The sequence below is a fragment of the Poecile atricapillus genome, chromosome 1, assembly GCF_030490865.1.
Source record: "Poecile atricapillus isolate bPoeAtr1 chromosome 1, bPoeAtr1.hap1, whole genome shotgun sequence".
NCBI lineage: Eukaryota > Metazoa > Chordata > Aves > Passeriformes > Paridae > Poecile > Poecile atricapillus.
This window is the reverse complement of record NC_081249.1, coordinates 137,519,221-137,572,857: the sequence shown is the minus strand read 5'-3', so window position 1 is coordinate 137,572,857 and position 53,637 is coordinate 137,519,221. Positions and strand designations below refer to the sequence as shown.

Here is a 53,637-nt window from a genome sequence, read left to right as displayed (position 1 = left end):
GTAACGAACCAAGTCCTGATGTGGTGCTAGGAGGATCTTTGGGCAAAAAATAAATCTGGTTTACTGAAAAAGTAAATCTATCTGCTGCCATTTTGATACCAGGGCAAAAACGGTGATGAGGCCTGTGTTGCTAAGAAATGCATTCTGCTAACATAAAATTCCTCACTGAAGTTTTTCCAGGATGCCCATCACTCACATACTTCATGTGTACTCTGTAGGTTCAGATTCCTTCCATAAAAGGAATCTGTCTTCTTCTGTTACACATCAGAATAAAAGTTTAAAATTAAAGGCTCAACACCAACCTGTGTATGTTGCTTTTTACAAAGCAATGTTTCTGCAAAATGACCTAAAATAACCAACCCATGCAGGAACCAGTACTGCAATTTTATGAAGCTGACCTTTCTGAAAATACACACCCCAAAGGCTTTTTCTCTAAGCCCTTGCAAGCCCCTTGTCCCCTTTTCTCTGTGTCCGTAGCCTTAGAGAAAAAGATTATTTCAGGAGTGTGTTTGTGTCTGGAATGTGTCCCTCTCTACAGGAAAGAATCTGCTAAAAGGGGCTATAAAAGCCAGTGATTTATGAATCATGGACCCATATTAAGAGATGTTTCTGTATCTCCTCTCAGGCATGAAAGAACAACTGAGATAATACTTCAGGGCTGTTAGATCGGAAACTTCTTTGTATTTGATAGTACATGTGAACAGGACAAGGTTATGAAACAGGTGGCCCCAACGTACAGTGCTTTAGGAGAGGAAAACAGCATTAAAAATTACACTCAGTTGGGCTGGAAGGAGTTATTTCAGCAAGCACTTGAATTGCAGTAATGTAGAAATACCCCAGCAGGGCTTGGTGTCGTTTTGCTTCCAAAGCTGTGCAGAGCCCTGTGCAGGGGTACTGCTGACATCTGAAGCTCTAGGCTTTGCAGGGCTGGGCAGGGGACTGTGCTGTCTCGTGCAGCATGCAATGAAAGCAGGAAGGAAAACAGATTGCATGCAAGATAAGGTCTTGTGGTCCTGGTGGTTCAGGCAGACAAGTTCTGTGGTGATAAACAAGATGTGTCTATGTAGACAGATAGAAAACTGACTGCTGCCCACCAAAACTACAGGAACAAGGTCTGGAGGAGCAAGGCCTCACACTCTTGGAAGGGCTTTAGAAGTGCAGGGATGAGCATTTAGAAAAGCAACACAGAGTGTTTTACACAGTGTTGTGCTCTTCGTTCTCACTCACGACTGAACTAAAAATGTTTGCTTTACATGTAGTCATTTGTAAAACAGATCTATCTCCCATTTGGCTGTTTTCTTACTGGGGTGCCTGAAGATGCTGCAGGGATCACTCTCCTGTGATCCCTGAACACCACTTGAGAAACGCTGCTGTGCAGATGTGCCAGGGAGAAAAGGCAGCTGACTCCCAATGCAGTGGAGGGACAAGAGGAGGGACTAGGAAATGCACTCAGAATTCATTCCACTATATTGCTCAGGTTACTGGTGTTATCTAAATTGACTGGATCATTTCAGCTTTGTTTCTGAACTGGGCTTCTCCCATTTTTGACCAGCCAGTAAACAACAGGCAGGCTTTTTATCTGTCCTCTTCATGGGTGGGAGGGGAAGTCAGCCTTCTTGAACAAAGGGTAAGTTTGTTCTTAAGCCACTGGCTGAACAAACAAGCATCCCTACCCGGAGCTCAATTCAGACTTTCACTTGATTAATGGAAGAAAGATTAACTAGAAAATAAACCACTAAAGAACTGCAGGGAAATACCCAAGAACTATAAAGCTAGTGAATCTGGAGATCTGTTTTGGAAAATATGCTGAGCTGAGGGGATGATTGTGAAACAGTTTTACAGGAAGACAAAGTCCATGTACTTGCACACTAGGTTACAGATAGACAGGCAATGCTTGAACAAAGCCAGAACAGAGAATAATTTGTGGATCCAAAAAGTAAAAGGAGCCCAATGTTTGCTCTGAGGCTTGTATCACTGATGGCTGTGGTCCACAGCATGTGAAGGAAGACTCTTCTCTCCCTTGGTGTGCTGTTGTCAGCTGAGATCACTGTGTCTCATGTAGGGGGCTCAGCTGTTATGGACTCACCTTAGATAAACTCAGCTGCAGAAAACTGTCTCTCTCTAAGCTAGCTCCAGCAAGGTGCTGCCAGCAATCTGTAGCAGCAGCCCTGAACAGGATGCTTGCTTTTAAAAAAAGTACTTTGATTAAATATAAATATAAATATAAATATAAATATAAATATAAATATAAATATAAATATAAATATAAATATAAATATAAATATAAATATAAATATAAATATAAAATTCATACTTTTAACTCCCATCATAGGACAGAACAGTTTATTAGTGTTTTTTATGAAAAAAATGGAAGTGTGCAGTGTCAATTCATGCAAAGGAAAATGTGGTCACTGAAAATGATCTAAAGGGTTTTTTAGATTTACCCAGGGCAGAAAAGCCTTCTGTCCTGCCAGAAGCTAGATGATGTACACCAATGACTAAAAGTAAATTTAGAATGAAAGCTAAAACTCATCTGTACCAAAGCCATTTGGTACCAAATGGTACCAAACAATTGATACACTTCCACATGAGACTGGCAGTATGGGTGTTAAAACTGACTGCATCCTACAACTGCCCAAGGCAAGGCTTTCAGATGCCAGGTACAAAATTCAGAGCTTCCAGAGAAGTGGAAAATGCCTTATTGCATCCTCCTCTTCCCTGGGTTTGGAGAGTTACAAGGACTTCAGGACAAACTCAGCAGACTTAAAAGTTTCTGAATAAACAGTCTCCACTGCCTATGAGCCATATGCTGATTTACCACTGCCAGCCTACATACCCCTAATCTCAGCCTCAGCTTCAGCACCAGCAGAAAACTGCTGTTGATCTAAATTCTAAGTGGGTGTTTTAGTGAGACTTTTCTTAATTTTCTAAAAAGTGCTGCAGTTTTTTCTGATAAATGCACTTAAATTTATGGTATCTTAGACTTAATCCTGTTTTGTTGTAAATTTGCACATGATTTTTTTTTCCCCAGTGGGATAATAAATTACTTCTCAAAATTTAATTTTAGTACAAAGGGAAAGCTATACTATGTACTAGACATGGAGAATCTTCTCCCCACCCCCAAGAAAAAGCCCCCAAAAAAACACAGAAAAGGGAATTTGTACAGCTGTATCTTCTACCTGGAACATTAAAACTAGCTGAAACCATGTCTGTTTCTGAGGAAAATAATAATCTTTTTTGACAGTTTTTGTAAACTTGTTTTGATCCAAAACTTTGTAACTTTTAAAATATTTTTTTAAAGAAAAATCAAAGACATTCACATCAGTGCTCAATGCACACCTTTTTGTGGCAGAGAATGTATAAAGACAGGTCTCATTCCCCCACTTTTTATCTAAAACCCTTTTGCCTGTAGAGTAGGAATAAATACATTCCTTTTAATAAAACTTTTTAAATAAAAAGTCTGAGACTCCTTGAAGGTGTCACTCAGACAAAACCTTTCTATTGCTTGCTGGAGCCATCCAGACAAAATTGAAAGAAGGCTGTGTTTAAAGCATATGTAAAGCTTTCACTGCCTCTGCTTTACCTGCACTTTAACAATAATCAACTGTCTTGAGGTCAGGAGAGCTGCTTTGATGGTGGATTCTCTTCTACCGTTTTAACTTTAAAAAAACCCTATGCAGCAGCTCTTTTCACTAATGTGAAGATCTGTATCAGTCTTGAACTTTCAAAATAGGAAGATAAGCAAGAAGCGGAATTGTGTAGGGGAGTCAGGGAGGATTCATTTTGACAGATTTCTTGGATGAAAATAATGCCCAGAAAAGCAGCAAATACTATAGCTGAGTTATTGATAAAGGATATGGTTCTGACCAGAGTGGGATAAGAGACCAGAGAGACAAAAAGAGAGATGGAGAGCGTAACTGCTTTTATCTGCTAAGGCCTCTCCCTCAGCTCCATTTCCTGAGCATTTTTTCCTGGGCATCCTTAACACCTGGCACATGTTAGGGCTTTCAGCACATGGACAGTCCCCAGAGTAATTTTTCACTTTGTGTATTACATATGTTAAGGCATAAATAAAAATCAAATCAATCCCTCTCAGAAATGTTTTTGAAATCTTGCCTTTACTAACCTTACTCCAAATAAGTGAGAAAAAGGCAAAAAGTGCAGTCTCTGTGCTGTACAAAAGACACTGTTACTCATCTTGGCTAAATTTGCCTCTCCTCATTGCCACAGCTGCTTCTCCCCAGCGTGGGGGATGCCACATGCAGCATAGCAATAGTGAGAAATAAGCTAACCAGGGGAAAATTCAAAATCAGTGTGCAAATGAGGTGGTGGATGTAGAGGATGACTTGGAGGTGGGGGAGATTCACAGGAAAAGGCTCTTTTCCTACTCAGAGTTGTGAAACATTCGAGTGCCAGAGTCCTGGGGGTGTTGAAGGTACTTTCCCAGCTGTAGGACAGAAATTTCACTCTCACTTTACATCCTTTCCCAGAAATTATGTTCTCACTCCATCCTGAATCCCCCAGAGCTCGATGCCCAAAACACCTTTGCACAATTCTTTCCACCCTTAAGGAACAGGAATTTTGTCACCCACTCCCACACAGATGGAACCACACCCCAAGGAACAACCCTTTTCCTGTCACCTTTTGTCCTTTTTTCCTCCACAGAGAAGCAATAGTCAGAACCTGTGGTTAACAAAAGGGATGGTATTTTACTAATCAGAGCTCTTGCAGAGACTCAGAGGCATCAGACCCTTGAACTGTTTAATAAAGATTAAGAAATAATTATTGTCTAACGGCCTAATATAGCTTAAAATAAACCTATTAACTGCCGACTTACAAAACACCCTGGTGTCTTTGTATGTGGAAGCAGAACACAGTTGTCAGAGGATTTATTTCCTTCATCTACAGAAAGAATAATTAGGACCAACCCTAACCAGAATGGTATGTGCTAGAGACACTCGCAATTGTCTCCTAAAAGATATTCCAGGCAACATGCTTCAAACTAATTAGTACAGAGGCCGTTGTTGTTGACAAGGGACACACAAAAAAATCCCTATCATGTGAAAAACTGCAAAAGTACAATTTTGGAACTGGTGTTGTGGAAAGGGTTCATTCACAAAGGCAGACATGACAGCTGCACATCCTTTCTCTGCTTTAATCAAATATTCCTCGTCAGAACTTCAACAAAATACACATGAAGCAATCAACCTTCAATGCTTCATGAAAATATCTCATTCCCATAAAACATGCAGAGCCTCTCTTAAGTATGCTTGCTGCTTTAGACAGTATTTCCACTGGTCTGGATCACATTTATTTGAAACTTCTCAAGACAAAGGAGTGACACAAGCTGATCGCAGGTCTGACCTCCTTAGCATTTTTAGGAGAGATCCTCATTCTTCTTAGGCACCAAGGACAGACCAAGACACAGTTTGTCTGTCAGCACCCAGAAGGAAGGGCTGGATCTTGCTGGGTGCTTCACTCTCCAAATGCTGTTGGTTAATGAGACAGGAATGGTCATCAAGATTTCAATGAGTTAATCTTGAACTCAACCAAGTTGTTGTAGCTGTTGTCTGCTTCCAGGAGAAAGCTGAGTTCATCACTAACTCCCAGAGCATCTGTGGAGCCTATGGGAAGCCGGCAGAGCAGACGAGGTCACACAGCATTCACCTCACCTGGATTGGAGTTTGCAAGCTGAAAAAACAATCACAGTATTCAACAGCACTATCCGGCTGAATACTTCTCTCCCACCAACAGCTGGACTTACATTTTATCCTCAGTGTGGAATCAGGTTTATTTTGGATGCTTATTTTAAAGTCCAATATGTTTTTAGCAAATTCTAGTTACAATTTAGAAATGGCATTTTCTTTCATTTTGATTAATCTGTTAAATAAATACGCAAATATATCGAGTGCTCTATATAAAAATACATACACATAACAAACAACCCCTCATAATAAAAGCAAGATTAATAAAAGTATGTACTGTATTACACATATGAAATGGCTGTCTAGTTTTGAAACTATAGTGAAACAATTACACATAAGTCACAGGACATAATCTAAAAAGAATCAGCATATATAAAATAATGGCACTGCCTCTTGAGCATCTCCCATTTAAAAATATACAAATAACCCAACCAGTGTTGTCTGTGCTTTTATAGCAACTGACTATAAGATAAATTACAAAGAAGTTTGTGGACTTCTTCATTCAGCATCTGAATGGGGAGATGAATAACATGCCACAGATTTTTTGGTTTTTTAAAAGAGAAATTTAACCTCCAGGACAATGAAATAAATCCTCACTGAGACTTATATTCATTTAGGATTTAAAGGGAGGAATAATTCTTACTCTGGATCTCCATACTTAGTGGAATGAGTACCTAACACCAGTTTAAGCACAGCCTTCAACAGATCATTTTGATTTCTAATGACAAATAGAAAAGCGTGTTTAAAAACATTAAACATAAATCAATGCACTGTTCACAGATGAAATACCTGACCTACATAAAGTCAGAAAACATCCTATGTGTATTTTAAAACATCACTTTGTCTTGGAACTTTCTGCCCAGGTGTAAATTGCCCTGAGGAGATCTGCCAGCAGATACCAGGGCACTTGAGCATTTCTGTGAAGCACATGGGAAACTGCTGGAGGGCTGTGACTCAAATATAATCAACAGTCTTGTGCTTTATGTTCCAGTAAAGATCAGTGCTAGCTAAAGTCAGCATTTAGCCAGCTGAATATTCATCCTCCAGACTGCCTCAGATGGAGAACATAAAATAACATACTTCAGCAGAACAAAGATAGGGTCTATGGTCAGTGAACAGAACTCCTGAATAACCCTGCTACAGACCGTCCACATCCCTCAGCTGACACAAACCAACGTTTTCCCCTGCATTTCCTGGGGGCAGTCCAATTAGAAGCTAAACTTCCCCCTCCATTCCAATAAGCTTTCTTAAAAATGGCACAGACCACTGGTAGTAAATAATTTTTTTCCTGACAATTCATATCAATATAATGCACAGCATCATAGCTTAATACAAATACTTTACATAACAGACACAAAAGGACATAACAAAAACATATAACAATGCAGCTCAGCTATTGTACTATATTACATGGCTGGTAAGGGTTTCATTTGCTTTGATCTTTTCTGTAGAAATTGAGCTTCTGATACCAAAAAGCAAGCAATGTTTCTTTTTGGCATTTTTAAAAAGCAGATGGAAAAAAATGTAAATGAACTAGAATTCTGAGGAAATGAGCGAGATCATAGAAAAGCAACTTTTAAAATATCAGCAATCTCGTATAATAGTTAGAGGAGAAAAAATGGTAATAGGCTCAGCATCTCCTTAATGGAGCAGGAATATGGAGACCTATTTTCAGGAACAAAATACTATCAGCTCCCCTAGTGATCTCAATTGCTTGATTTGTGCATATGTGATAGAGCTGGGGTCATTACCTTATCTAACAGGCTCATTAAAAACATGCACAAAATTGGACCAATGAATGAGTGGGGGAGAAGAGCAATGAACAAAAACTGAATGATAATTGTACAGGTAGCTAGGATAATAAAGAATAGAAGTTTATTATGTTTCAGCTCATGTTTTCATGCCTTTATTACCCCTCCCAAGAAGACTTGCTGTATGTCCATAGATATTTAAAAATAGAGATAAATAAATGTTGTCCTTCTGGGTTTCCCTCGTTGCAGACCAAGCCACACAATTATAAAATGTTGCTTTTTGATTATGCTGGCAGAATCTGAATGTACCCACTGCTATTCCTGGCTAGAAGGCATTTCTGAAGGATTCTGATGTTGCAGACATTGTAGAAGATGCCTTTTGGGTTTAAACTTGATTTTTTTTACTCTTGACATTTTTCTTCACTTAATTCTGTACCATGGCATGTTTAATACTTTAAATATCTGTAAGATGGAGTGACTGGATATTTCTTTAGCTCTACACAGTGAAGACCTTCCATCTGGGGAATAATGATGTCAACTTGCATGCCTCCTAGCATCCAGGACACAGTGAAGGGACTTCACTTTGTGAAGGGTGTGGGAACTGAAAGCATTATCCAGCTCTTGGGGGTGTATTTCAGAAAGCACATGTCAATTTTTAAACTCAGGCGTCATTGCAAAGTGATTAAAAAGAAATAGAACTTATGCTTATGTTCAAAAGACATCAGTAGCACAGTGCATCTGTGAATTCCTGTTCAAGTTCTGCGTGACTTTGGTTTCCCCAGCCCTGATCTGCTTGGCAGTGGTACCATTACACTCCAGTCTTCATGTCAAACTCGTGATGGTTTTGTGTTTCATTAACAGTCAGGAATTCATCACATGCTTGTGTTCGGTCATTTGACTGTTCTTTATGAACCAAGTGCACCATTTCTTGTGATTTGCTGATATCTCCATTTAATTCACTTGTCTTCCTGTCCTCCACTGCCCCTTTGCCATTGTTAATCACTAGCTTTTTCTTCTGCCCACATCTAGAAAGAAATAAAAATAAAGTATTATAAATAGAGTCTAGCAAAAATAAAAACCTGAAGGCCAATATTTAGGAAAAGGTGATTGAAAATTAAACTTGTGTCTGCCAGTGCAGACTTGTACCATACAAAGTACAAAGTTTCTCCATATCACATATTTTATTTTTGAAAGCATCACCATTATATGCATAAAATTTATCAGGAGCTCACTTATCTAATTTATATTTACTGATACTACATATAGCAATAATTACTGAATGCCAGAAATTTTTTCCTATCATTTGAATATATCCACATTTATGAACTTTGCAAATTACTCCCACTATGAGGACACCTTCTAAATCCAAGCTTGGGACCACAGCTTTGAAAATGCACAAATTCTTATGCAAGCAGGCAATCTGGATGAAGCTCACCTGTCATTAAACAAAACAACTGTTTTTTAATTTGTATTAGCATGTGAAGCTTAGAAGCCAACCAACAGTAAGGGAGCATGGAGAACTGTCTGCAGCAGAGCTGGTTGGGATGTTCAGGTAGGAAATAGGTTCTGTGCTTTCAAAGTTACACTCGCTGCAGGGCTGCCCAATAAACTTTAGATGCAGCTCTGAATTAAAACACACGTGCACACGCAATCTTTTAAAGAGTCACCAGTCCAAAGATGATGCACACTGGTTATTGTGGGCTGGGTATCCTTCAGTGTAGTAAGAAAGTACTACTTACACAGCTGTCAGATTTACTATTGACAGGACTCTGGCTACACAGTGCTGGACATTCTACTTGTCCTCAAGCAGCCTTGTCTAAACTGAATATGCAGAGCCCTACACGCCTAAGAGGGACAATGTGTCTGTGAATTTGGACTTTTAAGTGCTTTATTCTTAAATGAAGCGTATTTTTTCCTGAATGACTAATTTGGTCATTCAATTTTACTATTATGCCTCTGAAATACCATTTTTTCACGCCTTCTGACTCATAGATGAGGGTTATTTTATCTGAAGTAGTTCAGTTCACTCTGTTAATGTTACACACACCCTTGGGAATGATTTCCTGCTCTGCAGCAATAAAATGCCAAAAGAGCTGTGGAGCTCCACAGCCTCTTAAAAGAGCAGCTCTGCAACCAACAGACTAGGAAAAAATGTGCTCACTGCTTCCTGAACAAACATCTCCACATATTATATGGTCATTCTGATAAAAAAAAGAGATAAAAATCCAACATTCAAGTAGCAAATAGTTACTCTGTTAAAAAGCTCCATTTTAACATTCAAGTAGCAAAAAGCTGTTGAAGACAATTGGGAAGTAATCTCAGAACAGCCCCCAGAGAAAAGAAAGAGGTAAGAATATTATAGCCTATCCTTTAGGCTGGGGTTTTTCCAATTTCCCAGCTAGCTTTGCACAGATCACTGCATTACTTTTCACTCCTCAGTGTCCTCATCTGTAAAACGGGGTACATAAAGCTATTGAGAGCTCTGAGAGCAATGCTAGCACATATAGCATTGTGACTGCCAGCTGTGATACTGCCTCTTGTTTTTAAGGAGCACGCTAACAGGTATTCACAGAATCGCTGTGATTGTCTAAGACAGCCCTTCACACTGCACACAGACAATGCTTTAATGGTGGAGGATTATTCCTGGATCATCCTGTGCTTGTTGATGTCTATGTTCATCTCACAACTTCCACCCTCTGTGAGCATGATTCTCCCATTAGTAACTAACAGGTAGAGGGTAATTAGTTTTCTGTGATCTGTACACAGTTAGTTTCCATTTACAAGACCAAATGGTTCATGTAGGTGCTGACTTCATGTGAGTGGCTCCAGGTGAGTGTGAAGGCTGTGTGACCTGTGCAGGACATGGTGACCTGGGTTCCCACACCCCAAGCCACTCCAAGCTTCGAAGGGGATGTGTTTTGCTACTCTGCTCTTTGACAAAGCTTTGGAGACTCCCAAGGAAGACAACAGCAAGGCAGTGTGTTTAGGAAATGTAAAGGTGTGGCCTTACCTTCTGCGACTGTTAACAGCAATGCACACGGCAAGGATCAATGCAAGCACCACGAGAGCTGCGACGATGATCAGCCAGTCTGCAGGGACAGAGCGGGGAGGGAAGGGGAGCATGTGAATGCATCTCATGTGGTTTTGCCATTTCACAGAACTCCAAAAACACAATCTCTTCTGCTTGCTTTAAGCTGTCACACTCTTTTCCTAGGTTCCATGAATGTTTGGTTAACAAAGTCTTTCTGTGCAAATCAAACACATTTTCATCATCCAGCTACACACAGGCCAGCTGAGATTAAACCCCCCATCACTGTTGTCACCCAGAAGCACTTTGGTGGGCACAGGTGAAGAGGAGCTGTTTCACTGATTAACTCCAACAGCAAAAAAAAAAGGCTTAGCATGACACAGCTACAATCCCAGGCACAAAAGCAGGATGACTTTTAGCATATTTTTAGTAAAGTAGGTCTTACAACCTTCCCAGAAGCCTACTCCACTACCATTATAGCTCTGGTACCATTACAGATGGGGGTCCTCTCTCAAGAACCATGTCCTGTATCTTTGTTTGAAACGTCTGTCCCTTGTTTAACTCGTACATTTCATTTGAAACAAATTACCTCTTATACTTAGTTAATTATTAGTACTCCCTGGTGAAAAACTGACAGGAATTCTTTTTGTAGCATCCTTCTCTTGTATCTCCCTTCAGTTTTCCCTGCAAATGATGAGTTCTTCAAAAAGTGCTTCAAAGGTTACCTTTCCAAAATTTTCTGTGTGCTCTTCTCCATTTTTTTCCCTTGAACTTCCCTTTCCCTTTTGCCTTGAACTGAACAGTTTCAGCCCTGGACTTGCTAGGCCTAAGTAGAGTGGGATAATTACTTTCTCTGTTTTAAAAATTACTTTACCACTAATAAGCCCCAGAATATATTTGCATTCTTTTGCAGCTGTATCATGATGTTGGCTTCTTTATATTCTGTTTTAGTCTGCAAGCTCTATTCTGGAGAGCTTGTCTCAGCTGTTATTTTTGCTGAACATTCTCATGGATATGATACTATGCATATAACTTTATTGAGTTTTGCCTGGTTTAATTTCAGTTTCTAAAAGTTAATTGAATCTTAATCCCATTCTCCAAATGTACGGTTTATCACATCTTAGTACTGCTGAAAAATTATATGACTTACAATATGCTCTGTTTCTCAGACTACTTGTGAAATGCTGAATATTTTATGATTCAGAACAAAGTCTGAACAACTGTATTTGACCTTCATTTACTTCAGTTCATATGAAGACAATTCTGTGCTTGTATTTTTAAAACATTTGACTTCAAAAACCCACCTGGTACAGGGGCCGACCTTGGTTGTGAAGCTATTTTTGTTGTGGTGTTCTCTCCAGGGGAAGTAGTGGATTCATAATGTCCCTTGTGTGGTCCTTGGTTACCATACACACTTGAGGTAGAGCCTAAAGAACAAAAAACCCCATCCATCAGGCCAAATATGCTTGATGAATATTTAACAGCAAGGTAGGAAGACTGTGAATTTAGCAATGTAAAAATCAAACTCTAGAAAGTCCATGCTGAAGCAATTAACGAGTGTTTATACTGAAAACTATCACATAGACTACAAGCATGACACTCCTCTGAACTATGGCTAGCTTTAGTATTTTGAGAAGCAAAACTCATGGCTTTCCCCTCTTCTCTCCCTCATATGTTTAAATTCTGTTCCGACACAGGATAAAACTGAACACCTAAAACTCTAATTCTGCCATAAAATAGAACAATAGTTCTCTCTGAATGTTGTGGCTTTGACAGCTATAGAATGGGACTCTAAAAATTAGAAGTATTTTTTTCTAATAGAAAAAAGTGCTCTCTGCAAACTTAGATGTGGATCGTCTTGTCCTTTTTAGTAAGCTGTGTAATTTGGTTCCAAGATCATATCAGATCTTAAATCAGTCTATTTTCTGTGCTGGCCATACTGCTGAAACTTTCATGCAATTACATTCCTGGCCCATGCTATTACCATAAGGGTATCCCAAGTCTCAAATTATCAGAAGACTATAGATACAATAATTTCATTTGGGATGACGGCTTCATTATCACTACAAAAAAATGTGTTACAGATCTCCACCTCTCTGAATTCTTCCAGACTCTAATTAATTAAACATTAACTCTAATCAGCTGTAAAGTTCTTTTTCTTTAACACACATTACAACTAATTTCTGTCCAGCATTTCTGATCTCATTTCCTAGTAAGAGCTGGCAAATGCAAAACTGAGAAGCATGTTTTATTCCCTCTGTGAAGCACTGCCAGCAAGCAGTTCATTAATTTTCCAGATGTCTTATTATTTTTATTAACAAAAAACTTGTTGACTGGTGTGTTGTTTGGTGCTGTCTCACAACACAGGACAGAGCATGAATTCAACAATGGAGAGTCTTGATCTAGCATCAAAGAAAGCTAACCAAGAGGGACCTACTAACTTGTCTACACCACATTGCAGCAGGTTTTTTTAAGTGCTTTAAAAGTATTTTTTAAGTACTTTTGCTGTATCATCTTTGAAAAATGCCACTTTTCCTCCACAAACCCCTTAGAAAGGCATTCAGACATTTATTAAAATTTGTGTGCTTAGAAACCTGCTATATTTGCTGCTCCCCTGAGCACTGAGAAGAAGTAGGGGTCAGCCACGTTCCCTGATGTTCTGGCTCTTGGAAGGTGCTTGCAAGTGGCAGGGAGGGATCCTCAAAAGCTCTCTATATTTCAATCTGGTGACATACTAGATTTTTTTTCTTTATGGACGGCTATTTTTTGTGTTCCTTCAGTGGACTGACTTGTTGTTCTGTGGACACTTGGACACTAAGTAATGTCTGACCACAGCTTTTTTACTGCTGTAAAAAAAAACCGAAAAACAAGTGAAAAGAAGTGGTACATCAAACTACCCATTTGATCAGAGAAGGCCTTTAACAATACATTCATTAATCTTTTCCATTCCATTTCACCTATATTAGGCAACAATACAAATGAATGAACCCTTCAATAAATAAGCCTTTTGATGACAATGGTAGTGTCTTAGTAATTCCCATATACTGTGTTCTTAAAATGCAGCAAGAGATGGTTAATGAAAAATTAAAGAGTTTTGAGAAAATGGCCTTCTGAGCCTTTTGCCAGAGTACTGACAATGCAAAGACTCAATGCAGATATTCCCACTGAAAAAAATTCAAACCAGTTCTTACAGGTTTTACGTGCTCAAAACCGAAAGGTAGTGAACATTTTTTCATAGTGTGTAATGTCTGCACATAAAATTAAGAAGGCAGCTTAGATTAATTAAGTGAATAGGACCTGTGAAATGAAAGAAATGGGTTTTAGTAGGAAGACATTATTAAAAACAGATTTAGCTTCCCAATAAAATTCTGGCAAATGCATATTTTGCATTTATAATGCTATGCCTATGTCAAAATGCTATAACCAGGAAATTTTGTTAGAGTTGAATTTACTGGTTTAAACAAAATTTTTGAAAGAATAATTAGCCCAAGTTCTACCTCACAATACATTAATTTATATTAATGAATTATTAAGGGAATTAGCTTTCAAGAGTTTTCTATGCAATGCTGTAAAAATACAGGTACTTAATCTTGTTTCTGCACAATGAATATCCACAGAGCATTGGCAAAATTCTACTCTGGAATGGTTCCACTAACTTCCAAGAAAGTGCATGAAAATAGTGTTTGGATTAGCTGAATTAGTAAAAAAACCCCTTACTGTTAGGATGGTTATTTGTATGGAAACTACACTGGGAATAAGGAAAAGTCCCTTCATTTCCTGTATTATTAGCACGTGACTACACCTAAAAAAATACCAAAGGCTATATGTAATGTAATAAGCAAACACTGTTAACTGCACTAAATTCATCAGAAGAATAGCCCTTTGGAAAAGCAAGGCTGTTCACAAATGAAATGTCAGTTACAGCCCAGTAACAGCTACAATTAATCCCTGGAAAGACACCAACAGCACATGCAGCTAGGTGTCATAGAGAATTACCTTTCTTCTGTACGTATTCAGCTAATGTAGAGGGGTTACAGATGGGGAAAAAGTGACAGATAGTTGAGGGTTACATTGCTGTCATTTCTGCCCAGCAAAAACAGAAAGACAAAATGCTACCACAAATGTATGGGCATGAGCAGAAAGTTTGCACTTCTTCATTTCAGTGGTAGTGTTACCACATGCTGATGGCAGAATATAAGAAAACCTTATTTGCAAAATGCTATTTTTGGCCTTTTAGCTAATGCTTTTACCAGAAAGAGATACCATTTGTGACATCTTATCAGCAGGTTAAAACCAGTAACAAAACCCAAAAAGGAAATCATAATATGACAACCATTTACAATTATGCTTAGCACACATTTTTAGGCAATATCCATTGTCCACAATAACAACTCACTGTTGGATAAATGAAAATGGTTATAATTCATTGTTCTTACTGGTAGTAAGAGGAGTCTGCACGGGAATAAAACGGTCCTCAATGTCTGAAAAAACCTCAGGTATCCCATGGACATGGACATGGGAACCATCTGTGGTGTTTGCTGGTTCACCTTCCCTTCCAGGTGCAGTGCCAGGTGCCAGTGGCTCCTTGGTTGCTTTCTCTTGGTCAGCATCATCCAGGAACTCTACGACTGTCATGATGGTGGCATGATCAGGGAGCACTCACAAAAACCACCACCCACATCATTTCCTGGGCCACAGCAAGCCAGAAAGCACCTTCACCTTCCTCATGCAAAGCACAGAAGGAGGAAAGAAGACATGAAGGCCTCTCCTTCTTACACACTGTCACTGGCTTCTGAGAGACCCTTAAGCTCCACATCTACGCTTAGCACGTTGGAGCAAGATGCTGGTGACATATACAGATCCCAGTGACAGATGGAAAGGGGAGACCTTTAGAAGAAGAGACTTTAGCAGCAACAACCTGACCCTGTAACTCAGGAGTGAGCGGCTTCACATCTGTTGGTCTTGCCTGGCAATACACAGGGGGAGAGAAGTAAAAAACTGATGGCAGAATTTAAGGGATGTAAATCTTCTGTGAATGCCCTGCCCTCACCACTGGGACACCACTCCCCAGTGATGGTGCTGCTGCTGAGTCACAGGACAAGTCATCTGATTAACCTGCCAGAGCACCTCCACCACACCAGTCATGGTGCCAAAGCATATCCAGTCTGATCACACTGATGCACAAAAAAGGAAGATGAGGCTTCAGAAACACCTAAGTGCACGTCTTGCAGAACTTTTAGGAGATCACCCAAAAACATGCTTCAGCAAAGGACAGAAACCACCAAGTGCACCAGCAAGGAGTCCCTTATGCCTTGTTCATAGATCCTACGACAGATTTTTCACTGCAAGTCCACACTAAGAATGAAGATCCCCAGGATGAGAAAGATAGCGAAAAGAGTCATCTTCAGCAGAGATAATGTCTCATTTCACACCAGACATGAGAAATGAGTATGATCCATTATTCCTACTGGTACCCATCAGAATCATTACCAGTTTTGGTCACACTGGTTGTGGTCCTGTGGAGGATTTCATCTCTGGGCGTATCCATGGGACTTGTGATGCCTTCAGTGCCCTGTCCCAGTTCATCATCCGAAGGCAGAGGTGTTTGAGTTGGCTCCTTGTGGTGGGCACCATCAGGAGAGGAAGCAGCTGTTACCACAAGGTGAGGTGCCCATCCTTCCTGGGTTATATCTTCTGGTGCCAGAATGTCAGTGGAGGCTGTGACTGTTGTGATGATGGCTAAGTTAACTTCAAAAACATTTTTAAAATGTGCCTTACATATTAGTCCCTATTTATTTTAGTTATCTCTACCTTTTTATTTATTAGCCTATATAGACTTTGAAGCAAGAAAAAAAAAAACAAAACCAAACAAACAAACAAAAAAAAAAAGTAAAGGCGCAAACAAAGAATATTCTCTGCATATCACACACTCTTTTTGGGTTGTCTCCTCCTTCACTAATGCACAATGCAGCCTAAAATACGGATTTTGAAAATACCTAGTGAACACTGTTTAGAAGAGAGAAAACAGCAATATTATTTTCAGAATGAGTATAAAAATTCCTGTTGTTATACAAGAATTAGATTAGAATGACTTAATTTAAAACATTTGAAAAAAGTGCAAAATCGTACTTTAGTATGATTTACAACTGACCTGTCAAACCTCATAATACTTGAAAACAGTGAACGGGAAAACTACAGAATCTCATTCATATTTAGAAAACATGGTTAGATGATAGAGAACAGAACTGTATTTTAATCCACAAACTGATTTATAATCCACACAATTTGTGGTTTTCACAGCTCTCTGTGAAATCCTAAATGTTGAGGATTAAATAAGCCAGATAAAAATGCATTTTGAGGAAGAAAAACAGAAGGATAACTGCTAATTTTTCCTTAGAATTTCTTTTTCAGAAAATGCTGGAAGAAAAGATGCAATAAGTTCCAAACAACTACAGTGTGATAAAAAAAAAATCTTACTGTATTAAATAAAAAAGCAGTATTTTGAATGAGGGCAATTTTAAATGGATAACACGCAGTTTGGGATTTTAAGTTAGAACCTTGCAGAACTACATGAACAAACTCCAATAAATTATTTCAAATTTTACAGTATTAAAAGACTGTGTTGAAATATTAAGACCAGGAATGAACAGACATGAAAAACAAACATTACCAGCCACCTCCAAAAAGAAACTGCTTTCTCAGTTAAAAATACACACTGAATAAAGTCAGGGGACATAATAAACAGGGCACACAGGAGAAAAAAAAACATCCTGAAACAGACAGGAATTCTTGTTGGAATATTCACATGCAACAAAATTATAAAAAAAATTTGCACTGCAATTTCACAACAAGAATGCACACTTTGAAGATGGGAAAGACAGGGAAAGAAGTCAGTTTCAGAATAAATAATGTCTCATTTCACACCAGACATGAGAAATGAGTATAATCCATTATTTTTACTGGTACCCATCAGAGGAGAGTCATTACCAGTTTTGATCATAGTGGCTGTGGTCCTGTGGAGAACTTCATCCCTGGGGGCATCTGTGGGATTCATGATGCCTTCAGTGCTCATTTCTGATTCATTATCCCAAGGCAGAAGTGGTTGAGTTGGCTCTTTGTGGTGGGTACCATCAGGAGAGGCAACAGCTGTTATGATGGTTTAATAGATGATTTAAACACAGATTATTTAACAGCTGTGAATTCCATGTGTGTGCTGCTGTGGCCTTCCCATTACCATCCCATCCAAGCCTCCTGTTCCCCTTAAAGCACTGTTACCCTTTTCTGTCCACAAAAAGGGCAGAGAAGTGAGACCTTGTGTCCTGTGTATCATCACTGCTCTCTCACAGTTCTGGTAAGACATATCCATTTGCTATTCTCATCTACTTTTTTACTTAATTAAAAAGATTCCCAAGGGCAGTAGAGAGAGGCAGCAGTCAGAAGGGTTCCCTGACCTGCATCCCAGGCTACTTACAGAGTCTCAGCTTCCTTGGCACTGTCACTTGCTGTTACAGTGTGTTTCACATTATGGGTATCAATATTGACAGTCAAGAAGACATGAAGGCCTCTGCTTCTTCCTCCACACTGTCACTGGCTTCTGAGGGACCCTTAAACTCCACATTTAAGCTCAGCACTTTGGAGCAAGATGTTGGCAACACACACAGATTCCAGTGGCAGATGGAGAAGGGAGACCTCCAGAAGACCATACCAGGTTTTTAGAACATTATTTTGATGTTATGAATACTGCATTATGTGAGACTGCATCATGATGTTGTGTCATGCCAGTTTTATAGATTCCTGCCTCTCATCATTCTATGAACGAACCAGAGGGATAAATATTTCAATAAAGTCTAAGAAAAGAACACTTTTGCCAGGTGAATATTCACAAGTTAAATGGATTAACTTCTTGAGGTACAAATATACATAAGTATGGATTCAACTTTATCATAAAGACGGTCTGGTAGCACCAAATAATATAACTTACATAATGAGCTGGATGCAATTTCACAGCCATGCTTTACTAAGGAATGAAAATCCCTGTAAGTGGTATTGGCAAGTAAAAACCAAATGTTTTATATGGAACTAAAATTGAAATCTTCTGTTTCACCACCACCCAGACAGAGTGTAGAGAAAATTAATCGCTCTACAGCTTATGTCATTATTTTAAGAAATCACTGATTAGTCCTGTCCACAAGTTCATGCAATATCTTTCCAGGAGAGGCCATCTGAGAGACAGAAGTGATGCAACATACAAAACAGACGTTATTACTAGTACCTGAAGTGGAAGACTCTCTGTCATGATTGTTCTCTCTGGAAGGAGTGACTCTCTCCGTTACAGCAGGCTGTGTGGCATAATCCTCTCCCTCATCCCAGCCTGGGTACACCAATGGGTCTTGTGCTGAGTCGTTCTGTTTGGCCCCATGGCTGGGGACCATAGCTGTTATGATGATGGTGAAGCAATTATGAACTCAGTATGTAAAGATCCATTTCTCACATTATTCTCCTCTTCAGTTCTTGTCTCTATGACAGGCCTTGCTCACATGTCTACTACATTTAATGGCAAAGAGAAGTAGATTTGCTTCTCATCCTGGTTTATATTTAGAACAGCTGCCTACTATCATCAGTAGGACCAATTCCTTCCTCAAACTGAGCATATGCTTTCCAGAATCATGGTGTCTTACTGTTCTTCTAAAGTATTTCTCTGAATCTTGCTGTCAACTTTGTATTGTTGTATAGCACACCAAAATTCACTGGTGCAGAATTAAAAACCTCAAAGACATAAATAACTGCAAGGACATGACCCATCAGTAAGATTTTAATCACATAATTTGAGTGTGTTGACTATATCCAATTCTTTCCCCCTCAAAATGTCACTGTTTCATTAGTTGCAGTATCTCCAGGGAAACGCACAAGGAAGTGTGACAAAGGGGAGTGCCAGGTCATGCTACAGATTTGTGAATGGTGCACACGATGACTAAGACAGCATTCAGCTGGAGAGTTTTTGATATTGTAGTTATTTAGAAAAACACTATCCATATCAACCAACCTGTATTTATTAGAGAATCACAGCAAAAGAGTACCCAAATCTCATAAAAAGCATAAACCTTCTTAATGCCTTCAACCCAGTAAGGGGGAAAAAAAACCCAAGAAATTTGCCATGGTGCATTACAATTTGAATTGCAATTAAGCCATTATGTATTGCTATAGTAGTATAGTATAAAAGGTTATCAGAGACCTGTACTTGATAATCCACAAGAGCAGATGACGACTTTGGTGCATTCACTGTTGGCAGTGCTTAGTACAGCACATCTGTCATTAATTCCTAAGCTTGGTACACTCACAGGAACAGAAATTAAAATATATCAATTTCAGTTACCATCTTTGCAGTATAATTTGATCTTTTGTTTCAATTGATTCAACCAATGAAAGAGAGAAGCCTCACTACATTATTCTACGTTATTCTTTGTTTTCCTCCCTTCATCACCAGTATCCTCTTGCCATAGTTCCAAAGTGGGATGAGTAGACATTTTTGATATTTTTTTTAGATGTAACTGCCATTAAAAAAACTGGAAAAAAAATATCCCAGATCCAATAATGGCTTGCAACAGGGGAGTAAACAGAGTTCCCAAAGGAGTGAAAAATGCAGCACACATTATTATTTTTCCATTTAAACCTTCTCTGTTTCCTACAGACAAAGCCCTGGTAGACAGCTTGTTGAAAGCTTGTGACTGCATGACAAACAACACAAAACATTGGAGACATTTACAGAATTAACCTATTAAAGGTCTTGACATTCAAGACAAATAGAAGAGAAACATCCAGGAACAAGTCTGAAGAACAGACTAATCTAAAAAAAAAAAAATATATATATAACATCGAAATTGCTCAGGTTTATTTACAGGACCCGTGTTACGGCCTCAGAATGCAAAAATGTTAGTAAAAAATCCTAAAACTAAACCCTTAGAAAACCCTGAAAATTTACTAAAATGTGACCTGTAATATTACCTGTAGAAGTGTCCTTTCCAAAATAATTGTCACCTGCAGTAGTAAATTCATGTTGTTCAATACTGCCAGTGGTATTTGCAGGATTTTGTTCTTGCCTGATCCCTCCAGAATGAACGCTGTGTAATAGTGGATGTTGGGTTGGTCCATGATGTTTTTCAGTTGTAACTAGTACTGGTAAGATGATGATTGAATCAATAATGATCAAAATACTCAACATCAGTCATATTATCCTTATCATCATGGTCTACATAACAAGGATGTTTGGCTTTTGAATTTTGGCTTTTTCTTCTTGTTGTTGCATTTCATGTGAAATGAAAGATGAAAGAAAAGAAAAGTCCTTTGGAAACCTTATCACACAAAAGCATCACCAGGAGCAGCAGCAAGTTTAAGTACACTAGAAAGGATCCAAATGCCAGCCAAAGATAAAAGATATCCAAGAAGCAGAAGAGCTCATAGTAACCACAGCTTGCATCTCTAATTAATATTTATAAATACTAACTTCACTGTTGAGTTTGTGTAATCTGGGTTTTTTAAATAAAACACTGAGGAACTTTCTCTTTTGAGTTATCTCAATTGCATAAAGCAAAGGAAATTGCAATTCCTTCTGATACTGGATGAATTAAATAAGTAGATAAGCATACTTATTTTGAACTCAATAATAATTAAAGCTCTTACCATAAAAATTAATTCGTTGCTTACTCTTTAACTTGCTGTTGTTTACACAGCAAAAGATGCAGTCAGAAATCAGCTGAAGTACCACCACCATAAGAGATGTTCTAATGGAGGTTTAGAAAAGATACATCAATAAACCTAAGATGAGCAGAACTCAGCTGGAAATATATTTGCCTTAAGTATCAAACATTTCCATGAGTGGCATATAAAAGTAAATCTAAGGTCCTTAATCAGAGCATGCAAAGAATGAGCTGGATGTGTTATATATGTCATAAGTCACCTGACAGAAACTATGCTGTTTCCCAAGAAGAGAAAAACTGGAGGAATATTTATCTTCACATTCAGGCAATGAAATATTTGTAAAGAAAGAGAGCACTCATGCAAATGCAATTAATTATTTTTAAATTAAACCTAATACATATATATTATCTTAAAAAAAAAAAAGAGGTAATATTAATCAATATATGAATACAACTGATCTAACAATACTTCACGACTAAAAGAAAGTTATCACAAAAACCATTTCTGTGTGATTATGGAACCTGTTCTAAGGCCAACTGTATAAACTTCTGCTGTTCAAAACAATCTCAGAACCAGAAAGAAACAGAAAAATAGCTTGACAATGCACTCTATAAGCTTTTGCCAACAGAAGATTTTAGAATTGAATGTTTTGGTATCTCAGTTGGCTACTGGCACTAACACTGGTAGCAAAATATTCACTTTCATCTGGAGATAGCATATTATCCTTTGTAGGACAATTGTAGCTCCCTTTTTTGTCTTTTGTCTTCAGATTTTACAATAGAAATTTTGAAGTTGAAAAAAGGGTGACCCACCAAGGTCACCAAGGTGGGTCACCAAAAACTACAGACTGCTCAGTTTTACTGCACACTACTGGCATTGGAAATTTTAAAATACCAGAGACGTGAGGAAAAGTGGCAAGAAATAAACATTAGATGCGTAAGATAGACTTGGAGTGACAGATGAATGTTACAGATGCCACCTTTGAGGGCTCTTGTGCAAATAATGTAAAGGTATTACACTAGACTGAGGCTATTGGTATGGGAATTACAAACAGCTGCACCCCAAGTGTCATACTTGAGTGAATTATATCAGAAATTTGAGTATTATCTGAAATGCTTGATTGCTTTACCCCTGCTAGCAGAGCTAGGATACTGCTCCTCTTCATCTGTAAAGGTGGGATTCCAATGGTCTTGCGTGGTGATTTCCAGAAGTGTTTCGTGTTGTGAGTCCACAGCTGTTGGAATAATGGGGGATTCAGTGCTGACTATGCTCTAAACCTACCATCTGTGTGCGCTATAACATGATGGAAAATGGAAGTTCTTGCATAGCCTATTTACTCTTCTTATCAAATCCCTTCACATCAAACCAGTTGTTCTTTTCTTTGCATTCGACAGCTGCAAAGTTTCCCAAGAAAAACGGGAAAAACAAGCAGCAGCAGAATAATGTACAGTAGAAGTTATGCAAAACCATTACAGCAGTTGTAGAAATTTGAAGTCATGTTTTAAGAATAATTCTAGACGTAAGGAATATGGCAGATACCTCAATACACCTAAAACATGCTTGCTAAGCACTGAAGAACTACTCAAGAAATGCCATGCTAGAATATCCACGACTGAGCAAACAAGCGACGGTCAGTAAAAAATGAGATCACCTTGACAACCACCAAGAAGCCAGTATGAGTCAAGAAAGTTATAATACAATTGAAAAGATAAAACAGAACTTCTACAGTAGTCTATGACCAGAGACTGAAAACACTTTCACCCATGGATCATGCAGACACCACGAGGCCACCAAAGGTATGGAATGCAGTACACACCTGTGGGACAAGTTACCAATGCAGCGTCTCAAAGGTAAATAAACACCAAAACTATCCAAAGCATAGGAAGAAAAACAAAAAGTCCCAAAGCAAGATGAATTCCTGGTTTTGCATTTTCTACTAAAAAGGGAAACCACTGCTGAAAAACTGCAAATACTGCACTATCTTAAAAAAAATAAAAGGCTTCTGAACAGTGACTGCTGAGTAAATAAGAGCACGGACAACAGACATATTAAGATGTACTTAATATAAAATAAAATTGCAGAAACAGAACAGATTAATGTCTTTCTACAAATAAGAGCATTAGAGTATAGTCATTAACAGCAACATCTATGCTAAAAACCCACCAGGGCTGGGGCCGTTCCCTGGTCATAAAGCCAAGTAGCAGTTTGTGTACTTCAGGGACACCCTGCATTTAGCTTTGACCTTCATATGTGGTGTTTTTCTGGTTTCCAGACAAAATTATTTCAACTATGAGTGGCTTCTGAATGAAAAAAGAGTTCTCACATGACCACTGTGGGACTATTCATATCAGGAAAAGGAGGCTATGTATTAAAATATCTCAATTTTAGTACTGGATGATGCCTAGACATCTGGGGTCACAAAACTAAATGAGATGACGTTAGAAGATTGCATGGGAAGTGTGCAGAAGGTAGCAAACAGGAGACTGTTTTTTTGACAGTTCCAAATGAAAAAGGGATTTGGGGTTCGGCCTTTCCAAATTGTGCCAGAACATCTTCCACAGACAGGAAGTCTGTTATTGAATAGCTGTAGGTTATATAAAACACAAAGCAGAATTATTTTAACACTTAATATAAATTAAGAGAATGAAAACTAAACTTTTTTGTCTTGGAAAACCATGACTAAATGCAAACATTTGAATAAACATGAAACTGAGATGCTAATTTTAAGTAGCAAAAGAAGAGAAAGAATGATTTTTAATTATACGGACCTGAGACAATTTTCCAGTCACGAAAGAGGTACTTCTGAAGGGAACCGCAGATGAGAATATCATCCAATTTTCAAACAATATATGTGCAGCTAAGGAGGAGGAGGTTACCTACCTGTCCAGGTAGGACAGGAAAATTAAGAAAGAAACCAACCAAAGACAACAGAAGTTCCTTACTCGTACTCGGAGCAGTCTCGTCCCTGGCCACACTCCTGCCCCAGCCTGGAAACACTGTGGGGTACATCATCTCCTCAGAAGAGTCTTCATCATCTGAATCACTGCCACTGGAGGTCACATCTGCTGTGATGATGTTAAATCTGCCATGAAGCCCTAACCCACAAGGCCTTCTGCTGGCAGCAGTTCAGCTTCCCTGCCTCCCCTACTCGCAGCCTTGCAATCCCAGAGGAGAATTTACAGCCCCGTGCTTCCCAGGGGCCGTAGCTGCTCCTGGCCTTTTCCCTCACAAGGGGCTCACCACTCTGCCACAACCCTGCTGGAGCTGCCCCACTAGGGCTCTTAGATACATGAACAGCAGTGACAAATGCCTCATATTCACCCCTGCTTCCACTTACAAACTGTAGACCTTGCTGCCCTGGCCTCTGGTAATTCAGCCCCTAATCAGAGCAGTCTCTTAGCACGACATTCTTTACCCTTGGTTGCTGAAGTGGGTTCTTGCGTCTTCTCTCCAGGATTCGACCACCACCAGTGGTCTGAGAACGGATTCCACCAAGCTTGCGTGGTGGTTTCCTCCAGGTTGTCAGGATGAGGCCCTGGAGCTGTTAGGACATGGCTCTTTTAACCAAGATCTTGTAATTATTTCTTGAGAAGCAACTTTTCCTCCAGCAAAGTCAAGTCCACCAGCACCAGCACCTTGAGCACGCTCATGCCAGAGACGGATGTCAGAGCAGGGCGAATGCATGAACCCACGGTGTCATGACATTCCTGCAACACGTAGCCAGATGCAAGCACTTTTAGCAGTCCCAGGAAAGAACAGGCTCCCTTGAGAGCAGCCATCAAAAAGCCCTCTGGGGCTTTAAACCCCTCCACGCTCCAGAAGGTTAATGAGTTCCTCACAGGCTCTGACAGTGGGAGAGAGTAGATAGTCTTTGAAACAGAGTCCAGAATCAGGAACATCCACCAAGATGACAGAATATCACATACAGAAGATGTAAGTATCCATAATAGGCAAAATGGATACCCAGAGATAAGCCCACCCAGAGAAGCAAACTGGTCTTCTACTGACAGCCCCATGAAGCCAATGCTGCCAAGGACCTGGACTCAGAACTGAGGCCATTCCTCTCAAAAGACACATGCACTCCCCTTGACCTGATGCTGTCAGCTGAATGCACACCAGAAACACAGTTCAGAGTAGGCATGAGTACAGCATGGAGAGAGAGGAGCAGCTTAACCGATATCCCGTTACCAATGCACAGCCTTTTCTCAAAACACAGCACATCAAATAGCAGGATACATAGATTTATGCTAGGCATTTACAGAAGGAAATATTTCAGCTAAGGTAAAATCTATAGGAATCTACAGCCTTTTCATCCACCATGCTAGGCAAGCCAACTAGTTGTTGGCAGGCAAAGAGAAACAGTCATGCCACTGGTAGGAGGTTGGAAATCCCCTCCAAAGATAAATCAGTCCTTGAGCCCCAAGAAGTCACAAGGAAAGTCCACAAATCAAATGAGAATGAAGACCACAATTCAAGAATCAGTAGAATGCGATGCTTTTAGCTATATGGAGTCCACACAATCTAAATGGGGATTTTTTGTGGTGTGGGTGATTATTTGTTGTGTTTGAAAAAGAGCTAAGATCATCCATCCAATTTTCAAACACAGCTAAGGAGGAGGAGGTTACCTACCTGTCCAGGTAGGACAGGAAAATTAAGAAAGAAACCAACCAAAGACAACAGAAGTTCCTTACTCGTACTTGGAGCAGTCTCGTCCTTGGCCACACTCCTGCCCCAGCCTGGAAACACTGTGGGGTACATCATCTCCTCAGAAGAGTCTTCATCATCTGAATCACTGCCACTGGAGGTCACATCTGCTGTGATGATGTTAAATCTGCCATGAAGCCCTAACCCACAAGGCCTTCTGCTGGCAGCAGTTCAGCTTCCCTGCCTCCCCTACTCGCAGCCTTGCAATCCCAGAGGAGAATTTACAGCCCCGTGCTTCCCAGGGGCCGTAGCTGCTCCTGGCCTTTTCCCTCACAAGGGGCTCACCACTCTGCCACAACCCTGCTGGAGCTGTCCCACTAGGGCTCTTAGATACATTTTGGGACCCTTTGCATGCTCACAGCACTAACCATGCCCTGTCCTCTTCCAGCAGGTAGAGCTGAACATGCTGGCCTGATAACCTTTCCTTCCTCTCTCCTACAAGTCCTTCCCATTGGAACAGTCTGCTCCTAACAGCTTCGACACAGGAAAAAAGAAAGACCCAGGTACATGCTTTACATAATGCCTCGCTACTCATCCCTTTCAGACAGGCAGAATGCCTCCCTGGCACATGGACACTGTGCACAACTGCTCTATTGCTACCACATGTAAAGTCTGTGAGAGAGAGCCCAGGAATTTGTTTTTCCTACTTGAAGCACAGTGCAATGAACAGCAGTGACAAATGCCACACATTCACCCCCTCCACTTATAATCTGTGGACCTTGCTGCCCTGGCCTCTGGTAATTCAGCCCCTAATCAGAGCAGTCTCTTAGCACGACATTCTTTACCCTTGGTTGCTGAAGTGGGTTCTTGCGTCTTCTCTCCAGGATTCGACCACCACCAGTGGTCTGAGAACGGATTCCACCAAGCTTGCGTGGTGGTTTCCTCCAGGTTGTCAGGATGAGGCCCTGGAGCTGTTAGGACATGGCTCTTTTAACCAAGATCTTGTAATTATTTCTTGAGAAGCAACTTTTCCTCCAGCAAAGTCAAGTCCACCAGCACCAGCACCTTGAGCACGCTCATGCCAGAGACGGATGTCAGAGCAGGGCGAATGCATGAACCCATGGTGTCATGACATTCCTGCAACACGTAGCCAGATGCAAGCACTTTTAGCAGTCCCAGGAAAGAACAGGCTCCCTTGAGAGCAGCCATCAAAAAGCCCTCTGGGGCTTTAAACCCCTCCACGCTCCAGAAGGTTAATGAGTTCCTCACAGGCTCTGACAGCGGGAGAGAGTAGATAGTCTTTGAAACAGAACTTCCACCAAGACGATATAAATTAAAAGATGAAAGAAGTATCCACAAAGCCAATGCTGCCAAGGACCTTAGCACAGAACTGAGGCCATTCCTCTCGAAAGGCCCATGCACTCCCCTTCACCTGATGCTGTCAGGTAATTTGACACCAGAACCCCTTTCCAGGTAGGCATTAGTACATTGCAGGGAGAGAGGCGCAGCTTTACTCTTATCACATTACCAATCCACAACATTGTCTCAGAACACAGGATATAAAATTTTAAGTTCTACCGCTTTGTGATAGATATTTATGAATGGAGAGATGTTTCTGCTTAGAAAAATTACAGGAATCTACAGCCTTTTCATCCACTGTGCATCCAAATACACACTGGCTTGCAAATAGATAGAAATGTGTCTATCACATCTGGATGAAAAATAATCAGTCAGACTCACTGTTCATGTAGGTAGCTCATTAATAATAAGTGTCCTACACTTGATTCATGGCACACCTAAAGATGAATCATAATTTGCTGGTAACAGAGAGTAAAGCCTGTTTTGGCAAGGAGAGAAAGTTAATGGTAAAGTGCTCATGGTGTATTAATCTGGACTATTAACTTGATGGAGAACACCACTAGTGATGTCCAAATCCAGAGAAATAATGAATGTGCACCATCTGAAGAACAAAGAGCTGTGCCAATTGCTCATTTCAAATCATAGCAAAGAATTCTTTAGATTAAGCTAGATATCTTTTCAAAGAGCTTTAATTTTTCAAAGGACTTGTAGTACAGGTGGAGAGCCACCAATTTTGTTTCTCACTTTAACACACTATAGAATTAGATGATAGATTTTCAGCCATCTATCTGAAGGTATATGACAAATACTTTACTTATTTCTTAATTTTCTGCTTCCTTGTCTGTCGGATTTTTTTATGGGAAATTAAATTGTGGCCAGGATATTCCACTGAGCCTGTACTGCTTTATGAGCTAAAGAACAGATATTGGAGCATGGCTTTATCTTCTTTTTTAGACTGCTCTCCATGTCACTTGCTCCTGTGCTACTGAATATTTGATGACTTCTCAGAGAGATGCACAGCTTATACTCTACCTCTTTCTAAAAGGAGTACTACAATACTGATTCATTTATAATGCAGTAAAATTAAACTGAGTTCAACACTTTGGCGTTAAAGTGATGTTGCTGGGTAACAGCCAAAGCTATCAGAAAAACCCAGGTGCACTGCTTTCTTTATCTTTTTCTTTTTTTTTCTTTCAGAGAACCAGTTTATCAATCCTAACCCTGTAAACAAACATGCCAATGTTATCACTTCTGTGATACACATTTATCAGTATTGACGCATTTTATCACATTGCTTTATAGTTTCTTTGATCTTTTCAGATCATAAATATCTCTAGTTTTCCATCTGTAAAACAGTCATGCCCATGAGAGAGAACTGCTAGCAACAGGAAGGGACATACATATTTAGGACCAATACATTTGGTAATCAGGTATTAAAATGAAAACAGAAAGCTTTCCTCTACAGAAACAATGCACAGGTTTTTGCAGTGGGTACAGAAACACCAGTACAAGGAAACAACAACTCACACGTGCACACAAAAGCAAACATACAGGAAGGAAAAATCACCATCAGAGTCAACCAAACTCCCCACTATTACCAGGTGGGATTTTATGCACCCTCCACCTCTTACAGGCAACATTTTGTAACAAAAGCTTTCACTGGAAACAAGCACCAGCAAATTCTCTACTTTTTTCAAGGTCTGCGGTAAAATCAACCTAATATTTCTTTTTCCACCTACATACTTACAAGGTGTTACTAACTTTCACATCTTCTGAGAAAAGTTGTTTGGGTTTAATAACGTATGTCTTTTAGCAAAGCTTTTGCTAATTGTGTAATTCATAGTCATTCTTCCTCTATCCTGTGTTTTCCAAATACAGTGACAAGGGCACCACTTCTCCAAGTCACTTAGACCATTTGACCGTCTATCAGCAACCAACAATCAAACAAATTCCTCATGGATTCCCCTGATGGGGAGAAAAAAGAAAAGAACCAGTGGGAAGAAATTTTCATTTCTATCAGTTTCATCTTTACTACAACATGCCTCTGTAGATTTCCTCTGTTTAATTAAAATGTTCTCCCTTTAGGTTCACTTTATTTTCTGAGGCAAAGATCTTTATCACTCTAGCCATAAGAACTAGTGTGAACATATGTATGTTATTTCCACTTTAAAATGTGGATGAGGACTTCAAAAGCTTTTTATTTATTGTAGCTGCTGTGCAGTACATATTTGATAAAATCATCGCAAGCAGTTTCTCCAACTCAGTAAAGCTGTTTAAGGACAAAGAATAGAAAATGGCTACTGTTCTTCTGGGTCCTCAAAGACTGTGGAGCCACCACAGTCCTCAGTTTTTTCTCATGCATATTGCCAACAGCAAGGATGAAATTAGTTTTTGCAGTGCACAAATGGCTCAGCAGTTGAAACTGCCATATAAAGCACTGCCTTGCTTAGCAAGGCCATGATTCTGACATGGATTAACTAAATTCACAACCATAAATATATTAGAATAACATCACAAATCTACAAAAATATCCTTTTTGGCCTCAGAAATAAATTGACCTCAAGTGATAACAAGTTGTACTAATTTGTGATGCCTCACAAAGTAGGTGTGGTAAAACAGCTGTGGGAAGCCCAAAATAATCTTTCTGAGCTCAGCTACAAGAACTGAAGCAAACATACTGTGAATGGTTTTGCTCCCCTTGCCTCAGAGAGTGAAGTTCGTTTCCCACTTAACCAGTCTGGAAAGTAGTGCATTTCTATGTCTTTCCAATTTTTGAGGTGTTGTATGCTTCACCACTTACCAGAATGCCCTTCTGGAAGAAGAAAGCAGTTTTAATGTGATCTATGTGTAATGTAGTTATTATGAAACGTAAATCTTACTAGTACTTGCAGGATACTGCCCATCATCTTCTTCACGGAAATCACCGGCCACCGTCCCCAAAGAGATGTCAGGTGATACAGATGGAAATTCATCATCTGTATGGTGATGGATAAATCATTACTATTTCATTAGCCCAGTTGCAACACAGTACTCACAAATACTTCAACTATTCTGCCCTGCAAGCTTCATTCCTTCATTTATTGGTCTAAGAGGGAAGAAATAGGCAGACCCCACCTAAGCTTACCTTACTGACACAGTAAGGATATCACTCAGATAATTTGAAGAATGCATTACAGTGATAATGAACATTCTGGAAACCATCTGTTCATGTGATCCAAGATCTCATTGTAGCTTTATGCCTTGAGGACGGGGATCCCACAGCAATAAGTGAAGTTATTTGTATTACCCTCTGCTGACATATATTTTGAGATTAAGCCCAAAAATCTATTTTACACAGGCAAGCAGAGCTGGTAACAGTTGTAACGGCAACCAACAGAAATATACAGCACACACCTTGGGGAATGTGGGGAATGTTTCTGATCCTAGCTCCTTAGCAAGAGAATCTCAGGATTTACCTTTCATGGTACTAGCTACATGTCAAAACAAGCAAAACATGCCATGAGTATACCACCAGTGAAAAGTAATTTTATAATCCCAATGCTCTTGGTTTTTTTGGTTTTCTTTGTTTTTTAATTTCAGTGTAAATTGAGGATAGTGATGCAAAATACTGGTATCCAACACTGGTAAGTTATTGGTGATCTGGTAAAAGGCCTGTAGTCACACAGTAAACTTTACTGTACTTAGAGGATGACTTATACCTGTATCCTCAATGTTCAATGGGAGCGAGTCTTTCAGACTTCTGATAATTTCAGCCACACAAGCAACATAAAAGATTAAATAAAAATAAATAGAAAAGAATATGGCATTTGTATTTGGCAGGGCTCCATGAAATTAGTGTCAACCTACTGTCCTTACCATAATCTTTTCCAGGAATTCCTTTCTCCCCTCCTCCAGAAGTATGATCTGGCAGCTGTGAGACTGGAGTAGGACTCCCATAATAGGAGGGGCTGGATCTCCTGATGGAGGCATCCATGGGAGTTGTCTCATGGGTTGATCCACTCCCTGCATTTTCATCATCCACCCCTGAGGTTGAGGACTCTCCGCCGGTATGACGTGTGCCGTCCACATTGTAACGGGAGCCATCCGCGTTGTCAATGACTACGGAAACAGAATAAAACAGCTACACAGCCATAATAAAGAGTAACACCTATGGATTAATACCAGTTCACCCATTTTTGCCCTCCTATCTAACCTAGATAATACATCACTAAAATACGTCTAAGACATATATGCTAATTTATGTATTTGTTGCATTTGTAAGGCCTCACTTGCATCACTTATTTTTATCAAACTGCTTGATTTTAACATAAAATCTGGGCATTTGTAAAGTCAATCAGAATTTAGAATTGGAAGAAATAATTTGTTATGAGCCTTTTTAAAGCTTCCAGCAGCTTTTCTAACAAAGAGCTCAAATCAGATGTAGAAAGGTTGCAGTCTTAAGCAAATTCCTTTATGTCAAAGGGATGTTAGCAGGTCTGAGATGCCAAAAATATCAAATACCTATATAGAGAATGTTTGGTACCCTAAGATAAACTAAACTCCATAGGCTTTAGGGGATGACAACTGACTAGTTGTTTCACTGCTATTGAACATCTCTTGACTTCTTTTTCTTATGTTTGGCTTGGCTTTTTTAATATTAGTGATTGTTTATGTAGAAATAAGATAACCAGTTACTAAAAATTGAGCAAGTGCACGTCTTTCTTATCAGTACAGTACCTGTTTCATCCTGATTACTCAGTAAAGAAGTATCTATTTTTACAACTGGCTCACATGTTTTTTCCTCTGTTTCTGTGAAAGAAGGAAAAAAGAAAGTATTAATTTGAAAAAAATGGATTAGAAAATCACACGTATTGTACCCACATCAATTACACATAATAACAAAACATCAGCTTCAGATGAGGGGGACTGAAAACAAATTTCCAGACAAATGTTATTCACTGATGTACCACCTTCCCAGACAGGGCACTTCAAGATTGTTCTGTCAGCTAACAACAAGGTTCTCTATTTCCATAACCATTCCAGAAAATGGCTGAAATCAATGGCAGGTAGAAAAGCCTTAGGACCCAGTTTCAATGCAGTCAGACCCACTGTCATTGTGGCAGTGGCAAGTCTAATCCTTCTGAGCTGTCAAACTCCATCCCCTCTATGGATAACAAAATGGTCATTGCTGACATGACAGATACACTTCTCGAGGCTGACAAAATGTATTTATTCTCAGTGAAAACCAGGCTATGTTTATTATATAAGCCCTCATTCCAATACCTTAAATAGGAGATTACATGTTATTTTTAGTCAATCTGTTTCCAAAATGCATCATCAAATCATCTCCTTACCTGTCGCATTGTAACAGTATGCATCATACCGAGCAGTTGTATTTGCTGAAAGTTTGTAAATGCCAGTGTTATTTGCTGCACAAAGATGATAGGGATTGATCCGTGGGATAACAATATGCCCCACCACGAAACCATACCTGTGAAGAACAGAAGTAAATAAACCATATTACTTACTATTGCAGATGTCGCCTCAAACATCAGGAAGCTACAAAGAAGGCATTATTTTTAAAAAGTGCATGTATTTATTCATACTGTTTTGTCGCATTTTTGTTCCTTTTTCATTTGAGTGTTCCTTTCTCACATGTGCCTACATCAGTCTCCCATCACTCAACATAATTTTGTGTTTAATTTCTAGACCTGAACCCATTTAAATTAAATATGCATCTTATTAGCTAGGTACGGTGATCAGTTCCAGAGCAAGGGAGTGAAAGTGACAGAGACAAGTGCACTTTTTGTTCTGTGTGAGTTTGTATTACCTGACACTAAATTCCCATTCTTTTTGGATTCACGTTTTCATTGCTTTGACATAACACGCTGTCCAGTGACACTTCCCTCAGAAATGTTGAGGGCTCAATTTATGGTACCTGAGCAAGTTTAAAGAATGATTGCAACACACATAATTTTCTGCAAAAAACTGACAGCCTAGTAAAATATTCAAATACAAGAACTATTCATGCACAAATTCTTACTGTATCTTTCAGCTGAACAGTGTGATTATTGTGCACAGAGCTCACATAATTCAGTGAAGGCTGTGGTTACACAAGGTATAATAAATACATTACTACTGTTTTGCAGTCCTGTAACACCTGATTGATTCCAATGCATTTAACAGGAGATGTGATAGAACGGTAATAAGAAGTGGGGCTTGGTTTGGGTTTTGCTTTACTTCTTGAGAGGAATGATTAATCAGGAAAGAGTAAATGTCACAGCTTTGCAGTTTTTTATCTATGAACATCATTCCAGTTTCATGTCTAAAGTGCAGATACTTGCAATTCTGAAACTCTCTTGTAGGTGAAATTATAAATTACTTTACTCACACTCCCAACTAAGCTTACAACGCTGATACTTTACAAACCATTATTGACCTACTTGTGTTATGTTATGTTCATTCATCTTATTCATATACATTTGGATGGTTATATGCACATATTTTCCCTCTCCTAGTCACATTTAATAAGAGTTAAAGCTCACTGACTACTACTGAGGATTACTACTAGCACTGGATCATCAAATGAAAGTAATAGGGTTGGAGGGTTGGCCAGAAGGAAGGGAGGAAGAAATCCTGTCTATATGGCTTACATGTCCTAATCTGTCCTCTGGTAAATTGTGAATTAGGGAAAATTGTAACAGTAATTAAAAATTACAGCTTCCCCCTGGAAAAAAAAATAAAAAAAAATCCCTCTTCTTCTTTCAATTTCCTTTATATTTTAGCTTTAGAAAATACATTCCATAGTTTAGAATACTCCTAATTGCTTGCATAGAAATCTCTACCCCTACGCATTATTTCGGATTTGATCTCTAAATACTGTGTAGTGCTGGGCAATCCAGAATGCTGTGTGTGTTCATGTGCTGATGTCAGAAAAAGAACGTGCCTACTGTGTTATGAAGGACTTTCCCCACAGAGTAAAGAACTGCTTCTAGTCTTTACGTGGTACAATTTTAAATTGCATTTCCACTTCTGATGGAAGAATCCTCTAAGAATTCTCTGCTCACATATTTCACCACCACAATACTTGTGAAATGAACATGCCAGAACAGGAAATAGTTGCAAGCAGTATTGATGTCAGCACTATTTAATTTAATTATTTAATTTTTTTGAGTGAAAAGTTTTCTGTAACTCCTAGTCTCTTGGTCTGGTAATTTTTTGAGAAACTGGGGAGTCTGTATCATCCACATTTGTTGTCCCACACATCATTGATTACAATGGGTAATTAGGTCACTTGACAACGTGATTTTGGGATTTTTAATAATAACTGTAGCTGTCATCTGAAACATGTCCATTCACAGATTACAGGAACGCACTGATACTGTGGCCACTTCTTCACTGGGATGTCAAGAGTTCATCCCTCACAGTACCACCTGCTGCTTTTATTGTTCCTTGGCAAGACCCAGTTCCACACAGGGCATACACTATCCTCAGCCTTTGACCTCACCTTGGTCATATTTTCTTACCATCACTTATCTTACCAATTGCTCAGTGACACACTGTGATCTGAACATCTTCCCGACTGGCTTATTATATTGTCAATCTTTTGTTGCCTTTAGATTATCTGTGAGAGGTTATGATTTTTTTCTAAGATAAATGGTAAAAACTACACGCATCAAGGACTTGCTTGTTACTGGACCCAGAGCAAACACACACGTTTGCAAAGATGTTTTGTTCACTACAGAATATAACTTACTTAGCCGATCTTGACACCTACAGTAAGTCAAATGTAATTATTACACTAGTGGTGTCATGATATATTATGTTTTCAAGAATTTCTTTACCTGCAAGTTTCAAATCCAAGCTCATGAGCTTTCTTCAGCTGCTCTAGTGTTGCCAAGGTACTGTTGAGAGCTCTGCAGAGTTCAACTGCTTCAGATCGTGTGAGACTGTAGCGGCCATTTTTTTCAACATGAAAAACTCCTCCATATCTGCAACTTATATTGAATTCTGTTATCAAAGGAAAAAAAAAAAGGTTAAAAATTTAGACCTAATGCTTCACCAAAGACCTGGAAATTATTTCTTTTCAAGTGCAATGATTTCAAGACAAACCTGAAACAACCAGCGACCAATTCATTCAGAAAATCACTGCCACTTTCAATCACTTTCTTCATACCTCCCCTCACTGGGCTGAGGCATGAGCCAAAACTCCAGCCTTCCCAAAAACGGCAATACAATATGTTTTCATGAGGTATCTAGGAATTTTGACATAGCATTAACACTTATGTGCAGAAGAAAGGGTTAATAATAATAGTATCAATACAAATAAAAATAATTATGTGCGTGGAGAGAAATGGGGAAACAACAGGACACTTCAAAGCAATGTGAATTAATTTTGCTTCTGCCCCACCCTTCCCTCAAGAGAAAAAAAAACAGTTGCAACTCCAGACTAGAATGACAACTGCTAAGGACACTTCATAGGAGTAGCTATTATTTCCAGTGCAAAGAGGAGCATTTTTATCTTAATTTTAATGGAAGTTCCATGTGCAAGAAAGGGAAAAATAGACCAGTCTTCTCCAATATTAAAAGGATGTCTCCTTACTGTCTATTTGAAAAAAAATGATTACATATAAGAACTGTTTTTCTAAAAGACACGAAATGCAATTCATGCACATTTGCATTGACACATTCTAAATAATGAGCAACTTTCCTAATGTAATTTTTGCTTGACAGTCTATTTTGCTCTATAGCATATATGCGAAAGCAAATGATAGTAATCAAGGCATGCACTCCTTCTTTAATTACTTTTGTCCATTCATAAACTGATGTTATTCTGTGTACAGGGTATCTACTCAGTGTAAACTGAAAGGAATTTTCCTTTCCTTAGCTCAGAGGAGATAAAATACCAGATTAGATGCAGACTGGGTGATGTATGAGAGGACAACCACTATTCACAGCACAGGTAGGAGTCCAATAGTGTTGCTGCTTGCTTGTCCAAAGCAGCTCTAAAGCTGTGCATCCAACCTTGAATACTTGTACCATAGGCAATAGGAATGATCATTATTGCTACTTGGATAGCCTTTCAACAAAAAGAATGAAAAAACTACCTTACTCCAACCACTCCCCCTTCCCCAGTATAATGGCTGACAAAAACATTTAATTTAGACAAAATCAATTTGTTATTTCAGAGCTGTTTGTCAGCCTTGCTGATTACGGTTCTTAGTAATTTTAATACTTTTATTATCATCTGTCATTAAAAAACATATGGGCCATCTGTCACTGCTTGACTGCTATGGGATGGAGCTGCTCTCATATCTGCCATGCAAGCAACTTCTACTTTGGCTCCAGATGCCTGACATTGTCTTGGAAGTTGTCCAGTCAGTAGCTGTATTAAGCATAAATGACCTAGACAAGAAAAAGGTTTCTCTTCAGTTTTCCCTTCTTATATTCTAATATAAAATATACTCTGTGAGACCCAAGACTTAATGTTAAATATGGGATCACATCACAAAGTTGTATTTGATTACCTTAAAGTAACAAGCTCAGTGATTTTGGAGATAAATTTTCTTGGAATTTATTTAATTTATTATCAACGTGTTTTCTGATAATTTTAGGTTAATTTCTAAAAAGCTTTTGGTGTGAAAGCAGCATACACTTGCTTTGGGTTCCATTTGATTGCAGTTAATCCTAGATTCATTGAATTATAAAGTCAAGTTCACTTTTGTTTAGAGTGAGTTGATTTAGCTGTCATCAAGCCTCAACCCATACAATTTATGCTCTATTACCACTCTGAGATTCAGTCATAGTCAGAATTCCACTTAGAGAGTCAATTACTTAGACTTCTGCTGTTTAAAATGGTAGACTTATTTACACAAATAGGCTTAATGGAACTCCATGTGGGCTACGTGCCTACACACGTGTACATTTTCCATGGAAATGCTCAGCCTGAGCAGACCCTGCACGCCAGGACACTGCTGGGAGGTACCAGGCTCACTGCACGTGTGCTGCCCAGCTGCACTGCATGCACACACAGGAAGCCTTGCTTGTGCAGCATGAGACATCACATGGGTGTCCAGGAAACCCCTGGCAAAAATGTGGCAATCCAGTTCTCAAAACTGGCTCTGAGGCCATCCAATTCCTTGGCACTGTGCCCTAAAGTAATGCTGAGACAGCACCTCTGTTTTCACTTTGATGATATCTTCTACGCCTACTATTCCAAAAGTACCACTGCTCTAGCAGAGACACTCTGTTCGTGAAGAGCTGAGTACAGAAAAAGGGCCAAAGCAGTACCCAAAACTCACATGGTATTTCACAGTCTAAGCAAATTGCGTAAATTCAGCATCTACTCTTTGAAGGCAGTAATTACCACATTTAAAAATGACAAAATACAAACCCAGAGCCGTCAGGGAACACAGCATTTTTACTGTATAGCCTCAGATTTGAACGTTCTCACAATGGGGACCCTTAACTGAACTAATGAAAAAAAATTCTCATCACACCAATTAATACCATATCAAAAATAAATGATGGGATCTAAACTAAATTAATACCTTATTTTTTTTACCCCCATGCTGAGGCTTTTTGAATTAAGGAAGAAACATGACTGTCAAATGTAAATTAAAATACATATTTCACCTTTTCCCATAGGGCAGGAAGGTCAAAACCATTAATTTTATGTTGATATTACTTAGCTGGCTTTAACACAGTTATCCAAAAGATGGATTTTCATTGTGCTCCAAGAGTCAAGGCAATGTAAAACTCAATCTGCATGACAAGCTGTTGCTGATCCTTTTAACGTTTTTGAAGCTTCAAAGGGGCTGACTCAGAGTAGACTCACAGTGAAATCACCAACAGCACACAAACTTTCCCTCCTTCCCCCTCTTAGAGGTGTCTGGCTTTCGGGCCTGATAGGACACAATCCCTTCTTCCTTCATCCACATGACTTGCTACAGCTGTTTAATAATAGCTCTTGAAGAAAGCAAACAGTACAAAATACATTGAATTGTCATAATCCTTAATCTCACCCAGACCATGAGACTGGGTGACACAAACCAAAGCCATGGAATGCTCCTGTCTGTGCTGAGCTTTATGAGCATGGGAAATATAAACTTCCATATAGGCCATTTCTCCCGATCTTTGCTGGGAGTTCTGGTGCCCCCTCTCAAGCAGCTGCATGCAAACCTTTCTCTGCTATCCTCATTCACATATCTAAATCAGGTTTAATTAATATTTATCAGCCAAAATCACTAACTTTGGTTCCCCACACAATTTGCTAGCTAGAGCTCACTGGTAGGGTAGAATCACCTCACACAGACTAAAGAGCATTGTCCTGTCAGAGAAGTGTGAGTTACACCCTGATAATTAATAGGAGAGGCTTGTTAGAAACTGTCACTGTAAGAAACCAGGTGCAATTTCCATTTCCACCCTGATTCTGCAACCCTTATGTATAATGAGTAACACTGACTCATGCTAACTCTTCCCACTGGAATTGATTTTCCATTAAGATTTTTGGTATACTGTATGGATATCCCATGCACTACTCCCTGCTTTTCACTGTTTTCAAGAGACCACCTGGGGGTTTCATTCTCAAGGTGGACTCTATCTTGTGTTTGAGAAAAAAAAAAAGAAAAGAAAAAAGCAGTTCTTTTAGCAACTGCAGAGATATATCAGAGCAAACCAAGATTTGTGAACACCCTGCCCACTTGAACGAAAGCATGTGTAAGACTTGTACGTGTTAACAGACTTCTTGGTAAAACCGCACGCTGAATTGCATGGCAACCAGGAAATGTTAGGGGGATGTTTTGGTGGGGATTTTCCTTTTCTGTTTGTGGTTCAAGATGATTGATAGGCCACCAGGATGTGCTAAACTGGGGCTGACAACAGGGAGAGAACTAGAGGTTTGACAGTGCATATAGTTTTCATTCTCTTTGTTTTAATAGAAAATAGGATTTACATTTACTGTAAGAACTTGGTTCTAAATTTATTAAACTGATTTCCTTATAATCACAGATCATTTGTACTGACACTTCTGAACAGGAACAACCACCAGTTTAGCACTGATAGCTGCATTTTGAATATTATCACCTGCTTTAAATGCATGCTAGTAATGAAGTAACAAAAAGTAACATACTAGAAACAGATTAAAATACGTTTAAAAGAAAATCCTAGTAATTACGATTTCCCTTCAGGCCATATGAGTTCTAAAATCTGGGGAGGGCTGGACAATCCAGAGTTCAGACCTATCTCTAGTTATGCCTGGTTTTCTAATTGTTTCTCAAGAAAACTACTTCATGGCTAAATAAGATGCATATTTTAATGCATGTGCTAAATAAATGCATATTTTACTTCTGACTTGAGGAAATGGCCTCTGAATACAAAATTTCATACAGGATGGATTCATGAAACATTTCAGGATCCAAAATATTTTGTCAATGTTAGTCAGATTACTGCCATTTTGACATCTGCGAGAACTTAAATGTACAATAAATATCATTCAGTGATTGCCTAATACACTACAACACACATGGGCCTGGAAGGCATTATTTGCTGAGTATTCTACCTTTTTTTAGAGTCTATTAGTAAAAAATTTCACTCAAGCAACTCGCAGCCCAGGCAACTGTAACAGGATACAGAGGCTTTTACCTTTATGTCAGAAGTTGGACTAAAGCCCAAGTCAGTGATGAAAACCACTGGATAGCTGTTTGCTAGGTTATGTAAAATGATTCATTAATCCCAGCCACAGTTACTAATAGACACGTGTCGACATCATTAAAACACACCTATACTTGAATCCCTTGGGGCTTGATGAGCAAAGGGAATCTGCTGGGAAAATAGGACTCAAAATTGGGATGACTATACACTGATCAAAATTCAGAAGTCAAATTTGCAAGACCCAGGTGAATGAAGCAAGCATTCCTTCACCATCCCAACACAAAAGCGACAAGGATCAAGCCACATGTATCATCATGAAGTGTGGCTGGTTTTGTGCTCTTCCAGTTACAATACTCTTGTTCTGCAAAACACCATTCTCTAAAGAAAGTAGAGAAACAAATCTGGAAATAGACCACCTGCACCATAAGCAAGGCTTTTCCAAGAAGTGACAGTGAAAGTAAGCATTCACAGATTCTTGGGAGTTGTCCGATTAAATACTTTCCTTGGAGTATTGCCAAGTTGTGAAACCTGCAATGGTTTATAGGAAATACATTTCCAGATTTAGTGGCAATAAATAAATAAATTTTTGGTTTTCAAAGTATTCCTTGTAGATACTTAGATAAAGCAAAATAAGGGGGTTGTTTAATTCTAAAATTAAAATAATTCATTTGCACAAAATAAAATCACTTAAGAAAGTTAGGTTTAAATGTTTATATGGCTGCAATAAAAATGTAGGTGGTTCAAGGAACCCAGACAAAAGTTCCCTCAGGGATTTTTGAAAAAGTCATATATTCATTTCAGTTTGGCATAAAAAAAATGTTCTAAGCCTTGAAAATTTTAATGCAGGAGAAAAACTCCACATAATTATATCTCTAATAGATAGCTGATATTCAGGGAGGGAAAAATTCTCTGCACACCTGGCTTTTTAGACTGCAACGTCCAGGAAAACATTTTAAAAGGGATTTACCTGCATGTTTGTAAGGAGTTCCTGCTATAAATAGAGACAAAGTATTCTTAGTAGCTGGGTGTGGTGACAAGAAAGTGAAGATGACTCTCCTCAGATCCAAAGGTGTAGACTCAGAGCTTTGAAGTTGTGCCTAAGCTGTTCCTGCTACCCACTTATATTTGGGCACCTAGTAATTCAGTCTGAAAAAAGTAAATAAGAGTGTAGCTTTCTCAGTTTCCTGCGTGCTGCTAACTGCATGAGAAGTCATGAGACAGCCATGCTAACCTTGAGGTCCAAGTGGGCTGACGTGGATCTCTGCATCGAAAAAGAAACATGGCCTGAGGTATGCACTGAGGCCAGAGCAGGATTCAGGGCTGTGGGAGCACTCCTTTCTCCAACAAAAATTAGCAAGTGTTCCTTGCATTTCTGTCTTACTTCTAGGAGTGCACACTGGAAATGGGATGTGGGACAAAGCTCATGCTGCTGACCTTCTTCTAAACTGTTGTTCCTAATGACTGCCTACTGATCACTGAAGTCATTGTCTCTGTATCTGGTTACTGATGGACAAAAATCTCCAGTTTCTTCACTGAGAGCTCTCCTGGCTACTGCTTTAAAACAATGGGTGTGGGGGTAGTGCTATTAATAAATCAAGCATTCACAGAGTCACTCAAAATGCAAGTAAGCACAAGAAATATGTTTCAGTCCTCAGCAGTTGCTGTAGGAAGAGAAGAATCTCCTAATGCATCTTGCAATCATACTTTATCTGCGTGGCAACTGTTGCTCTGGTAAACATCCTGAGCGAGCCTATACTGTGTCATCACTTATGACAAATCTCCTTGCTGCTGACATTAATATTAGTCTTTTTGTAATAGTCTCATTCAGACTCCAGCAGAACGTGGTACAGCTGCACAGCACCTCGGGGGAAAAATTGCAGGCAGTGATATCATAGTCTGCAATTAGTTATCTGATATGCCCCCCTCAAAATGATGAAAACATAATCATCATTGCCGATACGAGGAGAGCTCCAGGCTGTACAGTGAGGAGTCTAACCCCAAAGGCTGAGTAACAAGGGCTGGGAGGACAATCAGTTGGGATCAGTTCCACGCAATCCAGGTGAAGAAACACATGAAACAAGGCTGGAGAATAAGAGTCTGATTTTCACTGTTTGACTGATTCAGTTATTTGGGATAAAAGCAGTTGACACACAGGTCCCCAGCCTGGAGCCCAAAGGGCCTTACTCCCATTTGCTGCTCTGTCACTTATCCAATGAAAGAAAAGAACCTCAGGAATCTTTTGCAAAGCTCTGAAAGCCAGCCAGTTAAAACAAAGATAACATTACTCTGGTAGACTTACTGAAAAAAGGAAGGCTGCTCAAAATATGCCTCACAATGTAGGACATGATCTGTAGAAGTCCAAGTTCTTATGAAAGCTTCTGATGATGGAAGAGAATATTGTCACATCCACTACTCCCTTTGTTTTTCCCCTGATACAAGAATGACAGGGATCCCATAGCCTGTAACCAGATTGCCTAGGCCAGCAGGTAACTCCTCCTGGAATTTTTGGTGGCAAAATATTTCCATTTTCTGGACTCTTTATACATCTATCCACCCATACACTAGGGTTTCCAAGAATCTTGGAGTTTTTACTGAAAATGCTGACTAGCAAGTAACTTTTCTAAGATGTATGCAAGTTATTCACACTAAGCTACATGAGCAGTTAAATTTATTTAATTATTCTTACAGTCTTAGTTATGAGTCTTTTGGAACTGGTTTCATAAAAAGGCATATTTAATAATTAGAGTTTGGAATAAACATGAATATGTACACAATGCTGTTGCTATCACAAATATGATGGAAATAGCGATATTTTTTCATATTAAAAAAACAGTTTATTTAAATTTAACAATTCATGAGAGGCAGTGAAGATTCTCTTGCTTGAGGGAAGAATGAGAAAGAGGCATTGGCAGTGTGGCCTTGATATTCTGTTATTTCAAACACTACATTAACTCCTACACTTATTTAGGCAGTGGAGATACATAAAGGCAATGCACCATTGCTTGCATGTAATCATCCTCAAATAGTGAAGCATCATTGTTTCCCAGAAGTGCTGCAATCATTGTGAAGCCAGTGATTTTGTTGTGATGCTCATTGATTCTAGTAATTTTTTAACGAGATATTGCTGGATTTTACAAAAAGTTTCAGCTAAATCCATGTTTGAATGGTAAATGATACAGTGGCAGACCTCAGTTCAGGTACATTGAGCTCTATGACATGGGATTTATTTTGAGCAAGAGTCAATTCAAACATCAGTTTGGGAATATGCTATCTTAATAAATACAAAATTTGGGACAGTTACTAATTAATAAAGCACCACAATATTTTTTTACCTCACCAAGGATATTACTTGGAGCAAAATTCATCAAGTGGTTTATCATGAGCACTAGACAAAGCATCCATCCAGGACATAAGAGTACAGGCTGGGAGAAAAACTCATTGAGAGCAGCCCTGACAAGAAGGACTTGGGATTTGTCATGGATGAAAAGCTGAACATGAGCCACCTGTGTGTGCTTCCAGCCCAGAAAACCAGCAGTATCCTGAGCTGCATCCAAGGGAACGTGGCCAGCAGGGCAAAGTGATTCTTTCCCTCTACTCTGCCCTCCTAAGACCCCAGCTGGGGTGCTGTAGCCAGCTCTGGGGTGCCCAGCATAAGGACATGACCTCTTGGAGAAGAAGGTCTAGATGAGCGTCATGAAAATGACTGGAGGGCTGGAGCACATCTACAAAGAGAGGCTGAGAGAGCTGGGATTCTTCAACCCTGAGAAGAGAAGGCACTGAGGAGGCCTCACTGCAGCCTTGCAATACTTAAAAGGTTGGTTTTTTTTAAACAAAGGAGAGGGGTTTTTTCACAGGCAGATGGTGATAGGACAAGGAGAAACAGTTTTAAACTAAAAGAGAAAAGATTTAGATTTGATGTTAGGAACAAGTTCCTTACTGTGAGGGTGAGAAGCACTGGAACAGATTGCCCAGAGAAGCTCCACCCCTGGGAGCATTCAAGACCAGGTTAGACAGAGCTCTGAGCAATCTCATTTAGAGGGTGGCATCTCTGCCCATGGCAGAGGGTGTGAACAAGATAAAGTCGCCTCCAACCCAGACCATACTGTGATTCTGTGATGCCTTAGGAACAGCAGAAATAGCTGATGCAGTGAGAAATCACTTTTCCAGGTGATTTGATACTAACCATGCACAGATCCTCTTGTCTTCCTTGAACAGCCTTAAAACATGTCTTTTACACACCTTGGTATAACAGACTGTTAATTCACCTGACTCATAAAACTACTTTCTCAGGAAGTGGGGAGATCCTGGGCTACTTCCCAATGCAGAAATCAATTCAAGATACCAAACCCCGTAAGTTAAAAAGTGCAAGATGGGTTTCAATTAGTCATGTTGTCATGACTATCACTGTGAATGTATTTGTGTTAAATCAGGGGTGGAAAAAAGGTGTCAATACATAGCCCTGCAATTGCTGTGAGTCAACAGTAATGTGATTGTGACTGTGTTGATAAAATGGCATGACCTGAGCACTATGAGTAATGAAGTCAGACAGAAGACTGATACTGTTAAGAAATTCAGTGTAGGTCTTCAAAAAATTGGTTGTATGGGTGTTTCAAAAATTAGGAAAACACTTTCTCTTACTCATAAGGAATATTTTCTCACACATATTGTTTGGCTGAAGGAAGGATTGCACAGCAAGACTCAGGGATGGATTGCCAAACAGTAACTGAAGAGAGTTTCCTGTTTTTACGGTAACAGTTTTCAGAGAATGCTCTGGTCCTCTGTGTTCTTGTTCATTTCCCATCCAGTAGAATAATATTTGCACAAGAACATTTTTCTTACGATTAATCATAATGCTACTTTCATCTGAAACAGCCCTATGTGAAATCATACCTGCTTTCCAAAACTGAAGCAAAAGAGGCACTAACCTTGTTGATGGGACAAGGGGCTGGGACTTTGGAGGTGTTCTATTTACAGCTACATTGCTGCCTCTCTGTTGTCCTACCTGTGACATGGGGATAAAAAGACTGGGCTACAAAAATCACAAATCATTATTTTCTGTGGCAGCATGTTTGTCAGTTCAATTCTTTCTCACCAATTGGGAATATTCTTTTTCTGTTAAATTCTACTACATCTAGACTTCAAATTTCAAATTCTAGGGTAATTTAAATGCATTCAGCCTAACTGCTCCAACTCTGCAGGTGTTGATGAAATCCACCAGATAAGGTAACGCCCTCCTGACCAAATGTTGTAATATTTATGTGAACTCTGTGCAATGTGAGGGGAAAAAAAACAAAAAGAAAAACAAAATTTCAACAGAGACACCATCTGTTTCTGAAATGATACATTGAGAAAGTCTAAGATGTCAAATTTGTTTCAAGAATTCAATTTCTTTGACAATAGTCAGGAGAATCCAGCAGATGACAAACAGAAGGAATACATCTCAGACATGTGATGGTGTTGAAGTGTTTGAGTGTTTAAGGTACTGTAAGATATATTGAGGAGAGACTACTTGTTTTTGTTACAATGTCCACCTTGAGCTTTGAAGACTTGGATGTGTTTTGCAACACAAACCATAACAACAGTAAATGTATCAGCAAATACTTCTGTAGGTTATTAATGGATATAAACCTTACTGGGCCCAAGACTTTCAATGCTGTGGCTATGCTATGTTTTTTAAATGAGTTTGTGATAACACAGAAGCAATTGAAGCAAATAACATTGTTTATATTTTATTTTGAAGAGTAGCCTAGTCAGGCAGAGAGAACTTTTTAAATTTTTCCTCCTTTGCTCAACAAAAGAAATTATTTAAAGAGCTTATTCACTTGCAAATGCAAAATTTTGGATAGAAATTCTACTGTTCTTTAAGGGCGCTGTTACAACATCTTACCAGTCTTGCACTGCTCTTTATGCCATATATTGTTCATGCTGCACTAATTTACAATAGGTCTGGTCCCCACTGGCATATATATAAGCAGTAGGACTTGTTAAGAAATATAGAAGAAGAAGAAAAATGATCTCCAGCTCCAGGAAGAAACATGAACTACTTGTTACATGTACTACCTGAATTAAAATGAACTCCCATCAAAGCATTATCGGAAAGCAAATTTAGATTTAGTCATTGGTCTTAACAATCTCCTACTCACAGGATATGTCTCCTCCTGGAAAACTGGACAATGGGCTTTTTCTAATCAACATGAACCCACAGAGACAGAAAACACTGTCTAGGGTATATGCCTAGAGATGCCCTGAAAAATCACCTGAAAAACTGCTGATCTTACTCTCCCATGATGCTCTAAGATTTCCCCTGTTCCACTGTTTTTAAAGAACAGTTAATGCTGTGTTCTGTTCAGTGTGAGCACAATCTCACTACTGGATAATGTGTGAGACTTGGCAGGTCAAGAATATGTTAAGAAAACAAAGCAAAACTACTGTAATCTTTTCCCACCCAAAAAGCAGACAAAAATTAAACCATAAGAATGAGAAGAAAAAAATAAAAATGAATGAATAGAACTGATCTTGTAGAACTGTCGTAAGACACAAAAATCATCACGGACGCTCTTCTAAGAGCTCTGCCATATTTTATACCATGACAGGGAGCAAACGGATCCAGGATTTTACTGAAGCAAGCCACAAAAGCAGGAAAGAAACTTCCCTCTAGGCAGTCACCATGGGAATGTGTCTCACATGCTCAAAATGTCTGGCAGTTACTACTTCTAATACAAGAATTTTCAACGGAATTAAGTGCTTCCCTAAAACCTTAGCTGTGCCCGCTCACTGATGAACTGGAACCACCACGTATCTCTTCTCAGTAGGCTATAAAATGATTTGGTTACATTCTGGAAAAGAGGAGTTTAAAAGTTTAGAGCTCAATACACAATCTCAAGGAAGACATTTTTATTTTCTGTGCTAGCAGGGCTTTTGCTCCTCACAAGAAGACAAAGTTACTCTGACTAGTGCAATAGAAGAGTGTCATTTTGTTAACAACAATCTACCAAGTCACTCCAGCCCTACAGCCTTTCCCAGAGCATCAAGGTTTAAGACAAGTACCTCCAAAATTTCAGTAACACAGTCGATATTTATCACTAGGAACTATTGGTTCAAAAAGGAAGCAAGACTGACTACATTTAAGACACTATTCTTCAACTCATTGTTAAATAAATGTTAAAGTTCTTGAACCTAAAGAAGTGTTGACTTTGACAGTAGAGCAACAGATGTAAGTCAGTTCTCACTTGGCAAACTGCTTCAAACATTCCTAATCATAAAAAGATAAGCATGGAATAAGAACTCTTTAAGGAAGCTCTATTTTGCATTTACTGTTGTCTAACAGGAAACAATTGCTATTAAACTGAAAATAGCTGCCAGTCCTCAGTGTGTATATAGCAAACAAACAAGTAAACAAGATAAAACTGTCAGAGCAATAAAGTTTTATCTGATTTTTACAGCACTGCTACTAGCGAAAGTGATTTAAACAAAATATTTCACTTCCATGTTCTAAGTGTTCCTATATGTCAAAATAAGCAGCATATACGAACAAGGAACAAAATCCTACATTTATAAATAAGAAGACTCATTAGCAAAAGAGGCTTTTCTTCTATGTTTTCACACCTGTGTAAGTGATGGAAAAGGGAAAGGACATGTAAATAATGAAGGCCACCTAATCAAGCAGGAGGAGGAAGAACAAGGGAGTGAGTGAAAGATGCATTCAGGCCACACCCTCAGTGTCTTCATTATTAATGGATCATGTTTCCTTATAATTGGTAAATACTACTTTCCCTTGAACCTGCCTGGTTAACTATTCCATATTGCTTGTGCAGAAGCTTTATCCAGAGCACCAGGATGGAGCTGGGAAGACCTGGATGTCCTTAGCAGTGACATATTGTGTCACTCCCCCACCTCATTCCGCGATAGGGACACTCCACCTTGTCTCAAAGATGTGACTCGGCCGATGGCAAAGAGTAGGTAAATGACTCCCATCACAAGCACCCCTAGAGCACCGCTGAAGTGCCACATTTACATGCTGCAGGAGGAGTGTATTCCAGCCTGTTCAGGCTGGTTTGGGTGGGCATGTGGGCTCACAGCGCTCCCTGCACACAGCCGCAGCCTCGCTGCCCTGGCACGCATTATCCCTTGCTGATACCTTGCCTTCCTGCTGGAAAGCCGGGTTCTCTCTCAGAGGCTGCCAGCTGAAGGCTGCAGCTCAACTTTCAGACACCAGCTTGGCCAGCAGCTCACTCGCCGCCTGTGCACCCGCTCACATCTGCTCACAGGGGCCCGGGTGCCCACGGAACATCCACCGAGCTCCACTTAACCTCTCCCTGCTGTATGGGAAACCTGCAAGAAACTATTCATTACAGCTACCCACACACACCACACCCTGCTTCTTTACAGACACCTATCCATTAACAAAAATAACAATAAAAAAGCCCCCTAGGGAAATGTACTTCTGAGAACCTGTTTTGCTAACACGGTGTCACTGTGAGACATACATAATTAACAAAAGCTATGCCATGGCAGTTGTTTTTTTTTTTTACTATTATATATTCTGTCAGAGGCAGCATCTTATTTATGAAAGCAGGTATTTAGTAAAACAGACATTAATTGTGAAGTTGAGGATTGCAGGCTAATGCCCTTTTCCTACGCAGCTGTCAGTATGTACCCTGGAAATCTCTTTCACAACCCTCTCACACTGCTCTTGGAACAGTATCATTAGCAGAAAGAGATGGAAGTTTTAACACAGCTGCTGCATGTCTGGCGATTTTTTTTTTTTTTTTTTTTTAAGACACAACCCAGTCTCAGAGTTTCCAGCTACTACGCTACATCAATCATCAACAGAAAAGAAAAAAGAAAAAAAAAAAAAAAAGTGAAGCAAAGTATTTTTCAAACTCCGAATGTAAGTAGAATCCAGGTCTTTTCTGTGATTTTTACTTTGAATTAGCATAGCCTGCTTGTGCTTTCATGTTTTTAATGAATAAAACTGTAGATTATTCTTCAATGCCTTTTGGGTTTTTTGGGGGTTTTTTTAGTTGTTTGGAGTGGGGTTTTTTTTAATGTTTCACAATATGAGAATTGAAGGTTATTGTACCAAAATAAGAATGCTGCACTATATACAGTTGCCAGTGCTGTCCTGTAGTGGAACTGGAAAGTCCCAAAGCCATTGCTTATAAAAGAAAGTTCAATTATGTTCCTAATTGAAAGCACAGGCTCAAAAAATGACTGCAGGTTTCATTAGGCAGGAAACAGTCATGGAGGTTTGAACTTTAAATTGCAATTAGCTGAACTTTCTGTCTGACTGGAAAGATTCTCCAAGGAAAACCCCTCTTTTTCTCAGCTGCCACTTCACATTAGTGCCTGCAAACTCATTCATACGATGAGCTGCTCCGCCGTCCCTTGGGCGGGGGCAGCTCCGGGAGGAGGGAAATCACAGCCAGCTGCTACTGATATTACTGCTGAGGCACTGGGGAGGAAACCGATAAACACAGCACCGACACAACCCTCTGCCACTGCTATTAGCAGCACCCAGAACGGCCACTGATAATTACAGTGTCTGATAGCTTTGAAATTATTATTACCTCTCTGGGAGGGGGAAATGACTGTTAAGAGGCAATGGACTCCTGGAGAATGACCAGCAACTACACCAAACTGGCTTCCCGCCTACAGTCGTGGGTAGCACACAGAGAACGGCCCAAACCACCAGGTTTGTCACAGAGAAACCCTGGCAGGTGAAGGCAAAGAACAAAATAGGCTGTGGATGTGTTCTACTTTCTAGCAAGTTGGAAATTTCCATTTCTCTATTTTAAGAATTCGGTTTAATGCTGACAAATTAAATCAGCACGCTCCCAGATGCCAGCTGATTGTAAAATATGGTGTGTTCTGAAGACCATTAATTGTTCCAGTGCAATGTTGCATTGTTTTCAAAGTAGGCAGGATTACTGTGATGGGTCATGCTGGTTTCACCATTATCCTCTCTGTGAAGTTGTATTTCACAGAAAACTACATACATTTAGCCTTGGTCCTGGAAAAAACAATTCTAGAGGTGAGTTTTGCAGAACTCCTTCCCTTGCTCTCTCACATAGTACTCTCTTGAAAATAAAAGACCAAACAGTGATATATGAAGTGGAGAATTATCATCTTCCATATTAACTGTATTTTCAAACACTTATCCCTTAGTTCCGGTACAAAAATGTGATGAGGAAGACCAGAAAACAGATGGAGAAGCCTTTTTACAGCATTTGGAATGTCAAAAACTTTTAAATTTGACTGATTTACCCTCTCCTTAGAGAGGAACTCCACATTGCTTTTTCTCTGCTTCTCTACAATGTGTTTTACTACCAGTCAACTACATTCAGAATGAATATTATCAAATATTACCACATCTTTTCATCAAGTATTTTAGAAGTAATGGTTCTCTCTGGTGTTTATCTGTCTACCAGCATGTCATGGTATCTCCAACTGCTGGCACATTCTTGATACAGTCAAACCTCATGCATGTTTAGGTGATAGATGAATAACTGCAATATTCACGCTATCTTCAGTTCATGCCTATAAGTCATGGGGAAATCTTCTGGAAAGAAAGATATACCACATATGGATGAACATTTTGTTTAACCTTGGCTTGAGCTACCAGTGGTTTTAAAAGCATTTACTTAAAAAAGTTCTTCCTCAATTGTACGATGCTATCTATCCTCATTAAGCCTTTCTCTGACTTCCTATTTTCAAGGTAAGGGCTTTTCATTGTGGTGAACACCAGTACATAAGGAATCTCCACACATTTCTCCAAAGACTGCAAAACAATCCCCTGCCATGGTTTGTTGGCTCCCTGTGCGTGAGGGTTTCCACGGCAGCCCCTTAACCCTTCCACTAAACAGGGATGGAAAGTTTAAGCGAACTCTTAATAACGTCTAGTTACTTTGTAGCTTTGGGAAACTGCCAAGATACACACTGTAAGGACTGAGCGAAAATAAACTACCACAAAGACCTTCCTCAAACTGCTTTATTTACAAATTTACGCGGTAGATATGTAAAGCAAGGGGAAGGCAGGTCTCTTCCTTTGGGACTGGCCAGCAGCTGCAGGAGCCCTGTCTCAGAGCCTTACCTGGCAATAGGGCTCTGGCAGCCTCTCCAGTGCTAACAGCCAAGCTCCTTCCTCCCACAGGCAGGCTCATTCTCCCTCTTTCCATTTCATCTTTACCACTACTACTTCTGTTCCAGTTTCTTCCAGTTTGGGGGGAGGGGGGGTGGGGTGTCAAAATTGTAGGATTTGCTTTGTGTTAACCAAGGAAAACTTTGAGAAAAATATTTCTACAAATACATAATGCCTTGCAGGAGAAAAATCTCCTCTGAAACATCATTAACCAAGATGTCAGCATCAGTGCCCTCCGGGATCCAGACTCCTTACACAAGTCATGTCAACACCATGAGTAAGAAACATATCAGTGACAGTATAGTCACAACACCACAGAAATGAGGATGAGTAAGTTTTTCAGCTTTCTCTGTATCTCATTTTTCCTTCTGAAATCACAGTAAGAGTAATCCCAGGTCTTCTTTAATCCCTAAATTAGGAATTAGTAAAATTCTGTACTATATGAATCAAAATTCCAGCTCAGGAGTTTCCCAACAGCAATAGCCATTAGTCTATGATACACAGCAAAATCACTGGCTAAAAAAAGAAAACACCACCATCAACTGCTGTTTTGAAATCATTACTGACTACAAAGTCATGCTGGAATGTACTGTATACCAACTAAAATATACTGTAGCTATAGTCTAATACCTTACTAAGCCAGTAAAGAAACTTCCCTTGAGGGCATATGTGAAGTTTGACACACTTTTTTAACCATGCTGAAGGCTCTACTATGGGGCTTTCTGTCTCCCTGTAGAAACACATCACTCCCAGAGTCAGTGCAGACCCTGCTCTCTAGGACACTCCAGGCAGCTCATAGAAGTAAAAATCAGTCGAGCAATTATAACATTTATACAGTGCACAGATGTGGACCAAGCCAAGGATTTACACACATCTTAGACATACTTTATGCACCTACAGTAGCCCTGTCCTTTCTCTTAAGGCTTTGTCTATATACCTGATCTTAACAAGAGCATTTTGGCACAATGGACACACGATTTTAGGAAGAAAAGCAGTGAGGGTGCTTCAGCTATCACAGATGCACTGGGAACTTGCTCCCTCTGACACACCCATTCACAGCCTGGCAGCGCTGCAACCATTACAGAACTAACCCCTGCTGCTCCAGCAAATGAGACATACATTTACTATACACACACACAGCCCTTGGGTGACAATGGCCATGAAAAATGCATTTTGTTAGACTCCTGGAAATGATGAGTACAAAAACAATATAGGAGCACAACTGTTATCCCTAACCACAAAATGCCTCGAGGCAGTTGCAGTCACAGTGAGAGTCTGCTAAAAGTATGTTCATTCCCCTAAAACACAGCAGAGCCTGCATCATGTGAAATTGCAAAAGATTTTTGTCACTTTGGACATAAATTTGTTATTTTTTTTCTCTCTATTAACCTTAGACTTTTAAATACAAATATTTGAAGCAGATAACCAAGCTGCAGGAAGGTAAGTGATAAACAACTGAATGTTGTCACTTCTAACCCCCTTTGTTCCAAAAGCTCACCAGTCAGCCCCAAAGAGACCTTAGAAATTCAGAAGCAAGCATGCTTGGCATAAAAACTCTCCAAATTTCAGCCGAGATCCCTGCAGTTTTTCTCCTGTTCAGCAAGGCTGTGCCCAAATGCACTTTGTTCCAGCTGTTGGTTCAGCTCATGTGAACTCCAGAATGCAGCTGTAAGCTGGGGGGGCTCACCGCCTTCCCTCTGCCCCCCTTTTCGCTGCAGTCCGAGCTGGGAGAGCAAACTGCGTTTGTAACAGTAGTCACATTGCCGAACTGAGCTTTACCAGAGCCATTCCAAACTCCCCCATGTAGCTCTGTTCTTAGTTTAAACTTCATTCTTTAATGTTCTGCAATTCAGTTTTTATAGATCTGGAATTGCCCTTTACAAGCAATGCACAGCTTTCCGTGATTGTAGAGACCAGCACAACTGAGATTACACTTCTAAAACATCTCTGATAACCCTGGAAATAATGAAAGTATATAGATGCAAGAAAGCTGTTAGCTATCTAGCAGAAGTGCATTTGCTGTCTGAAGCATTAACTTAACAATCCTAAGTGTTTTCATTCATAAAAATCTTACCTGTTTCTGATAGACAGAGCCTCAGCAGACATAATCCAAAAGTTGCCCGTAAGAAGAAGTTGGCCATTGTTCACTTGGGACTGTTTTGCAAAATCCAAAGATCCTTTCAAGCTGCAGAAAGAAGAAAAGCCCCGACGCTTGTTAAGCCTGCAGTCAATGAGTCTGAAGTTTGCTGCACTTTTTATTCAGATTCAAAGGAACTGAAGTAATGACATAACTGGGAGGGGGAAGCTCCATCAAAAGTCACACCCATATTGCAACAAAAGTTACCCAGCAGCAGAAGAAGGGGGAGTGGAAGGAGAGCTAGCACTGACTAAGCAGGCACACTTGAGTTTTAAAGAGCCACTCACTAAACCTTCTCTTCTTACTCGAGCCTAGTCAAAAGTTATACTTAGTGTGTTTGTAGGAAAATCTGTGTAATCTCTCCTGAGTTACCTCAGAAATGCAGTTTGTTACATGCTTTTCCTCCTGCATTTTAAAATCTCTTCATTATTGCAAACCAAGTGAACATAAAAGCACTAGAGTTTCTGAACCCTGGTAAAGCATCTGTAACAGCCTAGATAGTTCCCAAAAACATTTTGCTTACTTATTCCTATCTCACCATTTTCTCT

General features: G+C 39.4%; 1 protein-coding gene across 7 annotated transcripts; it reads right to left on the bottom strand.

Annotated features, from left to right (window-relative positions):
- Positions 1-4,827: 4,827 nt before the first annotated feature.
- On the bottom strand, positions 4,828-53,209 carry CD44 (CD44 molecule (Indian blood group)). Of its 7 annotated transcripts, none has more exons than XM_058829561.1 (13): positions 53,027-53,209; positions 35,006-35,171; positions 32,516-32,652; positions 31,899-31,970; positions 31,038-31,280; positions 30,062-30,157; positions 18,757-18,918; positions 17,472-17,630; positions 15,975-16,208; positions 14,921-15,112; positions 11,789-11,911; positions 10,467-10,545; positions 4,828-8,481 (listed from the first exon to the last, which is right to left on the bottom strand). In XM_058829561.1, exons 1-13 carry the CDS (start codon positions 53,091-53,093, stop codon positions 8,265-8,267), a joined length of 1,947 nt encoding a protein of 648 aa, XP_058685544.1. In that variant the 5' UTR covers positions 53,094-53,209; the 3' UTR covers positions 4,828-8,264. The 7 variants fall into 7 exon arrangements, with proteins under 7 accessions (XP_058685544.1, XP_058685545.1, XP_058685546.1 ...); XM_058829562.1 differs by having other exon boundaries at positions 30,062-30,156; positions 31,067-31,280; XM_058829563.1 differs by lacking the exon at positions 14,921-15,112 and having other exon boundaries at positions 4,829-8,481.
- Between the last annotated feature and the right edge of the window lie 428 nt (positions 53,210-53,637).

Coding starts and splice junctions, on each gene's coding strand:
- CD44 (XM_058829561.1), bottom strand. CDS start 53,093: ATGGCCAACTTCTTCTTACGGGCAACTTTTGGATTATGTCTGCTGAGG. Junction 32,653..35,005: donor CTTGGATTTGAAACTTGCAG/GTAAAGAAATTC, acceptor TGTTCTTCACAG/GTATGGTTTCGTGGTGGGGC. Junction 31,971..32,515: donor ATACTGTTACAATGCGACAG/GTAAGGAGATGA, acceptor CTTCTTTCACAG/AAACAGAGGAAAAAACATGT.